This window comes from Accipiter gentilis, unplaced genomic scaffold, assembly GCF_929443795.1.
Source record: "Accipiter gentilis unplaced genomic scaffold, bAccGen1.1, whole genome shotgun sequence".
Lineage (NCBI taxonomy): Eukaryota > Metazoa > Chordata > Aves > Accipitriformes > Accipitridae > Astur > Astur gentilis.
The window spans coordinates 599-71,085 of record NW_026060930.1 but is presented as its reverse complement, the minus strand read 5'-3'; the positions used below and the strand labels follow the sequence as shown (position 1 = coordinate 71,085).

At 47.9% G+C, this 70,487-nt stretch overlaps 1 protein-coding gene across 10 annotated transcripts; it reads left to right on the top strand.

The window, feature by feature from the left end:
* Positions 1–49,233: 49,233 nt before the first annotated feature.
* Positions 49,234–69,134, top strand: LOC126037110 (electroneutral sodium bicarbonate exchanger 1-like). Of its 10 annotated transcripts, none has more exons than XM_049797331.1 (13): positions 49,234–49,393; positions 51,751–52,353; positions 52,708–52,901; positions 62,766–62,927; positions 63,657–63,770; positions 64,108–64,269; positions 64,882–65,133; positions 65,952–66,020; positions 66,564–66,737; positions 66,837–66,974; positions 67,453–67,553; positions 68,075–68,179; positions 68,450–69,134. In XM_049797331.1, the coding sequence occupies exons 2-12, from the start codon at positions 51,972–51,974 to the stop codon at positions 68,160–68,162; spliced, it is 1,836 nt and encodes a 611-aa protein (XP_049653288.1). In that variant the 5' UTR covers positions 49,234–49,393; positions 51,751–51,971; the 3' UTR covers positions 68,163–68,179; positions 68,450–69,134. The 10 variants fall into 10 exon arrangements, with proteins under 10 accessions (XP_049653288.1, XP_049653298.1, XP_049653289.1 ...); XM_049797332.1 differs by lacking the exon at positions 49,234–49,393 and adding an exon at positions 51,386–51,440; XM_049797333.1 differs by lacking the exon at positions 49,234–49,393 and having other exon boundaries at positions 51,681–51,983; positions 52,249–52,353.
* The last annotated feature ends 1,353 nt before the right edge of the window (positions 69,135–70,487 follow it).

The window sequence follows — 70,487 nt, the reverse complement described above, 5'->3', positions numbered from 1 at the left end:
TGTGTCACTTCCTCCTTCCCTGGTTGTGTTTTTTTCACTCCTTTTCAGAGGAAGTGCTAATACTGTTATAATTTAGGAAGACATTTTAACTTTTGACTCGGAGGTCTGCAGACTTCACTGTAAAGACAGTTTCTGTGCATCCAAATGCTGTTAATCCCTTAAAATACGAAATGAAAGATGTGTAACTTGGAGCTGAGACTGAGTCAGAGTATTCCAGATGGGTCTGGTTTACTTTGCATTCAGTGTTCCTGTAGCCTGTTGCTTTGGAAGGTACAGGTAATAAGCTTTTCAATTGAATAAATGAGCGGTAGTGGTTTTTTGTTTTCCTCCCCTAGAAATGTAGTGCTTGATCAGACTGCACTGACCTGTAGAAGTTGTGGGCACTGTGGTGTTCTCCAGAATGCTACTTGGGCTGCCACTACAAGTAGGCCATTTAAAATAATAACCCTAGACTTTAAAAATACATAAAAACTTCATGATGCTTAAAGTATAGAGCAGAGTAGTCATCAGGTTAAAATAACTTCATGCTTATGACGTGCACAGTGATGGTTCCTTTCAGGTTTTTTGGTTGTTGTTGGTGGTGGTTGTTTTTTCTTCTTTAAGATGGCACTGGTTGCAGTGATCTTCAGTTTTACGGCGCAGCTAACTGTCTTAGTATAGATATGGTTCCTTTCTGCCTACTATTTCCGTTTACTGGCAGACATAGTTAAGATAGCTCTTTGGAGTTGTGGAGTGCGCGTGTGTATATAGATATATGTGTGTGTGTGTGTGTGTGTGTGAATGTGTCTGAAAATAATAAGACCTAAAGTCCCCTCCCCACATCATTAGCTTTCGCTGCCCTGTATTTCAGTGTTACCAAGATTTTAAAGTGACCCAAGTATTGCTGTTGCAAATGTTTCCATGTTTGTCTAACTATTGTGATGACATAAAAAAAAAAAATCAAAACACTAAATGTTTTATTACTTGCCCTATAAGTATATAGGCGTTCCCTGTCTAATATCTATTTCTTTTTTCAGGATTCACTGTATTTATTTTTTTTTACCCTATGAAACGGAAAGAGATTTCTGGCTTACTGTTGGCTTTTGATAGACGTTTTATCCTTGGGGAATTGCCCACCAATTACTTCATAGAGTTTGGAATTTAACTGAAGGACATTTTGCATGCCCGTGTTCAAATAGCGATGCTAACAGGCCACCATACGGTTCATGTTGATAGCTTTATGGATACTTAAAGGTAGGCAATAGTCTTATTTTTTAATAATGCTTAACCTTTTTCTCTTTGGCATGAACAAGCAAGTCTGCCTGGTTTTGTAGGACTTGCAGCTTTTCCTTAACATCAGACTTTAAAAAGGGGAGAACCAGTAGTATCAGGTACGCAGTTAGGATGGCGATTTTTAAAATACTAAGCTGCGTAACAGTCTCGGGAAGAACATGTGTGGCTGGGCGTGAGAGTCTGTGGTACAGCATTACTAACCTTTGCTAAAAAAAGTTTTGAAGAATGAAGCATTTGCTTTATGAACGGTACTTGAGGACGAATTCTGATGCTGCTGCTAAAGTTTATTGAAAAATAGGCACTGATTTCAGTGATGATGCAGGTGTGGTTTCTGTTCATGCCTTAAATATGAAAAGAAGAGAAGAGAAACCTCCATTTGAAGGAGGATTTTGTATGAAGGGTAATCAAACCAGTAACCTGCTTTAAGAACGACTTTAAAATATTTGGAGCATCGGTTAAAGGCAAATAAGTCAAGTTTATCATATCCTCCTACATAAGCTGTGACTATTGAATACAGTCGGCAGTCCACCTCAGAACTTGCTGGTGTGCAACTGCAACGTGTTAAGTTGTAAGACTTCACAGCCACGAGCTGATGGGCCACAGTTCTCTCCGAGCATGAAGCGCTGTAAGTTTTAGTTTCTTGCACAGCAGTGACTCTTTTCAACATTAGTAACTATACAACAGGGTAAAAGGCAAATTTAGTGAATAATAATGTGTCGTTATCAGAGTAGCTGTTTGCATTTCACCATGATGCAGATGCTTTTTATAGCAGTTGTGTTGGCACATGTGTTAGAATTCGGTTAATTCTCCTGAACTCATTTAAACTTTTGGCTTCAACTGCATCACTGGCAATATGTTTCAGAATAGAATAATTATTTCCTTTAAAAAAAAACGGGGGTGGGGGGGTAAGAAGAAGGGGTGGAGGAAGCGGGGATAAAAAAATCTGTTGTCTGCCAGTGCTGTGGGCTGCTCACTCATTTTTCTGTAGAACTTCTGGGGGTTTTTTGTTGTTGTTGTTGTTGTTGTTCTTCTTCTTCTACCTTAATGCTAATAGGCATTTCTACCTTTTCTACCTTGTTTTTCTACCTAATGCTAATAGGCATTAGCCTATCCTCTGCACCTTTGGTCATTTCCTGAAGTTTGTCTGTAGTTTCCTACATTAGTAGGTAAATGTATCTATTTTACTTTACAGAGCTTTGCTAGTTTTTTAAATTATACAAGAAATTTAAGTCTTGGAACAAATGTCTTTGCTTATTGATTTTTGTGAGTAGCTGCAAAAATCTTATTTATTAGTTGCCCCTTTTAAAATTAAAATAAAAATGAATGCTATGCAAGAAATAGGTTGCAAGTAACTGTTAGGGTCTTACTACTGCTCGCTGTTGAGAGATCGTGGGAAGTGCAGAGAATTTGTGTTAAAAGTTACGGGCATTTTTCAAGATAGTTTTCCAGGTCTGAGGCGTGCTGAAATATCTTTTTCCTATGATAGTGTGTTTAGTTTCGTTGACTTCAGCGGAACACACAGAATACATTGACTTAAACTAGCTGAGAATCTGATGATAAGGTTTTATACTCTACCTAACATAGTGTTGTGATGACCTGTCCCCTGAACTCAAAATTATGTTTGATGATCGTAACAGGAGGCCGGATCTTTGATCTGGAAATTATGCTGATAGCGACATTACAGAATCCAGGCTTGTAACTTCACTGGTTTCTTGCAGCCCCTCAAGTTCATGAAGGACAATAAAGACCCATTCTCTTTTGTTCTTGTGCTATAATCAGTGATGGAAGTATGACATTGTCAGTTGTAAGAAGTGGCTTAACTGCTGTTGGAGTCTGCTTTTATGCCTGGAAAACCTGTTGATTTGCATGGGTTTGCACAGCTTGTGCTAATGATATGGCTGGAATGAGACAGGGTCTTGTGTAGTCTGCAAGGGCTGTATATGGTCCTGGTTTATAGCTGGGTGGGAGGGATTGGTTCAAGTTACTTCTGATTTGCCCTATTTAATATCTTCAAGAGGAGTGAACAGGGTGATTGGAACAGTTTCATTTTTACAAGAGGAAATTTATAAATCGGTTTTTATCCTGTGTTAGAATTAAGATATGTATTTACTGGAGACGACGAGTCTAGCCTGAACACTGAAACAGCTCTGTTTTGGGCACACTATTAGAACTTTTTTAAAATTTTCAAATCATAACAGTCTGTCAGTTCATGCTTGTTGAGTCTGAGACATTAAGTGATGCCCTTTGAACAGGGAAACATTGCTAATAATTGATATTTGGTTTGTAGACTATACCTTTTGTATGCTCTAAAGTCACCTGTTGTTTCCCTTTCATTTATAAAAGTTCTGTTCGTCAAACCATATAAGCGCATACCTAAATTCAGTGTTAAACTTCCTGAATTGCTCTAAACTATTGCGTTGCTGTAAACTGTTTTGGCTGATAAACCTAAGCGGTCAGCTTGGTATTCCTCCATGTATATGTGATTAAGATGCAATAGGTCGGAACAAGTTACCAGGCAACTGCATGCTCCAGCTGCATAGGAGGCACAAAGCAGCTGGCCCGTTCCTTGTAATCAGTGGGAAAGTACAGATTCTCCTGTGACCTTGGTCACTTTTGTCTATAACATATTAGATAAGAGTATTTTGATACTCCTCTCGCAGTGGGAGAAACACTGCTTGTGTCTGTGCAGTGTGTGAAAATCACTTTACCAAGATGCTTTTATTTCTAAAACCCTTGGAAAAAAAACTCAAAACGGAGTTTTAAAACTTTTTTAATCCAAGGCAAACGTCAGGATTCTCATTCTTACAAAGTATTTTACAATTGTGTAACCTTGTAGACTGTACGGAGAATGAGGATCTTGCATGTGACATACTCAAAAGTTTCATTTCTGGTGTTCTACACGCTTATACTGATCGCAGCGCCTTTGTTTCCTAAGGGCAACTGGCAACAGACAATGCGTATGGGTTTCAAGGCCCTGTGGAACAGAGAAGGTAGTTTGCCAGTGTTCTTACTGCTGTTGCAGACATTGTTTCAGTGGATTGAAAGTGGCACGTTCCAAGTACCTTTTCCTACCATTGCTGCGTATATTTTTTTTTTTTCAATCCAGAAGAATGTTTCTGTACTTCCCTTCCCTATAGGTGCATGTTGATTTACATTGCATGCTATTGCAGTGTTCTTAGTCTACCAGTTACAGATTACTCCTTTCAGTTCTTGTGCATTTCTGAATGTGTATCTACCTACTAAACTCACATTTCTTCAGACCTGATATGCAACTGCTACGGAAGTCAGCTATTGTGCTAGTTATGGTGTTACCCCGTCAGTTGTTTTACTGTCTTAATAAGTACCTTGATGACAGAGAAGGGGAGTGTCAGAAAATGGACAAGTCAGGCTTTATATTAGAGATGGTTTTCATAAGATTTAAGAGAATGCAGTTTTGGCATAAGGATTTACATACCGCTCCCGGTGTTCTGTTGGGCTGACGGTGTTCTGTTGGGCTGACGTTTTGCAAGAAGCTGAGGTGTTTAACTTTCAAAAGCTGTTTATGTAAATTGGCTTACCTCTGAGTAGTCTCCTTCAGCTGTGTGTAACGAAGAAATAAATGTGCATCTCTAGACATGTGCATATGCAGATAGAATTGTAAGTGCAGAGCTGGGGATGATGCTTGTGTTTGAGGGTAGAAATACGGAGAGGGACAGCAGTGGGGAAAGAAGAACCTTTGAAGATAGTCTAGTGTTGCTCTCATTCTAGAGGTGAATGATCAACTTTCTGTACCATTCTTGACAAATGCTTGCCTAATTTATTCTTAAACATTTCCTGTAATTGTTACTACTGTTGCAAAGATTGCCACATACCCTAAGTTTTTCAGGTTGTAATTTGAGCCCCATGATTCCGTGTAACTGTGTGCAGTGGATGCACACAAAAGTTCTTCCTTACAGCTACCTTTTAGAGTTTAAACATTGTTATTTCTCTTCAGTATTGCCCTTTCCAGGTTAAGCAGCTGTTTTTCAATTTATACTTTGAAGTCAGACTTCTGTACATTGTTGAGCACCCTCTTGGACTTACTGTAGACCCTCGCCAGTTATACTACACCCTTCTTGAAAAGCAGTACATCATCTGGAGGGTTCAGCAGCTAATCCGTGCAAATGTAGCGCGGCAGAAATAATGCTTGGACGTACTAACTCAAGTGTGATGTGTGAGGAGGAATCACTGGGCCTTTTGATTAGCAAGAAACGGTACATAAAAACTAGGTGACAGAAATAGGACACGCAGCTGGCATCCTGGTCTTCAAGCTTGCAGTGCAGCTCCGTGGGCTTTGGCTGACTACAGAAGAGCATGAGGCACAGGAGAGAACTGCTGCTGGATCTTAGTGAAAGGATGGTAAGTCATTTGGAGAGAGGTTTTCAAAGCCAGGAATTCAAGTCAGGTGCCCGATTCCAGATTGCCTGTGAAATCCCTGTGTACTTCCCTCGCTTGTCTAACTTTGTGTTGTATATTGTCTAGCGGCTTTTCTTTCAAAGTTAACAAAGCTACACTTGTGTGATAGGTGATGTAATGATCTCATAATAATAGGCAAAATCCAAGTCACAGAAAATGCCAGCATTTGAAAGAGAGCCCTGATAAATTGCTAGTGCCTTATACCACTGCCACTTACCAGGCCTTCCATGTTAGAGCTGTCTTAATCATTGATGCTGTTTCCTCAGACTTGGAGCTGTAATATCTGCTTCTTGTTTCAGGGTATGTTATGAAGTTGCTTATGGCACTGCCTTAGCCCTTTGGCTAAGAAGAATAGCAAATAATTTGTGGATTATCCGTAGAAGCAGCAGCCAAACAGCATTTACTTCCAATCAATAGGGAAGAAAGCTGCTGCACGGGTTTGTCTGGGTTCCCTCATACCAAAGGTCTTTCTCACATTTATTGATCCTTTTATATTTTCCAACTTGTTCAGGGTCAGTTGATGACCGGAGGGAACTGTCACATCTTTGAAAAGTGCTTGTAACTGTGAAAAGAGGTTTGTTGACTTCCTCACGTGATAAGTAGACATTGAAGAAATTGCATGTTGCTCATCTCTTAAGTCAGAGACCGGAATTGGATAGATGCTGTGTTAATAGAAAATAAAATACAGCTGGGCCCCTTGAGACAGAAATGTAGTGATGAAATCGTGTCATATTATCACAGGGACGTAGTGACTGTTTTCTGAACTAACAAACAGATCCTAGGCAAAAAGACTGTTCCAAGTAATTCTGGTCAGTCTCCCAAGGCAGCGGATCTGCTTTGCAAATGAGAAAAAGTGGACCTAAATGTTGAAACAGGAAGGGCTATTTTTCTTCCCCAGTTCAAAATGGGCACAGCAGAGCCTGTATAGTATTCAAATTAGTAGCAGCTCCTTCGCCTGCTTGTTAGCAGACAGAGCAGAATCTGTACTTTCTCCTGTATGGCACTTGAATGAAAATTGGTTGAACTCCTTTGCTTGTTGGAAAAAAAAGGTGGGATGTTGGATCAAGTGCAACTGTAGCAAATACTGACCTTCCTGAAACTATTTAGAGTGTTCATGTGTTGATACTCGTTAGAAAAAAACAAAACTTGAAAAAAATCCTATGAGGATTAAGCTATAAGATTGTTTTCAGGGGAAGAAAAGGAAAAAAAAAAAAAAAAAGGAAAACTAAATGGAAGATAGTTTTAGAGAAAGTAACTTTCATAGCACTTGGAGGTACTATAGCTGTCTGTAAACAGGATGTTTAAGGAAAAGATACTCGGTCTCTTTATGATTCTTTCTGTGGCCTTCTGACTGAAAAGTCTGACTGTGTGAACCCTGGTTATCTGTGTTACGGAAAACTGATGTGTTTTGCAAGCTGAGATTCTTCTGCAACAGAGCAAAGTAGGACCTGTGACGTGCCAAAAGAGGTCAGAAACTGTTTACAGAGACTCTGGTGTCAGGGCAGAGGTTTCTGGGGAGATTGGAGCTCAGCCCATCAGCTCAGCTCACCCCGGGGGTGCGGGGCTGTGCGGAGGTGGCAGCTGCTGTCAGGTGAGGGTTTCCTCGGGCAGCGCGGGGCTGCGGCTGTGTGCGGAGGCGGCGGGAAGAGAGGGAGGGCGAGCGGCTGGATGGGGTGAGGGGGGCCGGCGGGCAGGGGCCTGGCCTGGGCCGGGCCGGGCCGGCGGGCAGGGGCCTGGCCTGGGCCGGGCCGGGCCGGCGGGCAGGGGCCTGGCCTTGGCCGGGCCGGGCCGGGCCGGCGGGCAGGGGCCTGGCCTTGGCCGGGCCGGGCCGAGCCGGCGGGCAGGGGCCTGGCCTTGGCCGGGCCGGGCCGAGCCGGCGGGCAGGGGCCCGGCCTTGGCCGGGCCGGGCCGAGCCGGCGGGCAGGGGCCCGGCCTTGGCCGGGCCGGGCCGAGCCGGCGGGCAGGGGCCTGGCCTTGGCCGGGCCGGGCCGAGCCGGCGGACAGGGGCCTGGCCTTGGCCGGGCCGGGCCGAGCCGGCGGACAGGGGCCTGGCCTTGGCCGGGCCGGGCCGGGCCGGCGGACAGGGGCCTGGCCTTGGCCGGGCAGGGGCCGGGCCCAGCCGGCGGGCCGGGGCCTGGCCTGGGCCGGGCCGGGCCGAGCCGGCGGGCAGGGGCCTGGCCTCGGCCGGGCCTGGGCCGGGCCGGGCCGAGCCGGCGGGCAGGGGCCTGGCCTTGGCCGGGCCGGGCCGAGCGGGGGGGCAGGGGCCTGGCCTTGGCCGGGCCGGGCCGAACCGGCGGGCAGGGGCCTGGCCTTGGCCGTGCCGGGCCGAACCGGCGGGCAGGGGCTGGCCTTGGCCGGGCCGGTCCGGGCCGAGCCGGCGGGCAGGGGCCTGGCCTTGTCCGGGCCGGGCCGGGCCGGCGGGCAGGGGCCTGGCCTTAGCTCGGCCGGGCCGAACCGGCAGGCAGCGGCCTGGCCTTGTCCGGGCCAAGCCGGCGGGCAGGGGCCTGGCCTCGGCCGGGCAGGGGCCGAGCCGGCGGGCAGGGGCCTGGCCTCGGCCGGGCAGGGGCCGAGCCGGCGTGCAGGGCCCTGGCCTCGGCCGGGCAGGGGCCGAGCCGGCGGGCAGGGGCCTGGCCTCGGCCGGGCCGGGCCGAGCCGGCGGGCAGGGGCCTGGCCTTGGCCGGGCCGAGCCGGGCCGGCGGGCAGGGGCCTGGCCTTGGCCGGGCCGAGCCGGGCCGGCGGGCAGGAGCCTGCCCTTGGCCGGGCCGGTCTGAGCCGGTGGACAGGGGCCTGGCCTTGGCCGGGTCGGGCCGGGCCGAGCCGGCGGGCAGGCGCCTGGCCTTGGCCAGGACGGGACGGGACGGGCCGAGCCGGCGGGCAGGGGCCTGGCCTTGGCAGGGCCGGGCCGAGCCGGCGGGCAGGGGCCTGGCCTTGGCAGGGCCGGGCCGAACCGGCGGGCAGGGTCCTGGCCTTGGCCGTGCCGGGCCGAACCGGCGGGCAGGGGCTGGCCTTGGCCGGGCCGGTCCGGGCCGAGCCGGCGGGCAGGGGCCTGGCCTTGTCCGGGCCGGGCCGGCGGGCAGGGGCCTGGCCTTGGCTCGGCCGGGCCGAACCGGCAGGCAGTGGCCTGGCCTTGTCCGGGCCAAGCCGGCGGGCAGGGGCCTGGCCTTGTCCGGGCCGGGCCGGGCCAAGCCGGCGGGCAGGGGCCTGGCCTTTTCCGGGCCGGGCCGGGCCGGCGGGCAGGGGCCTGGCCTTGGCCCGGCCGGGCCGAACCGGCAGGCAGCGGCCTGGCCTTGTCCGGGCCAAGCCGGCGGGCAGGGGCCTGGCCTTGTCCGGGCCGGGCCGGCGGGCAGGGGCTGGCCTTGTCTGGGCCGAGCCGGGCCAAGCCGGCGGGCAGGGGCCTGGCCTCGGCCGGGCAGGGGCCGAGCCGGCGTGCAGGGCCCTGGTCTCGGCCGGGCAGGGGCCGAGCCGGCGGGCAGGGGCCTGGCCTTGGCCGGGCCGGGCCGGGCCGAGCCGGCGGGCAGGGGCCTGGCCTTGGCCGGGCCGGGCCGAGCCGGCGGGCAGGAGCCTGCCCTTGGTCGGGCCGGGCCGAGCCGGCGGGCAGGCGCCTGGCCTTGGCCAGGACGGGCCGGCCCGGGCCGAGCCGGCGGGCAGGGGCCTGGCCTTGGCCAGGACGGGCCGGCCCGGGCCGAGCCGGCGGGCAGGGGCCTGGCCTTGGCCAGGACGGGCCGGCCCGGGCCGAGCCGGCGGGCAGGGGCCTGGCCTTGGCCGGGCCGGGCCGAGCCGGCGGGCAGGGGCCTGGCCTTGGCCGGGCCGGGCCGAGCCGGCGGGCAGGGGCCTGGCCTTGGCCGGGCCGGGCCGAGCCGGCGGGCAGGGGCCTGGCCTTGGCCGGGCCGGGCCGAGCCGGCGGGCAGGGGCCTGGCCTTGGCCGGGCCGGGCCGAGCCGGCGGGCAGGGGCCTGGCCTTGGCCGGGCCGGGCCGAGCCGGCGGGCAGGGGCCTGGCCTTGGCCGGGCAGGGGCCGGGCCCAGCCGGCGGACAGGGGCCTGGCCTTGGCCGGGCAGGGGCCGGGCCCAGCCGGCGGGCCGGGGCCTGGCCTGGGCCGGGCCGGGCCGAGCCGGCGGGCAGGGGCCTGGCCTTGGCCGGGCAGGGGCCGGGCCCAGCCGGCGGGCCGGGGCCTGGCCGGGGCCGGGCCTGGGCCGGGCCGGGCCGAGCCGGCGGGCAGGGGCCTGGCCTCGGCCGGGCCTGGGCCGGGCCGGGCCGAGCCGGCGGGCAGGGGCCTGGCCTTGGCCGGGCCGGGCCGAGCGGGGGGGCAGGGGCCTGGCCTTGGCCGGGCCGGGCCGAACCGGCGGGCAGGGGCCTGGCCTTGGCCGTGCCGGGCCGAACCGGCGGGCAGGGGCTGGCCTTGGCCGGGCCGGTCCGGGCCGAGCCGGCGGGCAGGGGCCTGGCCTTGTCCGGGCCGGGCCGGGCCGGCGGGCAGGGGCCTGGCCTTAGCTCGGCCGGGCCGAACCGGCAGGCAGCGGCCTGGCCTTGTCCGGGCCAAGCCGGCGGGCAGGGGCCTGGCCTCGGCCGGGCAGGGGCCGAGCCGGCGGGCAGGGGCCTGGCCTCGGCCGGGCAGGGGCCGAGCCGGCGTGCAGGGCCCTGGCCTCGGCCGGGCAGGGGCCGAGCCGGCGGGCAGGGGCCTGGCCTCGGCCGGGCCGGGCCGAGCCGGCGGGCAGGGGCCTGGCCTTGGCCGGGCCGAGCCGGGCCGGCGGGCAGGGGCCTGGCCTTGGCCGGGCCGAGCCGGGCCGGCGGGCAGGAGCCTGCCCTTGGCCGGGCCGGTCTGAGCCGGTGGACAGGGGCCTGGCCTTGGCCGGGTCGGGCCGGGCCGAGCCGGCGGGCAGGCGCCTGGCCTTGGCCAGGACGGGACGGGACGGGCCGAGCCGGCGGGCAGGGGCCTGGCCTTGGCAGGGCCGGGCCGAGCCGGCGGGCAGGGGCCTGGCCTTGGCAGGGCCGGGCCGAACCGGCGGGCAGGGTCCTGGCCTTGGCCGTGCCGGGCCGAACCGGCGGGCAGGGGCTGGCCTTGGCCGGGCCGGGCCGGCGGGCAGGGGCCTGGCCTCGGCCGGGCAGGGGCCGAGCCGGCGGGCAGGGGCCCGGCCTTGGCCGGGCCGGGCCGGGCCGAGCCGGCGGGCAGGGGCCTGGCCTTGGCCGGGCCGGGCCGAGCCGGGCCGAGCCGGCGGGCAGGGGCCTGGCCTTGGCCGGGCCGGGCCGAGCCGGCGGGCAGGGGCCTGGCCTTGGCCGGGCCGGGCCGAGCCGGCGGGCAGGAGCCTGCCCTTGGCCGGGCCGGGCCGAGCCGGCGGGCAGGGGCCTGGGCTTGGCCGGGCAGGGGCCTGGGCTTGGCCGGGCAGGGGCCTGGGCTTGGCCGGGCAGGGGCCTGGCCTGGGCCGGGCCGGGCCGAGCCGGCGGGCAGGGGCCTGGCCTTGGCCGGGCAGGGGCCTGGCCTGGGCCGGGCCGGGCCGAGCCGGCGGGCAGGGGCCTGGCCTGGGCCGGGCTGGGCCTGGCCGAGCCGGCGGGCAGGGGCCTGGCCTGGGCCGGGCCGGGCCGGTGCCTGGCCTTGGGACAGCAGTGGGGAAAGAAGAACTTTTAAAGATAGTCTAGTGTTGCTCTCATTCTAGAGGTGAATGATCAACTTTCTGTACCATTCTTGACAAACGCTTGCCTAATTTATTCTTAAACATTTCCTGTAATTATTACTACTGTTGCAAAGATTGCCACATACCCTAAGTTTTTCAGGTTGTAATTTAAGCCCCATGATTCCGTGTAACTGTGTGCAGTGGATGCACACAAAAGTTCTTCCTTACAGCTACCTTTTAGAGTTTAAACATTGTTATTTCTCTTCTGTATTGCCCTTTCTAGGTTAAGCGGCTGTTTTTCAATTTATGCTTTGAAGTCAGACTCCTGTACATCGTTGAGCACCCTCTTGGACTTACTGTAGAGCCTCGCCAGTTATACTACACCCTTCTTGAAAAGCAGTACATCATCTGGAGGGTTCAGCAGCTAATCCGTGCAAATGTAGCGCGGCAGAAATACTGCTTGGACGTACTAACTCCAGTGTGATGTGTGAGGAGGAATCACTGGGCCTTTTGATTAGCAAGAAACGGTACGTAAAAACTAGGTGACAGAAATAGGACACGCAGCTGGCATCCTCGTCTTCAAGCTTACAGTGCAGCTCCGTGGGCTTTGGCTGACTAAAGAAGAGCATGAGGCACAGGAGGGAACTGCTGCTGGATCTTAGTGAAAGGATGGTAAGTCATTTGGAGAGAGGTTTTCAAAGCTGGGAATTCAAGTCGGGTGCCCGATTCCAGATTGCCTGTGACATCCCTGTGTACTTCCCTCGCTTGTCTAACTTTGTGTTGTATATTGTCTAGCAGCTTTTCTTTGAAAGTTAACAAAGCTACACTTGTGTGATAGGTGATGTAATGATCTCATAACAATAGGCAAAATCCAAGTCACAGAAAATGCCAGCATTTGAAAGAGAGCCCTGATAAATTGCTAGTGCCTTATACCACTGCCACTTACCAGGCCTTCCATGTTAGAGCTGTCTTAATCATTGATGCTGTTTCCTCAGACTTGGAGCTGTAATATCTGCTTCTTGTTTCAGGGTTTATTATGAAGTTGCTGATGGTACTGCCTTAGCCCTTTGGCTAAGAAGAATAGCAAATAATTTGTGGATTATCCGTAGAAGCAGCAGCCAAACAGCATTCTCTTCCAATCAGTAGGGAAGAAAGCTGCTGCACCGGTTTGTCTGGGTTCCCTCATACCAAAGGTCTTTCTCACATTTATTGATCCTTTTATATTTTCCAACTTGTTCAGGGTCAGTTGATGACCTGAGGGAACTGTCACATCTTTGAAAAGTGCTTGTAACTGTGAAAAGAGGTTTGTTGACTTCCTCACGTGATAAGTAGACATTGAAGAAATTGCATGTTGTTCATTTCTTAAGTCAGAGACCGGAATTGGATAGATGCTGTGTTACTAGAAAATAAAATACAACGGGGCCCCTTGAGACAGAAATGTCTTGATGAAATCGTGTCATATTATCACAGAGACATAGTGATTGTTTTCTCAACTAACAAACAGATCCTAGGCAAAAAGAATGTTTGTTCCAGGTAATTCTGGTCAGTCTCCCAAGGCAGTGGATCTGCTTTGCAAATGAGAAAAAGTGGACCTAAATACTATTTTTGTTCCCCAGTTCAAAATGGGCACAGCAGAGCCTCTACAGTTTTCAAATCGGTAGCAGCTCCTTCGCCTGCTTGTTAGCAGACAGAGCAGAATCTGTACTTTCTCCTGTATGGCTCTTGAAAGAAACTTGGTTGAACTCCTTTGCTTGGTGGAAAAAAAAGTGGGATGTTGGATCAAGTGCAACTGTAGCAAATACTGACCTTCCTGAAACTATTTAGAGTGTTCATGTGTTGATACTCGTTAGAAAAAAACAAAACTTGAAAAAAATCCTATAAGGATTAAGCTATAAGATTGTTTTCAGGGGAAGAAAAGGGAAAAAAAAAAAAAAAAGGAAAACTAAATGGAAGATAGTTTTAGAGAAAGTAACTTTCATAGCACTTGGAGGTAACATAGCTGTCTGTAAACAGGATGTTTAAGGAAAAGATACTCGGTCTCTTTATGATTCTTTCTGTGGCCTTCTGACTGAAAAGTCTGACTGTGTGAACCCTGGTTATCTGTGTTACAGAAAACTGATGTGTTTTGCAAGCTGAGATTCTTCTGCAACAGAGCAAAGTAGGAGAGACATGGTCTTGTGGTTTGGGTTACTATCATGTAATTTACACAGACTGTGTAACAGCCAAATCTTTTTGTGATTTAAAAACTTCATTTAATTGCATAAAGGATGAATGTGCCCCGTGAAGAGTTTCTTGTGTTCGTGCACATTGCCAGTGATTTACCGCTGAGAGAAGTCCTAGCAATTGTAAACAACTAGATAATTCATCAGAACATCACACATAAATAGATCTCCAGTAATTTTTATATCACAGTTAGTCTAATGCATTAACTTTTTATCTGTGGAGCTCTTCCGTAATAATCTACTTCTCATTTTATGGGATAGACCATGAAAGAATTTCTTGAAATATCTAAAAGACAACATTGGATGACAAAAGGGGAGAGACAGAATGGGTTTTGAAGTGTCGATGCAGTATTACAGATTGTGTTGCCATTCATAGAGGAGAAGACTACTTTGGTTATGATACCAAAAGATTTCTCTTCCACATCTGTAAGCTACACTAATTATTTTACGCTTAGAAGCTTAAAAGATCCCGAGAAGGTAATTTCAACCTCTTAATAAAGGCTACATGGCTAACATGATATTATTCACTTTGTGTGATTTAGGTTAACGCATATCATTCTCGGTGAAAACTGTTGAATTGAGAGTGTTATTTTCACATATCCTGGATATCAGAAATTAGAAGACTACGTAAATTGTCAGAGGTTTCAGTTTGCAAGTCTACTGAAGCTTTTAAATGCCTGATTAGTGTTTAAGCGCAGAAGAAAGCCTACTACTGAATTCAGGTGGGACCGTATTTCTGTGAAGCAGCACGTCTGGTTTTAGTACCCCCCCGTGCACCTTTGTACCCTCACCTACCCTCCCCACTAGGTCCGTGTCTCCGCCATGCACACCCCCATCTCCTGCTCCAGCCCACCCCCTTCACCCACACGAGTTTTTAACCCACGCGAGTTGTTTCGCCCTGCGCACCCTGCTCTCCTATCTCCTGCCCTGCCTCCCTCCTTTCCCTCCTCCATATTCCACATGCGCGGTCCCCGGGAGCAGCGTGGCGGCGCGCAGGGCGCGGGTGTCGGCGGCAGCGGGCGAGCGCCGGGACCGCGGGTGAGGCGAGCGATCCCCTCCGGCGGGGGCGGCGGCGGCCGCGGCGGCGGGTGCCTCCTGCCCGCTGGCCGCCCGGGGCCGGCGGGACGGGAAGCTGCGAAGCGGCCGCCGCGGCAGGCTCCCGGTCCGCCGGAGGCGAGCCGGGCCAGGGCAGCGCCGGGCAGGTCCCCGAGAGCCGACAGAAGGGAAGAGGGGACGGAGGCGGGCACCCCCCAGGCGCGGCCAGCGGGCGCCTCCCCGAGTCGCCGGAGCTCCCCCGCCGCCTTTCCCCAGCCCCGCTCGGCCCCTGCGGCTGCCCCCAGCTGCAGCCCCTCCCCTGAAGCCTGTGCTGCAGCCGCAGGCAGCCCCCGAGCCCTGTCGTGAGGGCGGCAAGCTGGCCCTCCGGTGTTCTCGAGTCTCCCTTAAGGCGGGTGCCGTTAGCAGCGGCGCGGGGAAGGAGCGGCGTCCGTCCGCGGAAGCCCCTGCGGACGGAGGGGCTCCGGCCAGGGTGGAGCTGCGGTAATAACGGTCGCTGCTGCCTCTTTCCCTCTGCCAGAGGCCACGCCGTGAGTGCGGTTGTCCGTTCATCCCCGGGGATGCCGCTGACTGCAGCAGCCTCAGGCTCGCGTGACCTGTCTCTGCCCGGCCTCCCTCTCCTCACGGCACGGGAGCGCAGAGGGACAGGCGGAGCGCTTACTGGCTGTGGACGGGAGCTGCTGAAGCTGGAGAGGCCACAGAAAGGTAAAGAAGAAGAAACGGAAGGCCATCTGGCTGGCAGCTGCCTCCCGCTGCAGGCCAGAGGGACCCTGCCTCTGTGGGTGTGGGAGGATCCCTCCTCGTAGTCCACAGCAGGTCAGACCGCCAGGGTCTGTATGCGTGACCAGCAGCGCGGTACGGCCACGTAGTGAGCGAGCGAGCGAGGCTACGTGTCTAGGAGGCCTCATCTCGCAAGAGCTGCGAGGGGCTCGCGTGTTCCGTTATGCGGAGGACAGCCAAGCGACTGGAGTTACAGAAGAGGAAGGGAGGAGAAAAGGAGAAAGAAGCAGCTGAACTGGCAAAGTCTCTTGGCAGCGCCAAGAACAAGAGCTGCGGTGAGCCCCGGGCCCTCGGGGCCCCGTCTCCCCTCTTCGGTGTTGTGGTCCCTCCCTGCCCCCTCCGTCCCCTGGTCCCCTCTCTTTCCCACACCCCTGCTTTTTTTTTTTTTTTGCTTTTTTTTTTTTTCCTTTCCTCCCTTGTACCTCTGATACTGAAAAGCCGGTCGACGAAACTCCCTAAGACTCGTTTTGGAGTTTTAGAAAGCAGGCGTTCTTCATTGCAGCGCTGGATGCACGGGGGATAGTTCCACCTAGTGTGCGTGCCACAGCTTTAGCACAAACAGGTTATATAGAATAACTAATTGCTTATTAATCAGATGAGTATACATATACATAAAAACGATGGCAACCGATTATCATAGCACTGCCTACATCCGATCACGTGCAATGAAGGATCCATTTGAGACGAAGGGCTGCTTTTGCGACCACCGACCCATTTGAAGTTCTTGCTGGCTGTCCTCGAAGTCTTTATTCTTGTCCTTGTTCTTTGATCTTGAAGCTTAACGCAGTTTCAATCGCATGTGGTCAGTTTCAGCATTGTTCCCATTTAGCTTACAGGGGAACATCTAGTCATAAGAGCAAAGAACTGCAAAACTTAGGAGTACCTACCTCTGCTAGTTAATTGCTCGGCTATACTCTTGTCTGTTGTTTCAGTTGTAGCGTTAGTATAAGATTTCTAACCATTATTTACCAAATCTCACTTTTACAGTCACCTAGCAGCAAACCACAGCTGGTACAAAGTATTAAAACCACCCAAATATTTCGATGTGCCATACAGAACGTATGGAAATGTGCTATCAGAGGTGTCCGAGGGGCAGGGGGAGCGCCGGGGGGCGCCCCGAGCCCCGGAGCAGACTCGCTGGCAGGACTCGATAGGCGCGCGACTGACTGAATAGACGCTGGCCGGCCGGCCCCTTTGCCCTCCGGGCTGCGTTTGCGCTCCCTCTGCACGGGGCGAGGGGCTGTGAGGGAGCCCAGGGGAGGAGGAGGAGGTGAGGCGCTGGGGGGGGTCGGGCCGTGCCCCCCCTGTTCCTGCTGGGCTCCAGCTGTTGCAAATGTTCTGGTAAAGAAATCAACATTTAATCACATAGAAGAGTTAGGTTTGATTAAGAAGTAAAATTGTGAAGCGTAACGTATAGGATTGTTAAGTTTGAAACGTAGCCATAGAAACTTTAGGAGCTGTGTTATGCGTGACGCTAGGAACCGTAATATTGTTAAAGTCTGAAACAGCTAACCCTAGAAACCTCACCAGGAAGTTACTGGTTTTCCTACGTTCTGTTTCAGGAAACTAAGGAAACCGTCGTGGACACCAGTTTGCTGCTTGGAAACCCCCTTACCCTTCCCATCTCGATTTGAGTATCGACGATGCCAGTCAGCAGAGCCAAGTGTCACTGACCAATGATTGTTTTTTAAATAAGAATATTGGTAAGGTTATATAATCACAGGACCGATCGTTACAACGGTTAAATTTAAGAACGAGCATAGTATGCGTTTTTACGGAAGGAGCTTAGGTAACAATGACCTGACGGGAAAAGCCTGTAAAAACTGATGGATTTTGATACTAAGTGGGACACGCCTTTGGAGGAGCGATCCCCCGTGTCCCCAGCGCTGCGATAAACAAAGTGCCTGCTTCTTAACTTCACGTTGGCGTTAAGGAGTTTTATTCTGGATTTCGGTAACGGTTTTGGCGACCCAGATGGGACCTTGCGAGTGAGACTGGACGAGATGGCGTGTCGATCGAGCTCCGGCCGGCACCGAGGTATTCTCGGGGAGAACCGTCACCCTCGACACGCAAAGCTCCTCGCAGCGTTCCCTGGAAAAAAGGTAAGGCGCTGCTTCTTTGGAATTTGTTTGGAAAGCCTGCCCGTGAGGCGCGGCGAAAGCTTCCCAGGGTTGGGGCTTGGAGGGTAGCCGTCTGCAGTGGAAGCCTAGGCGTCTGCCCGTAAGTCATAAGCGAAAGCTATTGCTGGGTTGGACTTTGTGTATTATTTGGGACAGCTGTCGTTTGCATTTGTTTGGTATTTGGTATTTGAATGTATATAAGTATAATGGCATTAGCAAAATTGTTTAAGAATAAGAGTGCAGGAAATAGAACTGCTGATGAAAAGTTACCAGAAACATCACCGCTGGGATGTTTATTGGCACGTTGGGGTGAACTGCAGGAAAAATGGTAAACAAACAGAACTTTGAGTTACAATACTATATTGCAATTACTGTTGTTTTGTAGGAGAGAGAGTAAATGGAATAAAGTGCCATATGTAGATTTGTTCTTTTTAAGTGAACGTATCGGACGGGGACCGGAGGGGAGTCTCCCAGCAGAACCTCTGGTTACAGCTAAACTGGGAGAACAGAAAATTGAATTTGAGTTGACACTAGAGTCACCTTTTCAGTTTTAAATACCTCAGAGGGAGAGTTAAGTTTTGAAGAAATTGGTGGTGTTGGTGCAACAAGCGAACGAGAAACTAGACCCTTCTTTAAATCTTTAACAATGAAATTAGGAAAGCAATGGGTCACTCGGCAGTTTTTGTATGTGCCAAATTCTCCTAAACTCCTGTTAAGGAGAGGTCTATTTGAGAACTTAGAGGCAGAAATTAAATTTAAAAATGGAGAGCTTAAAATTTTAATTCCAGAAACTAAACGTATCGAAGCAGCGGTTTTGTTGTTAACAGGATGTTTACCGAAAGCAGAAGATTATACCGGTCCAAGTGTAATGCTGTCATTCCAATCGTCTGGACTGGGACGTTCCTGGTAAATCCAAAAAGCAGAACCTGTGAGAGTTGATTTAAAGCCAGGATCGAATCCGGTAAGAATGAAACAATACCCCCTAAAACCGGAAAGTCGGAAAGAGTTAGTAATGGTAATACAAAAATTTTTAAGATACAAATTGTTAATAGAATGTGAATCCAGATATAACACCCCGATCTTGCCTTTTAAAAGGCTGATGAAAAAGATGATAGATTAGTTCAAGACCTCCTCAGAGCAATAAATCAAATAGTACAAGGTATTCATCCGGTCGTAGCAAATCCTTATACTTTGTTAACAACCCTAACGGAGAAATGAGAATGGTTCACAGTGTTGGACCGAAAAGATGCCTTTTTCTATATTCCCTTGGATCCCAATAGTCAAGAGGTTTTTGCTTTGGAATGGGAAAATCCTGAGACTGGGAGAAAAACACGATATACGTGGACAGTCTTGCCTCAAGGCTTTAAGAATAGTCTTACCATTTTTGGAAATCAATTGGCACGAGAATTAGAGATTTGGAAGAAAGAAAATAATCAAGAAATCTTGCTGAAATATATGGACGATCTGTTAATGGTAGCTGAGACGGAAGAACAATGCACAAAGTTAACTCTTAATTTTTTGAACTTTTTGGGAATCAGTAGATATCGAGTGTCAAAAGAAAAAAACCCAAATAACCCAGAAAGAAGAATCTTAAATTTGAGTTTTAAAATCCTAAAAGGACAGAGACAATTGGGAACTGAGAGAAAAGAGGCAATGTGTCGTCTCCCTGAACCTAAGACTAAAAAAATGAATGACAAGCATTTCCGGGAATGGTCGAGTGGTGTCACCTGTAGATTATAAATTGTGGCTTGCTGGCCTGACCTTTATAGGAGCAGCTCAAAACCTCAAACGACGGATTGGACCGATGCCGAGAAAGCTACCTTCCAAGAATTGAAACAGGCTGTAATAGGGGTGCCAGCCCTAGCGTCTGCCAGATCTCACAAGAGACACTTGAACTTTCTGCTCGTGAAAGAAGAGGTAGAGCTCTGGGTATCCTGGCCCAATATTTAGGGCCAAGTGGGCGAGCTGTGGCCTACTTCTCGAAGCGATTGGATAACGTGAGTCTGGGATGCTCTGGTTGTCCGAGAGCCGTCGCTGCAACTGTGCTACTGATCCAGGAAGCTCGTAAGTTCGCCTGAGGAGAAAGGATTACTGTACGTTTCCCATATGATAACTGTTGTGCTAAAACGGAAAGGGGGGCACTGGTTATCCCCTAGCAGAATGCTGAAATACCAAGTGGTGTTGTTGCTGGAACAAGATGATGTTTACCTAAAAACTACTACCGCCGTTAACCCTGTTGCGTTTTCAACAACTGACCGAGTTAAAGGAGAACTGGAACGTGACTGCTTGCAGGCAATCGAAAGAGTTTACTCCAGCTGACTGGATCTCTGAGATGTGCCACTAGAAGAAACAGATTGGGAACTATATGCCGACGGAAGCGGTTCCATCTGTGAAGGAAAACGTTTTATCGAGATAGGCAATAACTACTGAGGAGGTACTTGCGTTGCCAACTTTGCCTTCGATGATCTCTGCCCAAAAGGCTGAATTGATAGCTCTTACTCGAGCTCTGGAACTAAGTCAAGGAAAGCGAGTCAACACTTGGACAGACTCAAAGTATGCTTTTGGAGTGGTACGTGCGCATGGAGCGATACGGGGAGAAAGAGGACTGTTATCTGCACCAGGAACCGCCGTTCAGCACGCAGAACAAATACTGAAATTGTTAGAAAGCATTCAAAAACCAACAGCAGTCACGATGATGCACTGTAAAGCACATCCGTTAGGTAAGACCGGTCCTAACGCAGGTAACCGACTGGCTGATAAAGCTGCTGAAGAGGCTGCAGAAAAAGGCATCCTAGCACTAGTTCCAGAGAAAGGTATAAAATTGCCTAAAGAAACTCCAAATTATAATGAAAAAGATGAAGAATTAATTATTAGATTGCAGGCTAACAAAATGAAACAGGATAGGCTGTAACACCGACAGGTCGAATAATAGTCCCACCCACAATAATAAGAGAAAATGCCCCATTGAACATCACAGAGTATACTGGGAAACAGAAAGCGAAATATGACAAAGATTGTTTAAACAATTATAAGTGGACGTGAAACGTATATGTAAATTTATCCCCGAACCAGTAATAAGATCATCTTTGGGATTATTAAATAAGGAAATTTTTTAGAAGAATATTAGCAAATTGATTTTATAGAATTGCCTTGAAAATAAGGATATGTCCTAGTTTTAGTTGATATCTTTACTGGGTGGCCCAAGGCTTTCCCTTGTCGCACCAACAAAGCAAGGGAAGTAGTCAAAGTCTTGCTCAAAGAGATAGTACCAAAATATGGGGTGCCTGTAAGAATGTCATCTGACAATGGCCCTCATTTTATAGCAAAGATTATGAGACAAGTTGAGCCAAGTATTATCTATGGATTGAGACTATCACACCCCACATAGACCACAGGCAAGTGTGTGGGGGGAGAGAGAGAGAGAGAGAGAATGAACTATATCCTTAAGCAACAGTCGAGTAAAATTTGTCAGGAAACCTCACTCCTCACATGGGTTAAAGCGTTACCCGTGGCTCTATTAAGAATCGGAGTATAGCCAGAAGAGAAAGAAAAGTCAAGTCTTTAGGAAATGTTGTATGAAAGACCATATCAAGAGTCCTGTGTTCTGAGTATCTTTGGAGATATGTTTTTAAAAGGTGTTATGATTTCTTTAAGCAATTCTTTTCAAGAACTTTGTCAGTATGTCTCCACAGCTGGACCCTTAGAACTGGACGTAGCAGCGCATCCCTTCCGACCAGGAGACTGAATATATATAAAATCACCGAGAAGTGGAAAGGACCGTATCGAGTCATTTTAACAACACTTGTAGCAGTAAAGGTCTGGGAGAAGAACCTTGGCTTCATTATTCGAGAATAAAGAAAGCACCCAACAAGAAACTGGAAGTCTAAAGAAACTGTCCCTTTAAAACGGAAAATCTATAAGTAAGTTTCACGTTATCTATTTGGGAAAACAGTTGTGTAAAGTTTATAATGTTGGGGTTGCTATTAGGAATATTGTCGAGGGCAATAATCTTTTTGTGTGTTTAGAGGGTGTATGTGGGTTTTTTTGAGGGGTTCTAAACATGAGATAAACAAAATGAAACAATTATTGTTTGAGCTATTCATCTTGATATTAACCGGTTTTGTAATTTGAATTAAAAAAAATAATCTAGTTTTGTAACTGATTCAAAGTTTTGTAAAGACACAGAATTTAACCTCAGTAACAGCCTGCCTTTCCGATTCCAAAGTCAGATGAAAATCTAGTTCCGTGGAGAATACTGACATTGAATTTAACCAAAACTTGAGAAAAGAGGTAGAACAACGAGAATCATTTTAGCAGATTAAATTGGATGGATTTAAAAGGCAATTATTTTTTTTAAATTTGAAAGAAGGAATTATAGCGTTGTGAATTATAACGTTACCAAACCATCCACCTCACGGACAAAAGAATTAATTTACTCGCCCTTCGGGAGAAACTTGTACAAGCACCCCTCGGGGCTGTCAGCTGCCAAAACCGTAGAGACAAGTGCAAAAAGGAACTTGGGATCATGTTTAAAATATAAACCGATGTTTAGAACTTACTGGAGTTCCAGGATCCTTGTTAGAGCCACCCAGAGTCGGGACCATCTGTGGAAATTTAGACCGGTTTAGACAACCAGAGAAACATCCCACATCCTAAACAGAGCTGTATGAAAGTTTGTACTTGCAGCTAGCTCCTCTGACCCCAAACTCCCAAGACCTTCTCTAGTAGCTAAAGCTCTAAGATGGGGGTGTATTTGTAGAAAGGATAATAATACTTCACATGATCTTTGGTCCCCTCTTAATAACGGGAAAAATTTAGCTTGGAGTTGACGGCATTAAAGGACAGGTGAAAAGTTCAGGCTTAACTGCTTGGGTGACTAGTGATGCTATATGATCCACTCACCTCTTCATGAAGGAGAAAAGCAAATCGTGGTCTTGAGACTTAATAACTCTATCCTCTCTCTGGAAGAAATCTCCCTTGTGGCCTCGCTCGCGGGTGGACCTGGGGAAATCGAAAAGATGATACCTGGCAATCGCCAAGTCTTAGAACTAAAATAAGATGGGTATTAAAATCTGTATTTTGACCCCAGTTAACACCTCTTCCACATCAGATGACTCTTGACATCTGTCACTCAGTCAAGGCAGTGCCTGCTGCTTCACTTCACCTTGGTGGTGAGGGGTTTGGTTCCGGGTTTCGGTACCACAGCTGCGGGCCGGGGCTGGAGGAGCCGCAGGTGCGGGCAGTGAGAAGCTGATGGCGACGCCCCCTCCCTGGCAAGGGGGGGGCCGCCGGGGGAGGAGGGGCTGCCGGGGGAGGGGCCGCCGGGAGCCCAGGCAGGAGCGGAGCAGAGCGGAGCTGAGCGGTGACCGGGCTGCGGCTGGCCCGAGGGAGAAGGTGAGCGGGGCCGGGCGCCCCTCGGAGCACGAACGTCGGAGGCGGGGGTGGCCCGGGGGCGGTGGGGGTGCCGAGGCCGAGGGGGAGCCCTGGGGGCTCACAGGGCGGCTGAGAGAACGTGCGCGCGGGGGTGGGGGGGCGCTGACAGGGCGGCTGAGAGAACGTGCGCGCGGGGGTGGGGTGGGGGGGGGGGCGCTGACAGGGCGGCTGAGAGAACGGGCGCGCGGGGGTGGGGGCTCACCGGGCCCCGTGGCGGGGGTGCGCAGTCGGCCGGCGGGTCCCGGGGAAAGCCCCGAGGAGGACGGCGGGGTCCGTGTTGCACGCACGGAGCGGCAGCGGGGCCGCGCCGTGCCGGAGCTACCCGGAGCGGCGCTGGGGGCTCGGCGGGAACTGCCGCTGCGCCGGCGTGGGGAGGTGGGGGGGAACGGAAGCGGCGTCCCCTCGGGGTCAGGCAGCAGGGCAGGCTGCCTCCCGGGGCATGCCGGGAGCTGTAGTTTTCGCGGACTCGGCGGCCGGGCAGCAGCGCGGCTCTCGGGCGCGGCGTAGTCCTCGCGGCCCCCGGAGTCCGACCAGGTCAGACTCGGGAGCGTTGCCGGTTTCGCGTGGTTTTCCGCGGGCTTCCCGCTGCGCCCGCTCCCCGACCAGCCGTGCGGACGCGCCTCCCGGGCGCATGCGCCGTGCTTCGCGTTGGGGCAGCCCGGCGTTCGCTCGCCGGCGCAGGCGCCGTCCCCGTCCCCGGAGGTTTGTGATCTTGGGAAGCCCATGTCTTGGATAGCTGGGGTTGTGCCTTGCAAGCTTGTGACTCCCACCAAGTTCCCAACAAATTCAAACGTAGAAATTGTGCATCGGCCCTCCTCGCCCCCTCCGAGCTGGTCTGTTCTCTGTGGTCACCATTAGTAGCCTCGGTTTCCCACCTGTGGTTCTCCACAAACCCAGAGCCTCGCAGCTCCATGCTGAAGGGAGTGGGGAGCTACACACGGAGAAGGCAGAGGCCCGAGTTTGTCTTTTGGGGATGAGAAGTGGCGAGGAACTGCCATAAATGGGACGCATCCCTGCTTGAGGCATGGCTGTTTCAGCTGTGCACATGGAAAATCCTCAGATACGTTGCATCTAGCCCTCCTTTCCATTGACCCCAGGAGAACTGGCCTCCTGTGTCCCCCAAGTTTATTTACTTCCTGCTGCAGTGAAGTGGCTATTTTTCTTCTTTTCTCTGAGGATTTTGTGGATCTCGGCATGGGAAGGAGTGCCTTAATGCTGGCTTTCTCAGCCTACTTCTGGGAAGCCAGGCATATCTGCAGATTAGAGCCGGGGGAGTGGCCCAGACGCCTTTTATTCCTCGGAGGGCAGTGGATTTGGGGAGTTAGAGCAAGGCATGCCTGGATGTTGGTCTCCCTGAGGGGGAGGGGGTTTACAGCCAGATGACTGAAGAGCCTCCCCCAATCACTCCTGGGGAAAGAGTTGGGGGGTGGCTTTTAATGTACCCACGGTATCGATGTGGCAGGTGAGCATACACCCCCCTCTTGGCTGGGGGATCTTATGTGGACGCCTGCTGAGCCAGGGCTGGAAGCCCCTCTGCACACCCTGGAGGAGCTGGGTGCAGACTGGGGACGTGAGGGCAGTCGTGACATGGACACGGAGCGGCAGAGAGTCCTGCTCTTTCAGCAGTTAACGGTGCTACCGCATGGTCAAAACCTCAAGTGCACCCGTCCAACCGTGCATTCTCTTTCCTGGGGTTTGTTTATGGGACAAATAAACTGCCCAGCACTAGATGAGAAGGTTGTCTGCACTCCACCTCAAATCAGGTGCATCACCTCTCCGTCGGGAAAGAAGTATGGGGCTGGGCATAAAAGGAACAGTAACTCCAACATTGGGATTCTTTTTGGCTCTGGGCACAGAGCAGGTAACCACAGCGATACAGAGAGGGAAGGAGGTGCTGATGGGTTTGTACCTTGGACTTACACTGTAGAGGATGATCTGTTCAGGACATCCATGTCATAGAGTAGCTATTGCATGATTTATACTCGTAATCAGGTTCCTACTTGATAGCCTTAACTTTGCGTGGCTTGCGTATTGAACTTTGCAGTAGTTTGTTTGTTTTTACATTTCCTTAAGGTCTAGGCAAAGGTTTAGAAAGTTAGCAGACTTAAGGATAAGCATTTATTACTTTGTCCTGCCACGTTGCCATTTGAAACCTGTTCTGAGTGTTGGTGGTATTCAAGAAATTGCCGAGATTTCGAGGGTGAATCTGTATCTTTAGGTGTACTGAGCAGAAAAGTACAATGGATCTTTTTAGTTGCCAGATAGCTTGCTTTATCCAGGCGGTCAATTTGTCAAGATCAGGCTGCAGTGTCCAGGGGGCCGGGGAGGGAAGGTTGGTGTTCAAGCTTCTCATTCCTGTCAGCGGTGACTCCGCTTGCACCACTAAGTGGTGCTGTGTACATACGCTTTATTAAATCGGGAGCTGCCTGTGCCTGCCTGCTTGTGTAGTTCGGAGTGGTCCTTTTAGAGAAAATGTTCTTTTGGCTGCATTTGTTCTCCTGTGATAAAAAACTTGACAGCTGTTGGGGGCAACTACTACTTTAGGAGAATTTCTATAAAGTAAGAAATTGCTGGTTTTATTTTGTCATGGTGGGCACAAAATTAACTGATTCAAAATCACGTCCACTGCAGCTTATGCTTCTGTAACACACCACTCAACTGATTTCTATGCGTAAATGTCTTCGGAGAGGAATCACAGGTGCCTGCTGTGACTATAGGGACAAGCAGTATGGGCTCACAGGAACAGAACATGCTTTGCCTTCCCATCACCAGAAGAAAGAGAGAAAGAGGTGAAGAAGGGTGCTCAGGAGCAAGAGGCTGCAAGGAAGTTGCTGTACATGATCCTTTTGCCTTGCTTTATCTGACAGAAAAGCTGCCTTCTGCTAGTTGGGTCTTGGCTTGAAAGACAAGGGGAGAGACTCCCCCCCGTCTCCCAGGGAGTGTGCTACTTTTGACTGGCTTGTTCTGACTATGTGATCTGCAATTACAATATTTAGGTTGCATGGTGACAATCTATACCACTGACTCCCTGAGTGGTTTTTCATTTCTGTCCCCGCTTCCTTCTCCAGCTTTTTTCAATATATCAATTTAAAAAAAAAAAAAAAATTAAGAAAAATTTAACCTTACATGAACATCATCTGTTGGCTTTGGCCCCAAACACTTTATTTCCTAGAAATAAGTTGAGTCTTTTCATCAGAATATGTAAAAGATTTCTAGCCACTGTAGTACTATTGTATTGTTTGTTTTTTTAAATAAGATTCTGTCCAGGTTCCAGCATGTGCACTAAATTTCTACTGCAGTAGAAGAGAGTCTTAAGCTGAAGAGAGATTTCATGCTTGGGAGAGAAAAAGGGCAGATCTTGACTCAAAAGTAACTTTTCCAAGGGAAAGGTAAACTCTTTTGTTTCTTTGGGGATTTTTATTCTGATAGCACAAGCATCTTGTTCTCTCAGGATTTTGTAATCTCTGGGAAAAAAACCCTTGGTGTTGTGTCACTTCCTCCTTCCCTGGTTGTGTTTTTTTCACTCCTTTCAGAGGAAGTGCTAATACTGTTATAATTTAGGAAGACATTTTAACTTTTGACTCAGAGGTCTGCAGACTTCACTGTAAAGACAGTTTCTGTGCATCCAAATGCTGTTAATCCCTTAAAATACGAAATGAAAGATGTGTAACTTGGAGCTGAGACTGAGTCAGAGTATTCCAGATGGGTCTGGTTTACTTTGCATTCAGTGTTCCTGTAGCCTGTTGCTTTGGAAGGTGCAGGTAATAAGCTTTTCAATTGAATAAATGAGCGGTAGTGGTTTTTTGTTTTCCTCCCCTAGAAATGTAGTGCTTGATCAGACTGCACTGACCTGTAGAAGTTGTGGGCACTGTGGTGTTCTCCAGAATGCTACTTGGGCTGCCACTACAAGTAGGTCATTTAAAATAGTAACCTTAGACCTTAAAAACACATAAAAACTTCATGATGCTTAAAGTATAGAGCAGAGTAGTCACCAGGTTAAAATAACTTCATGCTTATGACATGCACAGCGATGGTTCCTTTCAGGTTTTTTGGTGTTGGTTTTTTTTTTTTTTTTTTCTTCTTCTTTAAGATGGCACTGGTTGCAGTGATCTTCAGTTTTACGACACAGCTAACTGTCTTAGTATAGATATGGTTCCTTTCTGCCTACTATTTCCGTTTACTGGCAGACATAGTTAAGATAGCTCTTTGGAGTTGTGGAGTGCGCGTGTGTATATAGATATATGTGTGTGTGTGTGTGAATGTGTCTGAAAATAATAAGACCTAAAGTCCCCTCCCCACATCATTAGCTTTCGCTGCCCTGTATTTCAGTGTTACCAAGATTTTAAAGTGACCCAAGTATTGCTGTTGCAAATGTTTCCATGTTTGTCTAACTATTGTGATGACATAAATAAAAATAAAATCAAAACACTAAATGTTTTATTACTTGCCCTATAACTATATAGGCGTTCCCTGTCTAATATCTATTTCTTTTTTCAGGATTCACTGTATTTATTTTTTTTTACCCTATGAAACGGAAAGCGATTTCTGGCTTACTGTTGGCTTTTGATAGACGTTTTATCCTTGGGGAATTGCCCACCAATTACTTCATAGAGTTTGGAATTTAACTGAAGGACATTTTGCATGCCCGTGTTCAAATAGCGATGCTAACAGGCCACCATACGGTTCATGTTGATAGCTTTATGGATACTTAAAGGTAGGCAATAGTCTTATTTTTTAATAATGCTTAACCTTTTTCTCTTTGGCATGAACAAGCAAGTCTGCCTGGTTTTGTAGGACTTGCAGCTTTTCCTTAACATCAGACTTTAAAAAGGGGAGAACCAGTAGTATCAGGTACGCAGTTAGGATGGCGATTTTTAAAATACGAAGCTGCGTAACAGTCTCGGGAAGAACATGTGTGACTGGGCGTGAGAGTCTGTGGTACAGCATTACTAACCTTTGCTAAAAAAAGTTTTGAAGAATGAAGCATTTGCTTTATGAACGGTACTTGAGGACGAATTCTGATGCTGCTGTTAAAGTTTATTGAAAAATAGGCACTGATTTCAGTGATGATGCAGGTGTGGTTTCTGTTCATGCCTTAAATCTGAAAAGAAGAGAAGAGAAACCTCCATTTGAAGGAGGATTTTGTATGAAGGGTAATCAAACCAGTAACCTGCTTTAAGAACGACTTTAACATATTTGGAGCATCGGTTAAAGGCAAATAAGTAAAGTTTATCATATCCTCCTACATAAGCTGTGACTATTGAATACAGTCGGCAGTCCACCTCAGAACTTGCTGGTGTGCAACTGCAACGTGTTAAGTTGTAAGACTTCACAGCCACGAGCTGATGGGCCACACACAGTTCTCTCCGAGCATAAAGCGCTGTAAGTTTTAGTTTCTTGCACAGCAGTGACTCTTTTCAACATTAGTAACTATACAACAGGGTAAAAGGCAAATTTAGTGAATAATAATGTGTCGTTCTCAGAGTAGCTGTTTGCATTTCACCATGATGCAGATGCTTTCTATAGCAGTTGTGTTGGCACATGTGTTAGAATTCGGTTAATTCTCTCCTGAACTCATTTAAACTTTTGGCTTCAACTGCATCACTGGCAATATGTTTCAGAATAGAATAATTATTTCCTTTAAAAAAAAACGGGGGTGGGGGGATAAGAAGAAGGGGTGGAGGAAGCGGGGATAAAAAAATCTGTTGTCTGCCAGTGCTGTGGGCTGCTCACTCATTTTTCTGTAGAACTTCTGGGGGTTTTTTTGTTGTTGTTGTTGTTCTTCTACCTTAATGCTAATAGGCATTTCTACCTTTTCTACCTTGTTTTTCTACCTAATGCTAATAGGCATTAGCCTATCCTCTGCACCTTTGGTCATTTCCTGAAGTTTGTCTGTAGTTTCCTACATTAGTAGGTAAATGTATCTATTTTACTTTACAGAGCTTTGCTAGTTTTTTTAATTATACAAGAAATTTAAGTCTTGGAACAAATGTCTTTGCTTATTGATTTTTGTGAGTAGCTGCAAAAATCTTATTTATTAGTTGCCCCTTTTAAAATTAAAATAAAAATGAATGCTATGCAAGAAATAGGTTGCAAGTAACTGTTAGGGTCTTACTACTGCTCGCTGTTGAGAGATCGTGGGAAGTGCAGAGAATTTGTGTTAAAAGTTATGGGCATTTTTCAAGACAGTTTTCCAGGTCTGAGGCGTGCTGAAATATCTCTTTCCTATGATAGTGTGTTTAGTTTCATTGACTTCAGCGGAACACACAGAATACATTGACTTAAACTAGCTGAGAATCTGATGATAAGGTTTTATACTCTACCTAACATAGTGTTGTGATGACCTGTTCCCTGAACTCAAAATTATGTTTGATGATCTTAACAGGAGGCCGGATCTTTGATCTGGAAATTATGCTGATAGCGACATTACAGAATCCAGGCTTGTAACTTCACTGGTTTCTTGCAGCCCCTCAAGTTCATGAAGGACAATAAAGACCCATTCTCTTTTGTTCTTGTGCTATAATCAGTGATGGAAGTATGACATTGTCAGTTGTAAGAAGTGGCTTAACTGCTGTTGGAGTCTGCTTTTATGCCTGGAAAACCTGTTGATTTGCATGGGTTTGCACAGCTTGTGCTAATGACATGGCTGGAATGAGACAGGGTCTTGTGTATTCTGCAAGGGCTGTATATGGTCCTGGTTTATAGCTGGGTGGGAGGGATTGGTTCAAGTTACTTCTGATTTGCCCTATTTAATATCTTAAATAGGAGTGAACAGGGTGATTGGAACAGTTTCATTTTTACAAGAGGACATTTATAAATCGGTTTTTATCCTGTGTTAGAATTAAGATATGTATTTACTGGAGACAACGAGTCTAGCCTGAACACTGAAACAGCTCTGTTTTGGGCACACTATTAGAACTTTTTTAAAATTTTCAAATCATAACAGTCTGTCAGTTCATGCTTGTTGAGTCTGAGACATTAAGTGATGCCCTTTGAACAGGGAAACATTGCTAATAATTGATATTTGGTTTGTAGACTATACCTTTTGTATGCTCTAAAGTCACCTGTTGTTTCCCTTTCATTTATAAAAGTTCTGTTCGTCAAACCATATAAGCGCATACCTAAATTCAGTGTTAAACTTCCTGAATTGCTCTAAACTATTGTGTTGCTGTAAACTGTTTTGGCTGATAAACCTAAGCGGTCAGCTTGGTATTCCTCCATGTATATGTGATTAAGATGCAATAGCTCAGAACAAGTTACCAGGCAACTGCATGCTCCAGCTGCATAGGAGGCACAAAGCAGCTGGCCTGTTCCTTGTAATCAGTGGGAAAGTACAGATTCTCCTGTGACCTTGGTCACTTTTGTCTATAACATATTAGATAAGAGTATTTTGATACTCCTCTCGCAGTGGGAGAAACACTGCTTGTGTCTGTGCAGTGTGTGAAAATCACTTTACCAAGATGCTTTTATTTCTAAAACCCTTGGGAAAAAACCTCAAAACGGAGTTTTAAAACTTTTTTAGTCCAAGGCAAACTTCAGGATTCTCATTCTTACAAAGTATTTTACAATTGTGTAACCTTGTAGAGTGTACGGAGAATGAGGATCTTGCATGTGACATACTCAAAAGTTTCATTTCTGGTGTTCTACACGCTTCTACTGATCGCAGCGCCTTTGTTTCCTAAGGGCAACTGGCAACAGACAATGCGTATGGGTTTCAAGGCCCTGTGGAACAGAGAAGGTAGTTTGCCAGTGTTCTTACTGCTGTTGCAGACATTGTTTCAGTGGATTGAAAGTGGCACGTTCCAAGTACCTTTTCCTACCATTGCTGCGTATTTTTTTTTTTTTTTTAATCCAGAAGAATGTTTCCGTACTTCCTTTCCCTTCCCTATAGGTGCATGTTGATTTACATTGCATGCTATTGCAGTGTTCTTAGTCTACCAGTTACAGATTACTCCTTTCAGTTCTTGTGCATTTCTGAATGTGTATCTACCTACTAAACTCACATTTATTCAGACCTGATATGCAACTGCTACGGAAGTCAGCTATTGTGCTAGTTATGGTGTTTACCCCGTCAGTTGTTTTACTATCTAATAAGTACCTGATGACAGAGAAGGGGAGTGTCAGAAAATAGACCAGTCAGGTCAGGCTTTATGTTAGAAATGGTTTTCATAAGATTTAAGAGAATGCAGTTTTGGCATAAGGATTTACATACCGCTCCCGGTGTTCTGTTGGGCTCACGTTTTGCAAGAGGCTGAGGTGTTTTACTTTCAGAAGCTGTTTATGTAAATTGGCTTACCTATGAGTAGTCTCCTTCAGCTGTGTGTAACGAAGAAATAAATGTGCATATCTAGACATGTGCATATGCAGATAGAATTGTAAGTACACAGCTGGGGATGATGCTTGTATTGGATGAGCGTAGAAATACAGAGAGGGACAGCACTGGGGAAAGAAGAACCTTTGAAGATAGTCTAGCGTTGCTCTCATTCTAGAGGTGAATGATCAACTTTCTGTACCATTCTTGACAAATGCTTGCCTAATTTATTCTTAAACATTTCCTGTAATTATTACTACTGTTGCAAAGATTGCCACATACCCTAAGTTTTTCAGGTTGTAATTTAAGCCCCATGATTCCGTGTAACTGTGTGCAGTGGATGCACAGAAAAGTTCTTCCTTATAGCTACCTTTTAGAGTTTAAACATTGTTCTTTCTCTTCAGTATTGCCCTTTCTAGGTTAAGCGGCTGTTTTTCAATTTATGCTTTGAAGTCAGACTCCTGTACATCGTTGAGCACCCTCTTGGACTTACTGTAGACCCTCACCAGTTATACTACACCCTTCTTGAAAAGCAGTACATCATCTGGAGGGTTCAGCAGCTAATCCGTGCAAATGTAGCGCGGCAGAAATAATGCTTGGATGTACTACCTCAAGTGTGATGTGTGAGGAGGATTCACTGGGCCTTTTGATTAGCAAGAAACGGTACATAAGAACTAGGTGACAGAAATAGGACACGAAGCTGGCACCCTGGTCTTCAAGCTTACAGTGCAGCTCCGTGGGCTTTGGCTGACTACAGAAGAGCATGAGGCACAGGAGAGAACTGCTGCTGGATCTTAGTGAAAGGATGGCAAGTCATTTGGAGAGAGGTTTTCAAAGCCAGGAATTCAAGTCGGGTGCCCAATTCCAGATTGCCTGTGACATCACTGTGTACTTCCCTCGCTTGTCTAACTTTGTGTTGTATATTGTCTAGCAGCTTTTCTTTGAAAGTTAACAAAGCTACACTTGTGTGATAGGTGATGTAATGATCTCATAACAATAGGCAAAATCCAAGTCACAGAAAATGCCAGCATTTGAAAGAGAGCCCTGATAAATTGCTAGTGCCTTATACCACTGCCACTTACCAGGCCTTCCATGTTAGAGCTGTCTTAATCATTGATGCTGTTTCCTCAGACTTGGAGCTGTAATACCTGCTTCTTGTTTCAGCATATATTATGAAGTTGCTGATGGCACTGCCTTAGCCCTTTGGCTAAGAAGAATAGCAAATAATTTGTGGATTATCCGTAGAAGCAGCAGCCAAACAGCATTCTTTTCCAATCAATAGGGAAGAAAGCTGCTGCACCGGTTTGTCTGGGTTCCCTCATACCATAGGTCTTTCTCACATTTATTGATCCTTTTATATTTTCCAACTTGTTCAGGGTCAGCTGATGACAGGAGCGAAATGTCACATCTTTGAAAAGTGCTTGTAACTGTGAAAAGAGGTTTGTTGACTTCCTCACGTGATAAGTAGACATTGAAGAAATTGCATGTTGCTCATCTCTTAAGTCAGAGACCGGAATTGGATAGATACTGTGTTACTAGAAAATAAAATACAGCTGGGCCCCTTGAGACAGAAATGTCTTGATGAAATCGTGTCATATTATCACAGGGACGTAGTGACTGTTTTCTCAACTAACAAACAGATCCTAGGCAAAAATAATGTTTGTTCCAGGTAATTCTGGTCAGTCTCCCAAGGCAGTGGATCTGCTTTGCAAATGAGAAAAAGTGGACCTAAATGTTGAAACAGGAAGGGCTATTTCTCTTCCCCAGTTGAAAATGGGCACAGCAGAGCCTGTATAGTATTCAAATTGGTAGCAGCTCCTTCGCCTGCTTGTTAGCAGACAGAGCAGAATCTGTACTTTCTCCTGTATGGCTCTTGAAAGAAACTTGGTTGAACTCCTTTGCTTGGTGGAAAAAAAAGTGGGATGTTGGATCAAGTGCAACTGTAGCAAATACTGACCTTCCTGAAACTATTTAGAGTGTTCATGTGTTGATACTCGTTAGAAAAAACCAAAACTTGAAAAAAATCGTATAAGGATTAAGCTATAAGATTGTTTTCAGGGGAAGAAAAGGAAAAAAAAAAAAAAAGGAAAACTAAATGGAAGATAGTTTTAGAGAAAGTAACGTTCATAGCACTTGGAGGTAACATAGCTGTCTGTAAACAGGATGCTTAAGGAAAAGATACTTGGTCTCTTTATGATTCTTTCTGTGGCCTTCTGACTGAAAAGTCTGACTGTGTGAACCCTGGTTATCTGTGTTACAGAAAACTGATGTGCTTTGCAAGCTGAGATTCTTCTGCAACAGAGCAAAGTAGGAGAGACATGGTCTTGTGGTTTGGGTTACTATCATGTAATTTACACAGACTGTGTAACAGCCAATTTTGTGATTTAAAAACTTCATTTAACTGCTAAAGGATGAATGTGCCCCATGAATAGTTTCTCGTGTTCATGCACATTGCCAGTGATTTACTACTGAGAGAAGTCCTAGCAATTGTAAACAACTAGATAATTCATCAGAACATCACACATAAATATATCTCCAGTGATTTTTATATCACAGTTAGTCTAATGCATTAACTTTTTATCTGTGGAGCTCTTCCGTAATAATCTACTTCTCATTTTATGGGATAGACCATGAAAGAATTTCTTGAAATACCTAAAAGACAACATTGGATGACAAAAGGGGAGAGACAGAATGGGTTTTGAAGTGTCGATGCAGTATTACAGATTGTGTTGCCATTCATAGAGGAGAAGACTACTTTGGTTATGATACCAAAAGATTTCTCTTCCACATCTGTAAGCTACACTAATTATTTTATGCTTAGAAGCTTAAAAGATCCTGAGAAGTTAATTTCAAGCTCTTAGTAAAGTCTACATGGCGAACATGATATTATTCCCCTTGTGTGGTTTAGATTAACACGTATCTTTCTCAGTGACAACTATTAAACTGAAAGATTTATTTTCACATATCATGGATATCAGAAATGATAAGAGTACGTAAATTGTTGGAGGTTTGGACTTACAAGTCTACTGAAGGCTTTAAGTGCCTGATTAATGTTTAAGAGCAGAAGAAACCCTACTGAATTCAGGTGGGACCATGTTTTTGTGAAGCAGCACAACTTGTTTTAGTACACCCCGTGCACTTTTGTACCCACACATACCCTACCCCCTGTGTCCGTGTCTCCCCCATATGCTCCCCGCTGCTCCACCCCACCCCCTTCACCCACACGAGTTTTTAACCCACACGAGTTGTTTCCCCCTGCTCTCCTGTCTCCTGCCCTGCCTCCCTCCTTTCCCTCCTCCGTATTCCACACCACCACCCCCCATCATCCATCAGGCTCCAGACCCCTGATGTGTTGCCTGCACCATGTTCTCTGTAATTTTTTTTCCTTCTTTTCCTTACAAGTTGTTGTTGTTTCTTTTTAATGATGATTAAACTGTTTTCGTTTCAAGCCACGAGTTTTCTCACTTTTGCCCTTTCCGATTGTCTCCCCGTCCCGCTGGGGGCGGGGGAGCGAGTGAGCGGTCGCGTGGGCCTTCGTTGCTGGCTGGCGTTAAACCAGGACACGAGGTGAGTTGCAAGCCCTGTCTGGCTAATGCTGGAGGCTCTCTGTGTTCCTCCTGCCATCTCGACGGGCCGTCCTTGTTCTTCATCGCCGCTTTATAGCGAGCGCCTCTCGCTCTGTAAGCGGCAGTACTGGGGCCGTGTTGCAGGCGGCAAAGGGCAGTTGTGACGCTTGCTGGCAGGAGCGGCAAGGAGTGCGGAGCCACGCTCCTGTAGGGAGCAAAGATGGAACCTCGAGGGCTCTGTGGTCCTCTGCTGAGGACATCTAATATCCCGACAGGCCTCTTTGCTTTCCCTGCCTCACGTCTGATTACTTTGCACGCCAGAGGGCAGGGCGGTAAGTAACACTGTGCAGCGTCTTTTCGATAAGAGACAAGCCCCGCGCAAGAAGCCTTGCGTGCGTGCAGGATTAGGAGAGCAGCGTTCTGATAGCACGGAGGTGCCCACCCCGACCGAGCCCCAGGGTCGCCGGGGTATCGCTGGCTTGCAGGTGGGCCGCTCGCATCTGGTGTGCTGGGCCGCGGCCTTTCCTGCCGAACAGAGCTGCCCCTCTGGCACGAAGCAGCTTTGGGTCTCTTGTGGCCTGCCTTCAGGCTGTCACCTGAACCAGGCGTTATTTTTTGTTGTAAATCTCTCGCCAGCGTCTGCTGCCTGGCTGCTGTCGCTCCTGCAACCCTGATGCCACATGCAGAAGGATACAGCAGACCCTGGGGCTTGCTGAGGTGCACCGCGGGGTCCGTATGCCGCACGGCCACATAGCGTGCGAGCGAGCGAGGCTCCGTGCCTAGGAAGCCTCGTCTTGCAAGACCTGTGTTACTCCTAGGGGGAGGATGGCCGTGCTGCCGGAGTTACAGAAGAGGTGGGGAGCAGGAGAGGAGCAGAAAGAAGCATCTGAACTGGCAAATTCTCCTGGCAGTGCCAAGAACAAGAGCTGTGGTGAGCCCTGGGCCCTCGGGGCCCCGTCTCCCCTCTTCGGCGTTCTGGTCCCTCCCCTGGTCCCTTCTCTTTCCCACACCCCTGCCCATTTTTTCTTTTTTTTTTTTTTTTTCTTTCCTCCCTTGTACCTCTGATACTGAAAAGCTGGTCAAAGAAACTCCCTAAGACTCGTTTTGGAGTTTTAGAAAGCGGGCATTCTTCATTGCAGTGCTGGATGCACGGGGGATAGTTCCACCTAGTGTGCGTGCCACAGCTTTAGCACAAACAGGTTATATAGAATAACTAATTGCTTATTAATCAGATTAGTACACATATACATAAAAACGACGGCAACCGATTATCATAGTACTGCCTACATCCAATCATGCGCAATGAAGGATCCATTTGAGATGAAGGGCTGCTTTTGCGACCACCGACCTATTTGAAGTTCTTGCTGGCTGTCCTCGAAGTCTTTATTCTTGTCCTTGTTCTTTGATCTTGAAGCTTAATGCAGTTTCAATCACATGTGGTCAGTTTCAGCATTGTTCTCATTTAGCGTACAGGAACATCTAGTCATAAGAGCAAAGAACTGCAAAACTTATGAATAATTACTAGTTAGTCACTTCACTACACTTTTGTAATTATGTCCCCAGGTACCCTTTGTCTACTGTTTCAACAATAATGTTAATACATGATCATTTATCAAATCTCACTTATACAGTTATCTAACAGCAAACCAGTTTTCATCAGTCTACATTCTAAAGGAAGTGTTGTATTGTGAGCTGACCTGTTTAGCTCGAGTCCTAATTAGGGCAGCTGCTAGCCTCCCCCTTTGCTGGAATTCCTCTACTCATTTGGTGTTATTTTCTTAATATGCTGAAATACAGTTTGTGATTTTAATTTTTCAGATGTGTTGTCATAAGGGTGTGGTGATGCTCAACAGATGCCCCATCCTGTGGGAAGCACCCCCTCCATGGGGCAGGCAGTGTGGATTATCTGGTGTTGGGTCAAGAACCCAGAGCGGAATTGCTGTTGCAGATTATCCCAGATGAGGTTACCTACTCTGGATTACCTGGGTGGAGCCCCTGGTGAAGGTAAACCTCATGCATGACCCCCCCCAGCCTGTGCATGTTCTTGTGCACATATCTTACCACCGCAAACTAGCCATCTAACCCACCTTCCCTGTGAGTTTTTTCCCATGCCGATTGGTGGGGGCATCACCCCCTTCCCCCCACCCGCTGTGTATCCCTGAAGTTCCATGTTTTCTTGGTGTCATTTGTGGCTGCAGCCCCCCTCCCCCCCACCCCAAACCGCGGGGGTGTGGCTTCTGCTGACCCTTTCCTGCATGACTGCAGGGGGTGTTGTTGCCCCCATGCCCTGCCCTGGCCTGTCCTTGTAGGGCATGGCTGCTGCCTGGTCCCCCCCATGTATTTCCATGGGGTTTTTTTGGTGTCTTTTGTGCTTTGGGGCTCTTGTACCTCTGTTAAGGGAGTCAGCTGGAGACATGCTCAGGGGGACTCTGCATCATTGGCTATTCACAGGAAATAATTTGTTTTGCAACCAGAGATATTTTGGAGACGGAATTCTTAAGGGATCTAATTCTGCTTTTTGATTCATTCCTATCCAGAAGGTAGTTCTGGTAGAAGTAAGGAGGTATGCACAGTCTTGCTAGAAATGAAGCATAACCCCAGAGTGTTTTGGCTTTTTTATAGGAAACTAAAGCACATCATTTTTGATAACAACATTGTCATTGCATTTAATGAGCTAGTTTCCTACCTAGTTTGGAAGGGCATCTATTGTTTTCTATCTAGGCCCCAGACAAATTAAGTTGAATTCCCTACCTGGTCCCATTGCTGATGCAATAGGTGTAGCTGTAGCACAGGAGCAGGCATCATCGTTGTCAGTAAGGGTCACTTTCTCTGTTCAGGGTCTCATTTGCTGTAAATTTAAGGCAGGTGAGAACAGTGCTGCTGCTCCTCCAGCTGACTTTATAGCTGCTGGTGGTTTGCCCTTCCCCTTTCCCAGGGGATTGTGCTAAGGGTGGTGGGCGGGGGCTCGGGGGTATTTGAGCCACAGGCTCTGCTGAGGGAGCTCATTGTGCTCCTGGGTTTCTCTGGTGTTGGTGCTCAGTTCTTCCTTGAGTGCTTTGCAGCTTTTGAGCTGGCTCAGCCCTTTGGGAAGAGGTGTCTGCCTGAGGTAAGAGCTTCAGGACCAGTCAAGGTTCAGCAGCATGTGTGGTAGAAAGTAACACTTTGTCCTGGGTTCAGCTGGGATAGAGTTAATTTTTACAGGAACCTGGGATGTGGGGGGCATAGCTGGGGCAGCTGACCTGAACTAGCCAAGGAGCTATTCCATACCATGTGATATCATGCTCAGTATATAAATGGGGATCGGGCCCGGGGAGCGCTCGACTTTCGGTGGGGGAAGTGGTGGAGCGTTGGGTTCCAGGTGGTGAGCAGTTGCACTGTGCATCACTCTTTTTGTTTACTCTTTCGTTAGTACCGTTGTTGTTGTTGTTGTTGCAATTTTGTTTTGTGTTGTCCCAGTAAACTGCCTTTATCTTAACCCTTGAGGTTCCTTTTTTTTTTTTCCTTTTCTCTCCTCTGTCTCCTCCCTATCCCACCGGAGGGGGGCGGGAGGAGTGAGCGAGCGGCTGCGTGGTCCTTTGTTACCGGCTGGGCTGAAACCATGACACACTTGTATGCAGCTTTTTTTTTTTCCCCCTTTCTTTTTTTCAGGTCAGTAATTTTGTTTCGAGTGTTCTGTTTCTCGAAATGAGCATTCAGTGATGGAGTTAAGTATTCTTTATTGCAGCGCTGGAAGAACGGAGGATCGCTCCTCCAAATGTGCTTTCTGGCTGGGACTAATTGTATAGGTTAAATACCTGCCTTACATACATATTCATAAAATTTCTGAGAAATAATATACATATTCATTGATTTTCCGAGAAGTCATTAGCATATGTAAATGTCCTTTATGCATGCGTGTTGAAGGTCTTCGGTGGTCTTCTGGAGTCCTCTGCTGGTCTTCCATAGTCTTCCTCACTTGTCCGCTGTTTGAACTTTGTTGTACGAGTTTGCGCAGTACGATCCCCTTCTGGGCCCCACAAACAACTTCTCTGCTTATCACCTAGCTTTTGGCTCAGTCACCACAAGAGACAGAACATATTTTCTTATCAAACAGAATACCTCCTCAAAGAGGGCATGTTATTTTGTCTTATATTACAGACACAGGAATCTTGTGCTTTATGTCCTTGGCTTGTCTATGTAAATCAACTTACGGAGGCAGTTGTTAACCTTCTAACAAATTCCTGAGTCTTTTATTTAGCAATACACTGAGTCTAAACATACGTTCTATTTCTACATCTACTAGGCCTAGTGTCAGTTTCTGCATCAGTTCAGGGGTAGAAAGATGGTTTAATAGTATGCATTGTTTGGGGGTTTTTTTGTTGTTTGTTTTTTTTTTTTATTCTTCATGCATTGTGTTTTCCTGCAATTCCCAACTTTATTGAAGAAGGAACGTTGTTTTTTTAACAGTTCTGCTGTGTAAGTTGTTATCTCTCTTAACGGGACTGATGGTGACATTGTTTAGCAGGGGTTAGGGTGAGCATCTTGTATGTATTTGTATATGGAGTTTTAGTACTACTGATGAAAGCAGAAGGGCCGTGAGGCACAGTGCCCTTCAGGGTTTGGGGTGCCTTTCCTCATTGCCCACAGAATGCCACGTTGTCCTTAGAATCTTTGCAGCTGGTGGCAGGCCCCTTGTAGATTACAAGGCTTGGGACTTGACTTTCTTTTGTGGGCATGTAGCAGAGCTCAGAGTCTCTGGGGAGCTGTAGGTTAGGGGGTGCCCCCAGAATTTGGGATGTTGCTCAGAAGAGCGGCTCTTGAGGAGTAGCCACTGAAGGGGGTTCAGGAGTGCAGATTGAGGGCAGGAGGTGTCAGGAAGCAGTGGGGTTCCTTTCCTGACAGTTGAGGAGAAGAAAAGGGGTTTCTTAAGTTTTGGGACTGCTGGGGAAAGGGAGGAGGGTTCACCAGCCCTTCTCAGAGGAGTTTTGCAGTTGGATTTGAATGTCATAGAATCGTAGAATGGTTTGGGTTGGAAGGCACCATAAAGATCCTCTAGTTCCAACCCTCCCCCATGGACGCCGTCCACAAGACCAGGTTGCTGAAAGCCCCATCTGACTTGGCCTTGAATGCTTCCAGGGAGGGAGCATCCGCAGGTTCTCTGGGCAACGCGTTCCAGTGCCTCGCCACCCCTAGTGAGAAACGTCTTCCTAACGCCTAAACTAAATGTACCCTCCTTAGGACTAAAGCCATTACCGCCTTGTCCTATGGCTGTACTCCCTTGTAAAAAGTCCCTCTGCAGGTTTCTTATAGGCACCCTTTACGTACCGTGAAGTCTGCTATAAGGTCTCCCGAAAAGCTGCATGCCGGTGAGCGGTCCGAGAAGGTGAGGCGGTCGTCGGCCGGGTCGGTGTTGAATAGCAAAGTATTATGGGGCTGCTCGGTTCAGCCTTTACCTTCTGTTGTGGAGGTGCTGTGTGGGCTATCTTTGAATTGGATGAGCGTTTCAGGTGAGCTGTGGGTTAGCGAGGAGGAGCGTGGGGCCGATGGCTTCTCACGAGTGCCACGCTAACGTGGTTTCTCTCGGTACCTTAGATACCACGAGTGATGATGGCTGCAGGGTCTGAGTCTGGAATGAGCGGGGAAGTGAACACGGTGGCACTTGTGAGGAGGGGGGAGTTGGGGAAGTAGTTGGCGTTGGCCAGCGGGATGCTTACTCCCTTTTCTGATTTGTTTGTGTTTGGTTTTTTCATTGCAGATGTTGAAGAGCAATGTTCCCCTTGAGGAACATCCCAGTTAGCCCGTGTGGTTTTGTGGAGGATGGATTTGGACCCTCAGCCCTCTGAAAGCTAAGTTGAGGGACCAGGCTGAGAGGAAGGGACAAAGCTGGGAATAGCAGGGAGGAGTTTTAAAGTTAGCGCAGGAGAGAGGGCTGTCCCAAAGCAGTCGCCTTTGCGCAGGAGAAGGGAGCGGGTTGCTTTTCAGCACGAGACCCGTGTGTGCCGGGCAGGGCAGTTCCAGCCCGTGTCCGCGGTGGCGTGTAGTTTGTGTAGTCTGTCTTGTGCGCTTAGACCTTCCTCGGGTCTCGATGTCCTTGTCGCGCTTTGCGCCAGAGGAGCGAGGCATGCGCTTTGGGTGCTGTCCCTAGGGTTTTGAATGCTCTTACTCATTGGCCCGGTGCCAATCGGGTGCTTCTTTTCTTGCGCTCGGAGCTCTAAAGCATGGATCGGTCTTGGCGGGTTCCGGTCAGTGCTCTATGGCAGCATTTTTTCAGCCTGCATCGGCAGCTCTGCTCTCTAGCCGTCCGTTTTCTCGGAGTGGGACTTCTTCCCCGCATCCTGACATCCTTAGGTCTCGACGCCAGGCTTCTGGCGCATCTGTCGTCTGGGTTTTGACAGTGCTGTCTTGTAACGGGCCGCTCCGTTTGACTCCTCTGGGTCTGCTGTGGAGCCTCCTGGCCTCGCGGTTGCGGCCCCGTAGGTCATCTTGCCCGACGGCGCCTCCCGTCCGGGGGTCATTCTTCTTGCTGAGAGTTTTCTCTCTCGTTGAATCACCTCGTTGGTGGCGTTCCACGTGGTGACGTTCTGCACACGGTGTGCTTGGCTTGGAGCTGCTCTGCCTGGGGGGGTGTGGAGTCAGGGGTAGGTGGAACAGCGATAAGAGTCTACAGGTGAAACGTTGATGTGCCTAGACCGTTTAGGCGAGGGTTGTACAGTCATCTCGGCTCGAGTAGCCATCAGCGGCCTGCGCGGACAGCCGTGCCGATAGTGTTTCACGGAGACAATTGGAGCCGTGTGGCAGGGGTTGTTGAGGGGCAGTGAAGCGGATTTGAGTCGCTAAGGTGTTAAGACTTGCACGTGATGGGCTCCAAGTTTGGCCCTGGGTTTTTTTGGTTGGTGGGGTGTAGGGTTTAGGGTTACTCCGTGCGGGGCCCGGATGATAGAACACCAGTATGATGATCAAAGTCGCCCCTTTATTGAGCTTAGCTGATCATTCTTACACAATTCTCTAAGTTGTTTAGAAGCTTTGATTGGCTGCTGCACGCTGTAGGGTTCAGTTATATGGAAGTTAGTTATTGGACCTGAAAATAGCTCATGGTCACAAGATTGTTCCAGGCGCCTTTAGAAGGCCTTGAACAGAATAAATAAGAAGATAAAAGAAGAAAGATCCCAATTAGGAAAACACAGGTGCACATTCCACGATAAAGGGAACTTGGCACAAACAACCTCAATTCAGGGGCTTATCTTGACCAATTGGACTAAGACAAGTCTTGTATGCTCTAATTAACACAACCAATTATGTCTTATGTTTGTGCGCGTGGACAGTACCGATGTAACCAATCACCGCTTATGCTTGTGCGTGTGGACACCAAGTGCTTGCATGTAGTAGCCAATCAAAGTCTCTCACCAACTTAGAGAATTGTATAAAAATGATTAGCTAAGCTCAATAAACTGGCGACTTTAATCATCACATTGGTGTTTCGTCGTCCGGGCCCCGCACGGATTAATCCCTAAACCCTACATTTGGCGACCTCCGACGTGATCCGAAGAGGAACAAGAGGCAACGCTACTGAAAAGGCGGGGGAATTGCCGCGGACCACGGTGGCTTGAAAGACAGCACCGGCACTGCTCAAGAGAGGCAGGACACTGCTTGGGAAAAGCAGGTAAAATCGTAAGCTTACGTTGATAAAAAGGGCGGCAAGGGTTTCGCAGCATCTGCGAGGGAAAAGACAGCCGGAAAGATATTTATGAGGCTGGTTGAAAAAACAGAGAAAAATATTAAAAAGGACAGAAACCTTTCAATTAGTGTGGGTACAGCTTTTGAGCTTAGTACCCAGAAAGCTATCGGAACCTCCCTATGGGATGAAATTAGTGACGGGTCTAAAGAAGTTAAAGATCTTGCAACTTTATGGAAATTGATTAAGACAACTCTGTAAGAAATGAAAGCAGATCGTAAAACGTCTGTGTCTGCTTTTGCTGCTCTCTCTCTCCAACCGCAAGCGAAAGGGAAAAGCGGGGAGAAAAACATAATGCAGCGAGAGAGACTTTTTGGAGCTTGTCCGCCTGCTCCTGTGCTCTTGACTTCTGCTCCACTCCCTGGGACTGCCGATATTAATCAGCCATCTGACAGTTCCCAAGCCTCCCTAACTGTACGATTAAAGGAAACTCTACAGAATCAGGGAGTGAGTAAAAATCCGCCTATGAGAAAACAGCCCCCAGATACCACTGTTCAACATGAACAAATTATACCTAGCATATACCCTGATTCAAATAATGCAAACGAGGATTTGGCTACTATAATACAAGAACAAGAGAAAGCTAAAATACATGCTGAAGCTCACGCTGTAGCACTCGCGGTAGCATTACGACTGATGGTGCGACGGGGAAAAGGAGACTACGGCCCATACAAAGACCCCCCCGCGTGTCATCGGTGTGGTCAACCAGGGCATTTGAGACGTGCGTGCCCTCAACACATAGCAACGCAGCCTCGATCTGTGCCGGCACGGACTAACAGCAGCCGGTCAAACTTTCCTGGGGTCTGTGAGAGGTTGCAGAAGCCTCTGTACATCCACAAAAGCTATCGCTACACAAAGACATACGAAATGTACATGATGTACAAAAAACTTGTCGGAGACCTGCAGTGGATCCGGCCTTATTGTGGTATCACCAATACAGACTTACAACCACTGTTGGACTTATTGCGGGGCAGCAATAGCCTAACTTCTGTACTACATCTAAGTGCGCCCAGGCAGCAAGCCTTGACAGCAATTGAGCAGAAAATCACATCATCTATGTCTGGCAGATATATCCCTGATTTGCCCATAAATTTGTATGTATGTAACTCAGATAAGGAAGTTGCGGGAATTTTGGGTCAGTGGGGTGAGCAACAAAAACAAAACCCATTGGTAATACTAGAATGGATATTCTTGCCTGCTAGCATGTCAAAAACGGTAGTCACTAGAATTGAAGCTCTGGGGATGTGCATTCAAAAAGCAGGGGTAAGGGCGATACAAATTTCAGGGAGGCAAATGGACAAAATCATTTTACCTATGTCACTTGATATTGTGAGTAATGCCATGACGAAAAATGACTGCCTTGCAGTAGCTCTGCTGGACTTCAAGGGGGAAGTAGATAATCACTACCCCCCCCACCCATTATTTAAAACAATGTTAACAATGGAACCGCACTCTATTTGCAGCAATAAGCCGCTGGAAGCCATTACTGTTTTTACTGATGCTAGCAGCAAGACAGGTAAAGCAGGGTTTGTATATTTACAGGGCGGATCCTGGAAATCCGAAGTCATTCTGTCAGAGGGGTCAGTACAAGTGCTCGAGCTATTAGCCGTATGCTCTGTTTTTAAAAAATGGGATAAAACACCTGTCAACATTATTTCAGATTCTCAATATGTCGTGGGGATAGTCAAACGTATGCATAGGTCCCTACTAAAAACTGTAAACAATAAGCGGCTGTTTATGACACTTTTGAAATTATGGATGTTACTAACAGAGCGGACAGACTTATTTTTTATCGATCATGTTCGTAGCCATACAACGCTGCCGGGATTCATTGTGGAAGGTAATGCGCGCGCGGATCAGCTGGTAGTAGCCAATGCAAACATCTATTTTAATACACCCAAACCTGATTTGTTTGGACAAGCACTACTATCCCATAAATTTTATCATCAGTCGGCAAAAGCGCTGAGTAAACAATTTAATCTTCCATTGCAGCAAACCAGAGCTATTCTTGCTGCTTGCCCAGACTGTGCGAATATTCCAAACTTACAACCACAGGGGGTGAACCTCCGGGGATTATCACCATTGCAAATTTGGCAAACAGATGTTACGGAATATCCCAGTTTTGGGAGATATAAATTTATTCATGTATCTATTGACACATATTCGAACCTTATGTGGGCTACTGTTCATATATCAACCAATGCTAAAGCCGTAATTAAGCACCTTTTGGCAGCATTTGCTGCCATGGGAGTGCCAACAGAAATTAAAACAGACAATGGCCCGGGATATCGCTCACAGTCATTAGAAACATTTTTACAGATGTGGGGGGTAGCTCATAATTTTGGCGTACCCCACAATTCCACTGGTCAAGCTATTGTTGAACGTGCACATCGGACCTTAAAGGATCGTTTAAACATTTTAAAAACGGGGGAAGATATGCGGCACTGTACTCCCCAAGAGTTAATAAGTAAAGCACTGTATGTTTTGAATTGGCTACAGCCACGTGGTACTGAGGATCAGATCCCAATTAATAGGCATATGTGTGGGAACAAAAATGTTGATAAAAATCAGCCGCAAGTTTCAGTATTCGATCCGGTTTTACAGCAGTGGCAAGGACCTTGCAAATTATTTACGTGGGGAAGAGGGTATGCTTGTGTTTCCACAGGTAACGAACAACCCCATTGGATACCGGCGAAATGGGTCAAGCCGTGGATTGAGCGACCAGATGCCACAGACAACTCAGAAGAGCAAGAGCAAGAAGCAGCAGAGACGTCAGCAGGTCCTGAAGCCCTAGATAGACCGACTAGACAAATCACGACGGAGACCGGCAGTCAATGTGGAGATCAAGAATGCATGTAAAAAACATGGAGTATGATATAGTTTTTGAATATGTGTTTTAGTGCGAGTGGGTAGAAAAGAGAGTAAATTAAAAAAAAAAAAAAAAAAAAAAAAATTTTTTTTTACCATTGTAACAGACATTCAACTAATCATAATCAACTAACCTACTAACCTATAACTAATTGTATAGAGGCTAAGCAGTTTAGAATAAGTGCTGTAGAGAATAAGTAAATATATATATATAGTTTAATGTTAATCAGTCCGCAGCGAAACATTACTCACAGAAGCCGAGTGTGGAAGTAGTTTTCAGATACCTGATATGTAGTCGTTCATAAAAAAAAAAAAAAAAAAAAAAAAAAAAAATTACTGAAATTAGAAATAAGGTCATAGACTTAGTTAAGAATCTAGAAATAGGGCGATGGGAAGGTCCATTTTTCATTAATAACCTCGGGGCGAGATTCTGCTTATGTTTTCACAGGTGCCAGCCCCTGATGGACTTCCGTTTGATTTATGCGACCATCATCACCTGAAGCATCATAGATGGTGCGGCAATACAAATTCCACCTCAGCCAAAAACTAATGCGTAGGTCATCTTAGCTAATGTAACAGATTAAAATTCTCAGTGCATTACGGCCGCATCACAAAGCCCATGAACGAATTGATAAGATAACTATGACTTGTGCAGTGCGCCTGGCCAGCGAGTGCATGCGTCATAGGTTTTTAATTGAGGTGGCTTTTGGCACACGCTGGCCACGTGTGCTAAAATCCATTCCTCTGAAAATGTATAAATACCGGGATTTTCCGAAGAGCATCAGGCTGGTGTGCAGCAAAACCATAGTTGCCTCTGTAGGGACACCCACATAAAACTGACACCTACTGATTGCTGGGCTAAGTTTGCGGAACAAGACAGCAATATGCTATTGAAAAAAAAAAAAAAAAAAAAAAAAAAGGCGAGAGAGGGGGAGATGTAGGGTTCAGTTATATGGAAGTTAGTTATTGGACCTGAAAATAGCTCATGGTCACAAGATTGTTCCAGGCGCCTTTAGAAGGCCTTGAACAGAATAAATAAGAAGATAAAAGAAGAAAGATCCCAATTAGGAAAACACAGGTGCACATTCCACGATAAAGGGAACTTGGCACAAACAACCTCAATTCAGGGGCTTATCTTGACCAATTGGACTAAGACAAGTCTTGTATGCTCTAATTAACACAACCAATTATGTCTTATGTTTGTGCGCGTGGACAGTACCGATGTAACCAATCACCGCTTATGCTTGTGCGTGTGGACACCAAGTGCTTGCATGTAGTAGCCAATCAAAGTCTCTCACCAACTTAGAGAATTGTATAAAAATGATTAGCTAAGCTCAATAAACTGGCGACTTTAATCATCACATTGGTGTTTCGTCGTCCGGGCCCCGCACGGATTAATCCCTAAACCCTACAGCACGCAAGCATGTGGTGTCCACGCGCACAAGCGTAAGCGGTGATTGGTTACATCGATACTGTCCACGCGTAGAAACATAAGATACAGTTAGTTATACTCGCTCTGTACACGTGCATACACACAGGATATAATTGGCTATGTTAGAGCATGCAAAACTTGTCTTAGTCCAACTGGTCGAGATAAGCCCCTGAATTGAGGTCGGTTGTGCCAAGTTCCCTTTATCGTGGAATGTGCACCTGTGTTTTTCTAATTGGGATCTTTCTTCTATCTTCTTGTTTGTTCTGTTCAGAGCCTTCAAAGGTGTCTGGAACTCTCTTGCGACCATGAGCTACTTTCAGGGCCAGTAACTAAGTTCCATATAATTGAACCCTACAGTGGGCAGGGGGGTGTGTGTGTTGGGTTTTTTTGTTGTTTTTTTGTTTGTTTTTTGGTTGTGTGTTGTTTTTTTTTTGTTGTTGTTTTTAAAATGACAGGCTGTAGCTGCATTCCAGATGGTCTTTGTAGATGGAATCAAGACCTCTGGAGTTGTGAAGCTCTTGCTCTGCATCCAGGTGACTCATTCAATATGTTTGGTTTGGGTTTTTTTCAGATGTGGAGGGACAGGATGTGTCCCACAGAGCGATGGGGGAAGGCAGCAGAGCACTGTAAGGAGTTGAGTCTGTGAGTGGACTCTGAAGGAAGATGCATCCGGTGGCTCTATGAGACTGCTTTGCTTTGCTGTGTTTTGCAGTTTTCTTGCATTGTATTGGTCTGTATTTGCCTTTGCCCTGTGGTGTTTTGTTGTGTATTTGTATCGACTGTCATGTGAGACTGTCTCGCATTGCCTGGCCCTGCATTGTGTTTTGTATTGCAGTGCTCTGTACTTGTATGGATTGCCACCTGAGACTGCCTTGCCTTCTATGGTTCTGTATTGGTTTTGTATTGTTTTGGTCTGTACTTGTATTGACTGTCACGTGAGAGTCTCTTGCATTGGCCCTGTTCTGTTTTGTCTGGTATGGCAAGGCTCTGAGTTGTTTTGCCTTGACTGAGGTAAGAGTACTGCCTTGTATGGCATTACATTTGCATGTGAATTACATGGCTCTATGTTTGTGTGTGTCTTGTATGGCATTGTAGAGGCAGCGTAGAAGGTTTAATGACTTTGGGCTCTTTGCATGCAGAGTTGAGGGGATCGCAATTGGACTGTGAACTAGCATTGAGTAAGGCAGGAACTGGGCAATGGTGTTCATCTTGTTTATGCAGATGCTTTGTGGCAAGTCTCTAGAAATGGTCAAGGCCTTGAGGTCTAAGTAGCAGCGTGATGGGTCTTGGAGCGATCGGTAACTTTGGGACAGCTCTGTGGTTTTGATGCTCTGGTTTTTTCAAGTGTCATGGAGGACACTGGCTGTGAGGATGTGTTATTTTTGGAATAGGTGGGAAGCAGGGTAGGGGAGTGGTGGAGGACTTCTCTCTCGAGGATGAAGTGTCTGTTGACAAGCTTTGTGTGTTGTTTTTGCAGGTGATGACAGGGCACGAGAGGTGCTTGAAGGAACCTTGCGTTTAGGTGACATGGCGCTACGGAGGTTGGACTGTGACACGTGGCACTGTGAAAGCTAATTATCGGGTTGAAAATGCACGGATGGTGGAGATGATGGTGCATGCTGAAATGTTGGTGTAACGGAAGGGCAGTTTGTGGGGAGGTTGGTTGGAAGGAGGTTGGGCTGGGGCCTGGGTTTTTGCAGGTAGGGTGCTTTTTTGAGGCCCCTGCTGCTGCAGACGGGGTGACGGCCTCTTGAGGCCTGTGGACGGTATGATGGATGAGTTGAGAGTGAGGGCTGGCGTTCATGTGATCTGAACGAGTGGTGTGTTGTGAATGTCTCTAACCTTGTAGGGTTCTGTGGTTAAGCCTTTTTGGTTTTTTTTCCTTTCAGGTTGGATGTAGAGTTGAGATGTTTTTCAGGGAATTAGGAAAAAAACCCCAAACTTAGAATAAAAAACCCCAGCTGGGATATGGGTTGGTTTTTGGTGTGTCCTCCCCTGCCCCATTTATTTTTTCTTTTCCCTGGTCCCAGCTGCTCCATGAGGCAGTGTTGATTGCCAATGTTTGGACTGGGGTCTGCCTCGGGCCTGGGTTTTCAAAGGCAGGGCGATTTTTTTGTTTGTTTGTTTGTTTGTTTGTTTTTTTCCAAGGCTCCCGGGAACGGTGTTCCTGTGGAGCGCTCCCCTGGAACCTGGTAATTGCCAGTCAGCACAGAGAGATATGTTGTTCGGTGGATGGTCTTTGGAAGACAGTTGAGGATTTTGTGGGGGGAGTTGGACTAGATGGCCAGCATGGAGTAGGCCAGGGTTGTGAAGTGCGTGAGTGTAACTGTATTTGTCTGTGGTGGGTTTGTAAAATATTTGGTTGCTCTTTGTAGCTTGTGATGTAATGATATTTTTCAATTTCTGGTTTTGTGTCGAGGTGTGGAAGTGGACGGTCTGTCAAGATGATTGGAGGTCACTCGTTTGGTGCCCGGGAACAGGGATCATGGCGGTAATGTCACCTCAGGGAGTAAAACTTCTGGATGTGCAGCGATGTATGTAATGGGAGCGAGGAATGTGGAAAAGACCACTCCGTAGAGCATTGCAGGTACTAAATAGTGGCATTTCTTCTTCAGGTAATGCTAAATTTTTGGAGTTTACATGTATTTGTAAAAATAGTGATTAAAAGAGGACTAAATCTAATAGTGTCAAATCTTTGACGAGTGAGGCCATAAGTCTTTTCTATATATTGTAGAAAAAGTACATTGTAGAATTGGATTGAAATACTGACATAGCTGAATCTATGTGGAATGAGTAATGGACCAAATGAAGCACTAAAAATAAAATGTAAAAAAGGCAGGTAATTATGTGTCCTTGTGGGAATTACAGTACTAATGGCAATCACAAAGGGAAGCGTAGAGGGAAGCATGGGCGTTTAGTGCCCATAGGTAAACTTAGCTGTTGAAGTAAGTGAAAGTGTCTGTTGGAATTAGGCATCCAAGGGCGAGTTGTAGATACCTTGAGGTAAATGTAGCTGCTGCTGGGTTAATGGAAAGGGGGTGCATTCCTTCCTCTAGTGATTGCAGAACTTTGAAATTGGAGCTGTAGGTAGAGACCCGTGAAATGGGCTCGGGCGCGGTGCGGCGCTGAAATGGGCTCGGGCGTGGTGCGGCGCCGAAATGGGCTCGGGCGCATGTGTTACTTTTCTTAAAGGGGCTGAGGTACTGTGTAACTCTGAAATGGGCTTGATGAGTGGATAACGTGTGTGTAATATGTGAGGGTTTTTTTTATTCTGTTGTCCTTCTCTTTCCCTGACCCTTTGTGGTGCTCTCTACTCTTTTCATTCATGTCTTCTCTCTCTCTCTCCAACCTCCTGTGCTTTTCATAGTCTCTCTCTATCTCTTGTCATTATTATCATCTGACGCTCTGTGTTACTTTCTGTCCCACCGTATCATGTTGTATGTTTCTCCTGCTTTTTTCTTCATCTGTCCAGATCCCTGTCCCTTGTTTCTTCTATTGCTGTCCCTCTGCCTTGCTTCCTCTTGCCATCTTTTCTGTATTTCTCTCTGTTCCCTTCCCTCTTCCATCCTTTCTAACTGTATCCCCCTCTCCAGCTAGCTGTCCCTTCTCTTTTCTCTCTTCCTCCATGTCTCTCTCACAGCCTATCAATGACAGTTGTTTTTTCCTCCAGTGCTGTCCTGCTCTGTCCCTTGTTTCTCACTCTCGTTCTGTCATGCTCCCTGTGTCTTTTTGGAACTCCTCCATCTCTGTCCTGTAGCCTATCACTATTTTTTTCTTCTGCCATCCCTTTGTCCTTCTTTCAGTCTTTGTGTCTCTCTCCCTTTGTTCTCCCTCCCTTCTTTTTTTTCCTTTCTTGCTACATCTCTGTTCTGTACCACAAAAGCACGGAGGGTGTTTAGTAACAGAGAAGAAGGATATAGGCAAGGACAAAGGAAATTAATGGCTGTTATTCGGGAAGAAAGGGGAAGAGGGCCTAGACGAGACTTGCCCCGACTGGGCAAGGATCAATGCGCTTTGTGTAAGAAATTCAGTCATTGGTAGAGGGAATGCCCAGGGAACAAGGAGCATCAGAGGGCTCAAACAGGAAGAACAGTAGCCTCTGTGAAGGGAGACTGACGAGAACCTGGGGAATCTACCCTAGCGGATCCACTGGTTATAATTAAGCTAGGGAAAACAGAACAAGAGGTAGAATTTTTGGTAGATACAGGAGCAACATACTCGGTTTTGAATCAGGCTTTGATGCCCCGGGGAATGATTATGTCACGGTGAAAGGAGCGACTGGCCAAAGTGAAAAGGCATAGTTTTGTAAACCTTTAGAATATAAATTAGGAAAACAGTGGGGCATTCATAAATTTTTATATATGCCGAACTCCCCAAAGGCCCTTTTGGGAAGGGACTTGTTGGAACCATTGGGAGCAAAAATTGTATTCAAGAAGGGAGAAATTACTCTGGAGGTAAAAGATCAGCAAAATATTCAAATATTGAGCCTAACCTTAACCAGTCTCCCCCTAGAAGGAATCATTAATGAGGACATCTTAAAGCAAGTGTACCCGGGGGTATGGGCTACCGATGCACCTGGAAGAGCGAAAAGTGCTCCACCTGTTGAAGTTAGGATCAAGGAAGGCCAAAAGCTGGTAAGAATTAAACAATATCCCCTAAAGAAGAAAGACAGAGAAGGAATCCGGCCGGTGATAGAAAAATTTTTGCAGTTGGGACTATTAAAAGAGTGTGAGTCTGAATTCAATCCCCCTATATTACCTGTTCGGAAGCCCGATGGGTCATATTGGGTGGTCCAAGACTTATGGGCGGTGAATAAGATAACTGAAGATCTTTACCCGGTAGCGGCGAACCCATAGACCCTGTTAACCGTACTAACACCTGAATTGACTTGGTTTAGTGTTTTAGATTTGAAGGATGCTTTCGTTTGCCTCCCTCTCCATGAAGCCAGGCAAAACTTACTCACATTTGAATGGGAAAAGCCCAAGAGCGGTCGAAAGACCCAGCTCACTTGGACGGCCTTGCCACAAGGATTTAAGAATAGGCCTACCGTTTTTGGCAATCGGTTTGCGAAAGACTTGGAATCCTGGGAAACCCCGTCTGAGGAGGGGAAGCTGTTGCAGTATGTGGATGATATCCCAATCGCCACCAAAACAGAGAAAGATTGTATGATGTGGGCGGTGAGTCTGTTGAATTTCCTGGGACTTCAGGGGTACCGGGTATCCAAGCAAAAGGCACAGGTAATGCAAGGCAAAGTGAATTATTTGGGCTATGAAATTAGTGCGGGACAAAGACCTTTGGGACAGGCCTGTAAAGAGGCAATATGTCAAACTGGGAGACCTCAGACAGTAGAAGAGTTATGGACTTTTCTGGGAATGACAGGGTGGTGCCGATTGTGGATCTATAATTACGGATTGCTTGTTAAACCACTGTATGCGTTGACAGCCACTAAGCAGAAACACCTTGAGTGGAATACGGAGACTGAACGAGCCTTTGAGCTACCGAAAAAGGCTTTGATGTCGGCCCTGGCCTTAGGACTCCCAGATGCGAGTAAGCTGTTTCTTCTTTACTCCCATGAGAAGCAGGGCATTGCTCTGGGAATATTAGCACAAAACCTGGGCCCGTATCGATGGGCAGTTGCCTACCTCTCTAAGCAGTTAGACACGACTGCAAAAGGTTGGCCTGGATGCCTGCGGGCGGTTGCGGCTGTGATACTAAATACACAGGAAGCCCGAAAGTTTACTCTGGGCCAGAAGATGACTGTTCTGGTGTCTCACGCAGTATCAGCAGTACCGGAAGCAAAAGGCGGACACTGGCTCTCTCCACAAAGATTCCTGAGATATCAAGCTATATTGGTAGCGCGGGATGACGTGGAGATTGTAGTCGCTAACATTGTCAACCCAGCTTCTTTTCTCAGCAGGAACACAGGAGAACCGGTACATCGTGACCGTTTGGAAACCATCGAAGCAACGTACGCCAGTTGCCCAGACGTGAAAGACGGCCCCATGGAAAACGGGGAAACTCGCTTCACAGACGGAAGCAGTTACGTCCTAAACAGTAATCGACACGCGGGATACGCCGTCACTGCCAGCCAAGAGGTAATAGAATCGGGGGCTTTGCCCAGGAACACCTCCGCACAGAAGGCAGAAATAATTGCTCTAACCCGCGCCCTGGAATTGGCCCAGGGCAAAGTTGTGAACATTTATACAGACTCAAAATATGCCTTTGGAGTTGTACACGCACGTGGAGCAATTTGGAAGGAGAGAGGACTAGTGAGTTCTCAAGGGAAAAATATCAAACACGCAGAAGAAATTCTGAAGTTACTGGAAGCTGTCCAGCTCCCTAAGAAAGTAGCAATTATGCATATTAAGGCACACCAGAAAGCGAGCTCAGATTTGGAAAAAGGGAACGAGCTGGCGGACAGAGAGGCAAAACAAGTGGCCAAAACACAGGTAAAAACAGAAGGGGCCTTAATTCCTGATAGGTGGATTTCCCTAGAAGGTAAGCCAGAATACACTAAGGAAGATCAAAAGCTCATTACAGGTTTAGAAGGGTCATATAATGAAGAGGGGTGGGCTCATACCCCACAGGGAAAGCTAATCGTTCCCTCTTGCTTATTATGGCATTTGATAGGGGAGGAACATAGGAAAAGACATGGGGGAACAGAAGCCCTGTATAATCATCTGATAGGAGAAATTGTGGCTAGGAATTTATACGCCACGGTGAGGCAGTGTGATCGCACAACAGTGTGATCTTTGCCTCCAGACTAATCCTAAGAGCACCTCCAAGCTGGAAATGGGCCAGACTGGAAAAGGCAATGGGCCTGGACAACAATGGCAAATTGCTAATGTTTATTCATTACTAAAACACACCCACTTGTGATTTGCAGCTATGCATGTTCCGTAGCTTTCTCATGGGAACTTCTTCAAAAGTTACTTATGAAGTTATGTCAAGGTCACACTGTCCCTGTTTTTCTCCTGATATCAGCAAAGCCAGCTATTTTCGGCCAAGGCCTAGTCTTGCTGCTCAAACTGACATTCTTTCACACAGAACTCTGCTCGCGCAGCTTTTCTATAGACCCATGTCCTTTTTCATGAAGCCAATTCCCAACAATTCCCCCTTTTTCTTTTTGTGCGAGTAGAGCTTGGTGTGTCAGCTTTGAGACTCCTTTTATCATGCACCCATACGGAATTCTAACTATTACACAGATTAATATCAATATACCCAACCATCATAAGGCTTCCTTAATCAATGACATTACCCATAGTGTTATCCCGCCGAATATTGATTGTAACACTCCATCAAACCAACTAGTTTCTTGCTGGATCTTTGTGTATGTTTCTTCAGCCAATCTATTTGTTTGTATATAGATTGAGGTAAAATTTTAACACCTGCTGTATTGCCCTTTGCAAAGATCTGTGAACACAATTAATTAAACACAGTAAAAACAACATTATACCTAATAAAATACATAAGCACACAAAAAGAGGTTTGATTAATAGCTTTAGCTAGTGACACCCAAACATTCTTACTGTCCCATGGTGTTAACCGATGTGGATCAATCACCGGTGTCACTGTCATGCTGCTTACTACAGTCAGTGTGTTCCATATCAATCTCAGCATAAGGTTTCAAATTTATGGGTAAATCAGGAACGTATCTGCCAGACATGGATGATGTGATTTTTTTTTTTGTCCAATTGCTGTCAAGGCTTGCCGTCCCGGTGCACTTAGTTGTCTTGTAGAAGTTAAGCTATCGCTGCCCCTCAATAAATCCAGCAGCGGCTGTAAGTCTGTATTTGTAATACCACAACAAGGTTGAATCCACTGTAGGTCTCCGTTTAAATCTTTCTCCCTATTTTTGTTTTTGAGCAATCCAGGCTTGCTTAATAACTTGGGATGCCATTTTCCTTAATAAGCTGAACAAGGTAAAACTGTTACAATAGCTAAAATCACAGTAACTACAATAATGCCCATAATTCTTTGAGCCAACCCGTTACCCCTAATGACCCAGACCATGAGGAAAATGAACCATCTATACATTCTTGTGCCATCTTGCTCCACGAACTCAGCCCAGCAATCGGTAGGTGCCAGCTTTCCGTGGGCGTCCCCACAGAGGCAACGATGGCCTCACCGTACACCAGCCCGATGCTCTTCGGAAAATCCCAGTATTTATACATTTGCAGAGGAACGGGTTTTAGCACACGTGGCCAGCGGGTGCCAAAAGTCCGCCTCGGTTGCAATCTGACGCATGCGCTCGCTGGCCAGGCGCGCTGCACGAGTCATAGCCATCTTGTCTATTGGTTCATGGGCTTTACGATACAGTTGCGATGCACAGAGAATCTTGACCTGTTATGTTAGCCAAGGTGACCTATACATTAGTTTTTGGCTGAGGTAGTATTCATATTGCCACATCATCTATGATGCTCCAGATGATGATGGTCATGCAAATCGAACAGGAGTCCATCGTGGGCCTGTATCTGTGGAAACACAATCAACCTCGTTCCCAGGTTATTAATGGAAATAGACCTTACCCCTAATTTTGGCTTTAACTAACTTTTACCCCACACTGTCTTCCCGTAATCACACTATGTTTAATCAAATTATGCTTTACACACTTTTTACCTAAAGCAGGTTCTATATACAATAAGGCACGCTGTTCTGAAAACCTCTCTGAAGGACTCCGTGTCCACTAGTAATACTCTATTAGTTAGAATCTGTCAGATCAGTGGCTCCAGCACCCGCCGGTGCCGTGCCAGTCGCCATTGGAACAATTCCGGGTCCAGCATCAGTGCGAAGCCATGGCTTGTCCCACTTAGCCAGGATCTCCCAGTAAGTTTTACTTCTGCTGATCTGCACCATTTCCTGGATTCTGGGTCCTTATACATTACCATGATTCCTGTACTTTGTTGCGTCCTTTCTGCCTGTAAAAGAACATGATGCACTACCATTGGTGGGTCTTTGTGATCACCTGTCAATCTAAGATAATTTAGCACAAATAAGGCTTTGGCCAATCGTTCCTCTGGGAGTAAGCCCTGGGTTCCCCCCTTTTGTTTTTGCAGCATGTTCTTTTAGGGTTTGGTTGGCCCATTCGACAATAGCCTGTCCTGTGGGAAGATGTGGAATACCGGTACCGTGGTGAATTCCCCACAAATTACAAAATCGAGCAAATCGTGTAGAACCATAGGCTGGGCCGTTGTCCATCTTAATTTCTTGAGGCACACCCAGTACTGCAAAAGAAGCGTGAAGATGTCATTCAATATGTAAGGCCTTTTCTCCAGTTCGTGCCGTGGCCCACATGGCAGCAGGATAGGTATCAATACACACATGCACAGAACGCTTTGCACCAAACCACATGACATGGGTGAAATCCATTTGCCACAACTGCAATGGCAAAAGACCTCGTCGGTTAACCCCACAGCCCAAGCCCAGCCCTTCGTTTTGACAATCAGGGCATGCTTTAACGATACCTTGGGCATCAGTAAGTGGTAAGTCAAATTGCTTTGCTAACATCCTAGCGGGTTGGTGCAAGAACGCATGCGATTGCCGTGCTTTGTTGAAAACGATTCCCTGGAGGAGGCTCCCGTGGCGCTGCAACCAATTGGTCAGCTCTGTCATTTCCCGTTTCTCATCTGCACAGTGTTCTCATACCCAAGAGTTCTACCAGAGGGGTCATATTGCCATTAGTGATACCGCAAAGATTCCGCACCCACTGGATATCTCCCACAAGCTTCTGGACATCATGTAACATTGAAATTTCTCATGTTATTTGAACCTTCTGAGGTTTAACATTGCTAGCATTTATGTGCCACCCCAAATACTTCCAAGGTGCTGCCTTTTGCACCTTTTCAGGAGTGATTATTACTCCGCGATGGCTTAAGATGTCCTGCAATTGAGTTAAAATCTCATCCTGTGGCAAGTTACTGAGGTAACTGCTTTCTTACAGGCTCTGATGCCCAGGCCACATACACCTGACGCATCGTGGGGGAATTGCGCATTCATTGCGGTAACACGACCCAATGGTATCTCTTATAGGGTTCTGCCTTGTTAATTGATGGTACCGAAAAGGCGAACCGTTCAGCGCCATCTGGGTGCAATCTTTTAGATTTATAATTAACAAATCCTATTCTTCTGGAAGCATAACTGGAGATGGCAAACCTGGCTGCAGGGCTCCCATACTGTGCATCACCACATTCACAGCTCTGAGATCATGTAACAGTCTCCGCTTCCCACTTTTCTTGGGAATGGTAAATATTGATGTGTTCCATGGACTAGTAGAAGGAACAACTTGTCCCGCTCTCAACTGGTCCTCAACTAACCCTTGTATTTTTAGTAGCCTTTCAGAATTTAGCAGCTACTGATCAATCCAAACAGGTTCATCTGTTTTCCAGTTAATTTTCAGAATCGGCTACCCCTCAGTGACCGCTCCTAAAAAGGATGCGTCACTAACATTGCCTTCATTTGGCTCAATAAATCATGGCCTACGAGGCCAAACAATTCAGTTGGGGTAGTCATGACATACGGACACGTCGTAATGTGTTCACCATCGGGGAACACAAATGTAATTGGTAGCTGACTTACTAAGGTGGCTTGTGTGCCCCCTATCCCTGCAATACCAAAGTTTGGATTGATCGATGGCCATGATGGAGGCCAAATGCATTGTGAAATAATCATAACATCAGCACCTGTATTGATTGTCATCGGTTTCTTGACAACAACTCCATCGGGCCCTTCCAATTGCACTACCTTTTCTGGTTTACCTCTTGTTGTGTCCATGGCAAAGTATACCTGCGGTTTCCCTGGGGAGCCGAATCCACCATCTCCACGTTGTACTTCACCTGGGTTTGGAACACACGACCTGAATGGAACTAATTGTGCTATTCTGGTACCTTTAGGAATAGAAACAGGAGGGATTAAAACATGAATCATAATTTTCACAGTCCCACAATAATCTGCATCAATAAGCCCTGGGAGCACCAGAATTCCTTCTAGAGCTGTTGAAGATTGCCCCATTAAAAATGCACTAAGTCCAAACCCCAATGGTCCCTTTATGTTGACTGCGGTTTCCACATCCACTCTGGAGCTTCCTGCGGTGGCGGATCTGGTGGTTGCGAGGCTGCCTGAGGGCTGGCAGCTCAAGCCCCTTGCGTTCGTGTCGTCGCGCGAGGGGCCTTCGCAGTCGGTGTAAAGTTTCCCTTCTTCCTGTATTCTTGGTGGTATGGTTATCTTTCTTACACTTGTTGCAGCACTTACTGTTAACAGTACCTGTACATTTGCTCCTAATGTGTCCACGTTTGCCACAGTTAGAACACTTGACCAAGGGTGTCTTACTGGCCTTGTGTTTCTTTGTAGCTCCTTGGAGAGCTGTGGCAGCATAGGCTACTTTCTGTGAGTCCACTGATCGATCCGTGTATTCTATCATATCAACGATGTCTGCATTTTTCGGCAAATTACACAATGCTTTGCGTGTCTTTTCAGTAGCATTTTCAAAAGCGAGTATTTTGAACATGTTTTCTTTCATGCCCTCGTTCATGTCAGGGTGGTCATAAATTGTATTCTCCTGTTTCACCTGGGTAAAAGCATGGCTGTACATATTGTCTGGTACGGTAAGAAAAGCTTGATACGCCAAGATCTGTGATAGATGATGAACCTCAGTGACACATTGTAACTGAGCGTTCCCTGATGCGAAGGGTCCAGTACCCATCGGCATCTGCATGGTTACTCCCCATAGGGGATCTGTTTGTTGTCGTGATGTTGCTTGTTCCCTATCACAGAGCTTCTCCCACTGCCAGAAAAACACTAACATTCGGGCGGGTGTCAAAATCAACTGTGCTAGCTGTTTAATATCTCGAGGTATCAGCGTATCAGCAGAAAAAATGAATTGCAGTATTTGGTGAGTTAACGCAGATTTGATTCCGTACTGACTCACAGCATTCCTTAATTTCTCAATGACCTTCCAGTCAAACACCTCCCATTTTTTCTGTCCATTTGATGCAATAACTGGGAATGCTTAGAGCATAGTCCCTTCTATAATGGCATCTGTTATTACACCCCTCCAATGTCTCTGCCTTTCTTCTGCAGCGGCTATTACAGGCGGCTCTGCGTCTGTCACGGGTGCGGTTGGTTTCCCCGTCTCTTTTCCCCATTTCCTTTAACAATTCTAACATTGTCTCTTTTTGTTCTATTATTAGAGTAGCCAAGTCCTTGTTTGCATTATTTGAATCAGGGTGTATGCTAGGTATAATTTGTTCATGTTGAACGGTGGTATCTGAGGGCTGGTTTTTCGTAGGCAGATTTTTACTCACTCCCTGATTCTGTAGGGTTTCCTTTAATCGTACGGTTAGGGAGGCTTGGGAACTGTCGGATGGCTGATTAATATCGGCAGTCCCAGGGAGTGGAGCAGAAGTCAAGGGCACGAGAGTAGGCGAACAAGCTCCAAAAAGTCTCTCTCGCTGCATTATGTTTTTCTCCCCGCTTTTCCCTTTCGCTTGCGGTTGGAGAGAGAGAGCAGCAAAAGCAGACGCAGACGCTTTACGATCTGCTTTCATTTCTTACAGAGTTGTCTTAATCAATTTCCATAAAGTTACAAGATCTTTAACTTCTTTAGACCCGTCACTAATTTCATCCCATAGGGAGGTTCCGATAGCATTCCAGGTACTAAGCTCAAAAGCTGTACCCACACTAATTGAAAGGTTTCTGTCCTTGCTTCATTAGTTTTTTAGCTGATTTATCATCATCAGTTACCATATCCCATAATACGTCTCCTAATCTACGCCATTCACTCTCCTTAAATAATAAATCTGGATTCTTAAAGCATCCCTTAACGCGACCAACCCCGAAATTTGCTTAATGCAGTTTACTCCCCGCTTTTCTAAAAAGCACTATAATAATTTTAGGGCTACCTCTTGATCCATTGCCGGCCGGCTTCTTGATACTCCTGGGTGCTACCTTGATTAAGGGACCTCGGTTAAAAAGTCTTTGCAGCCTTTTTCCAGTAGCCCTCACTGACGGCGAACCCCTTTTGGATGGTCCAGGCACGAGAGTTAACACACCAACCAAGACGATCAGCGTTCGGTTAATCTTTTGCCCCCCGGTCGCTGCTACCGGTGCTTCTCAGTGTCCGTCGCTCCAATTATTCCCCTTTCTTCGGTCCCCGTTCGGACACCATTTGTTGGAGCGGCGGAGGAATGCACATAAGTCGACCCAATATGAGTGATAGAAGTGATTCAACTTTATTTGCATGGATAGCTCATATTTATACAGTTTGCGATAATTATGCCTACTAGTCCTAATATGATTGGTACATTGCTAATGTTTATTCATTACTAAAACACACCCACTTGTGGTTGGCAGCTACGCGTGTTCAGTAACTTTCTCATGAGAACTTCTTCAAAAGTTACTTGTGAAGTTATGCCAAGGTCACACCGTCCCTGTCTTTCTCCTGATAACAGCGAGACCAGCTGTTGTTTTTCTCCCAATATCAGTAAAGCCAGCTATTTTCAGCCAAGGCCTAGTCTTGTTGCTCAAACTGACATTCTTTCACACAGAACTCTGCTCTGTGTGAACTTTTCCACAGGCCCATGTCCTTTTTCAGCAAGCCACTTCCCAACAAAAGGTATTCCTAGAAAAAGTTTCCCGTTTATAAAGCAGGAGTTTGTTGGGGCTGAATTACAGTTCCTTTGTAACTGAATTGGGTCAATATTCCGAAAAAGGGGAATATGTTTATTTTTGAAACAGGTCAATACTGCATGTGTTGTGCTGGCAAGGAGGAGGCTTCTTAAATGTAGAACTTGTTAAATTTAAAAGCACACCTCCACTCTCCATAGTATTGCTTCTATGTTAATTCAGGGTTAAGATATTCGTTCACTTCAGTTTCTGTGAATCTGTTAGGGCAGCGTGCTCTAAGGTGATGGGAGGGAGCAGGGGGAAGAAGGGGAGGAGGAAAAGCAAAATATCTGGAACCTGCTCTTCCATGACTCCTGCAAACTGTAATGTTATTTTTTTTTCCCAAGCCTGAAAACTGTACTTGGCGGTGGGATTGTGGCTATCTTGTTAATATTCTTCCTTCCTTTCTTGTTTTGGCCTCTCCAGGAAGCGATTCGAGTAATCCTTGGAAATCTTGATGATTTACATGCATTTTCTACAGACCACTATCTTTCTGTGTACCCTTTCTTTCCTACTTGTAAAAGAAAAGGTCCAATGACTTGTATCTGTTGGGCATTGCTTAATTTGACATTCCTGCCTAGTAGTGCGCAGATCTTTAGCTGGAGTACGACTCCTCTGAGCTTCGCAGTTTTACATTAGCTGAAGATCCTCCTCAGTTGTTGCCTTCACCAGAGAACTGATGTATGTAAAAAGAATGTTTTGCAGTGTTTTCAGATGGCCACCCCTGCGTTCCAAATCTGATTTAGCCAGAGAAAACGAACGTGCATATATAAAGTCCCAGGAAGCCCACGTAATGCGATTGCAAGGAAAGCTAGTGCGTTGTTTCAAAAGGTTAATAAAATGTAAAGCGCAGCAGCGTTGGCCGTCTAGTAGACAAGACCGCAGTAGTTTTCTTGTAAGGTACATTAGGATTAAGTATTGTAGTTGCTGTAGTGTAAAGGGTTACGGAGAAGTTACTCTCCTGAGGCTGTTGTTGCAGAGAAAAGTAAGTTAGTGGAAGGAGAAGCCTTTTCAGTCCTAAGGTGCGTCAGTTTGTGAATCGGATCAGGCCCTTCGGCATCATCTCCTCCCGTGATTCCGAGTGCCCAGGAGTAATGAACACCCGCGTGTTTCCGCCTCCAAGGCATCCCCTTCCAGTCTCGGCAGACTGCGTTATTGCCACCCCTGGTCCTAGCAGGCAAGAACGAGATCATCCTCTTTCTCTGTCAGAAGCTGGTAGGTATGAGAGCAACTTATTCCTGTTGCTGCCAGGAAGAGAAAGTAGCCCAGAGCATCGTCAGACAGGAGGCACCCAAACAAAGGAAGCCTCCTTGTTGGTTTGCTTCGCTAAAGCGCAGCCAGTTTTGCCTGCGTGCTTGAGGAGGGTTTGATTCACGAGCTTGTATTTCTGGAACTGGGAAGTCCATCCACCTGCTCAGGCAGCACCGGGCCCTGCGGAGAACTGCAAGCTCAGAGGCCTGGCGTGATGAGTTGTCCTGCAGTCTGTGTGTCGGGCTCCTCGCTGTAGCATACCTCTTAGTTAATCGCCAGCTGTGGGAGTCCTTGAAGCCAAACTCAAACGAACAATTTCATCCCTTAAAGGAACTGACTGTGTCATCTAGGCAAATCTTGGGCTTCATCTCTGGTCCTCAGGATGCAAATGGAGTAAAAGTATTCATGTTATCTGTTTCTTCCTGAGGTCAGAGGCACGTAAGAAGGCTGCTGCCTGGCGTCACCCATTCGTGCATGCATGAGCTCCTAGGTGTGCGAACTGCACCCCCAGGAAGGAACGTCTGTAACTGTGGCGTTTGTCATGTCAATTATCTTTTGTTCTCCCATTTTGAGGAGGACTGTGAAGTGAATGTAATGATGCTAGTCCTGTGAATCCTAGTCCTTTTCAGGTTTAAAAATAATTTTTAAAAGAATTACTTTTTAGTTAGGAAAGCTGATGAGGTTTTCTTCACAGGGTTGGGAGAGCCTGGCATGTTGTTTTTTGCGGGAAGATGTGAGGACTGAAGCCAGATGCAGTTAAGGAAACACAGTGCTATGAATGCAAGCAACTGATGGAAGAGTGTCACCTGGATGAGTGTTTCTTGTAATGTGTTACTAGCGTATGGTGTCTCCTCACATCTCATTTCTCCGCTGTGTAGTTCGATGTGTCACTTGTTCAGCTGCTGCTGCTCATTAAATATAAATCTCCATTGGCAGGAGCAGTTACAGGGTCGTGGATCTTGGACCAAGATCCTCAAAACCCCCTAGCTATGCGAGGTTTCCCTGCCGCACGTGCACTGCCTTTGTGTCCTGACGCTCTGTTTCTCCAGGAATGTCAGTATTTGCGTGGGGAGTTTCAAGGACCTGCCTGTGGACGCGACGGCCCCTACACCCCTGATGTATTCTTCTGGTGCTGCATCCTCTTCTTCGCCACCTTTGCCCTGTCAAGCTTCTTGAAGAAGTTTAAAACCAGCCGCTACTTTCCAACCAGAGTAAGTAGAAGGAGGTGGCCAGTGTCCATCTCCGCACTCGTTTCCCAAAATGGCTTTCCTGGAGCACTAAGCAGTATTTGCCCTGCCTTGGTCAAGCTGGGAAACGTTGGCCTTGCAGGCCAAGCTCTCCAAGAGCTTGGATGTCCCACACTCATTTCCATGAGTGCAAAATCATCGTAGCGTTTCCCACCTGCCTCGTGACCTGCCCCAGATTGAAGATTTTTGGGGTTTGATTTTTTTTTTATTTTTTTTCTTCTCCTCAGGTAGTAGGAAGTCAGGTTTCCCAAAGTTTTGGGGGTTGGGGTTTTCGGTTTGGTTTTTTTCCCCTACCTTCTGTGCATTATGTGCTCGAGTGGAAAGTAGATTCGAATGAGGAGCTTCCTTTTGAGGACTAAAGGATGCCTCAGTGCCTTGTTGCCATTGTAGCTGTGAGTGTAGCTGTAGTGGCAGACATGTGTTTTCTTATTTTTAATATTATTATTATTATTTTTAGATTTTGACTTAAACCAACCCTTGTTGGCCTAGTTAAGCTTTTTTTTATTGTCTGACCCCAGATCTCCCAGGGACAAACACAGCAGCAGTATCTAAGCAAGGGATCAGGCTGCATGTGCTCAGAGGGGTGGTGGGATTTGGTTAAGCAGCCTTAATGTTGTGGATGTCTGCAACTCTTGCATCTCACCTTACGGCCCTGTTTGCCATGCCCCTCTCACCTCTGGTTTCTCGCCCCAGGTACGGTCCACAGTGAGCAACTTTGCTGTTTTCCTCACCATCGTCATCGTGGTGCTCCTTGACTTTGTGGTTGGGATCCCATTGCCGAAGCTCCAGGTCCCCCATGCGTTCAAGGTACGGGGTGTTTTGGCACGTGGGGGTGCCACAAGGTGATGCCGGGGCAGGGCAGGGCTGAGTCTGGAGGAGATGCTGGTGGTGTGACCATCTCCTCTTCCACCTCCAAGTGCCTTGCTTCCTCCTAGAAATGAGAAGATGGCCCCAAAACTAGATACCTACAGGGGAAGTATCTAGAGCTGCTTGCAAGGAGGAGACTGGCACTGCTGAAGCCCCCGGGAGAGGGGGACATGAAGCCAGGGCTGGGAGGTGCTCTGACGCAAGGAGGGAGGGGAAAATGAAAGCCAGTGGAGTGCCTGGGCTGGGAGACGATGCTGATGTATGGGCTTTGTTGCAGCCTACCAGAGACGACCGCGGGTGGTTCATCAACCCCATAGGACCCAACCCTTGGTGGACGGTGTTGGCTGCGCTCGTCCCAGCTCTGCTCTGCACCATCTTGATATTCATGGACCAGCAGATCAGTGCCGTTATTGTGAACAGGAAGGAGCACAAGCTGAAGGTAAGGGCCTGCGAGAGATGACTCCAGCCCCTTCTGGGCTGCAGGTCTGGGGGGAAGCTCTTATTCCCGATGCTTTCTGAAGGCATTGGTTTGGGACAAGGTCAGGCTGCGTGGCAGGATGCTCTCCTGGATTAATGATGATGCAGGGAGCAAGTGACAGGGCAGTTCAGATGAGCAACCTTTTGGAGGAGCAAATTAATCTTGGAGCAATAGAGAACTGCGTTTTTGTTTTAAAATGGCAGCAGCAGCAGGTGTGGGGAATGAATTGTTTTGATGCGCTGCCAGGGATAACTCAGAGTCACACCTTCCTTGCAAGTGGTACAGTTTTCTTTGTGAGTGGAAAAAATGGTTTGGTGCTTTTGGGTTGTGGCTTGTTGTTTTTTGGAGAAGTATTTAATGCACAAGCTCTGCATATCCATTGTGTCTGAACTCCTGCCAGATTTTCATGCCAGGTGCTTGTGCAAAGCCTGCATACACCCTTGCTTGTTTCCATTTCTTGTTTTGAATTCTGAAGAAGTTGACTTGTGCTCGAGCAGGGTTTGAGTCTGACTTGCGACGTTATCCTTGCTCTTGTGCTATGGGATGCTCTGTTTCTTGTTTTCCTGCCTGCAGAAAGGATGCGGGTACCACCTGGACCTTTTTGTGGTGGCCGTGATGCTCGGGGTGTGCTCTGTGATGGGGCTGCCCTGGTTTGTGGCTGCGACCGTCCTGTCCATCACCCACGTGAATAGCCTCAAAGTAGAGTCTGACTGCTCAGCTCCAGGAGAACAACCCAAGTTGCTGGGGATACGAGAGCAGAGAGTCACTGGCTTGCTGATCTTTGTGCTCATGGGCTGCTCTGTCTTCTTCACTTCCGTGTTAAAGGTGAGAGGAAAATGCAAACCACCCAACAACCGTGAGCTTGTTGGAGGTTACAGAAAAACAGTCCCCTCTCTGCAGGCCTGAGTAGTTAGTTGTGGAGCGGAGGAGGAGGAGGTGGTCCCAACCCTTGGGGCTTGACCAACGGTGGGAACCAGCCTCGGTTAGGTTTTGCAGCCCTTCAGGCCCCCGTTTGGTGTGCTCGAGGCGAGCAAGCAACGCAACTGCTTGAATTTTTGGGTGTCTTTCAGGCCCACCCATGTTTATGGGTTACAGTTGAGCATATTCAGACAAGCACATCTGCTCTGTTTCAAACAGGCAGCCCTTTAGTGGCTGCAATTTGCTCCCCAAATGCCGCGGAGCAGCCGTTCCCAGGAGCTAAACACACTGAGGTCATCCCTGTGGGCTTCCTTGCACGTTCCTCCCACAAAGTAATCTCGTCTCTAGGCTAAAAGGAGGCCTGTGGCCTTTGCCTGTTGCCCCAAGAATAGGCAGAAGTGTTTCTTCTACCGCCAGAGAATGCGGCATAGGGTAGCACGGGTGAAATCGCCTATTTTCCTCCAACCTTTCTGGAAAATAGGATTATTCTGAGGAGAGATAACTCCCAAGTTCAGCCTAAAGCAGAGCCTTAGCTCACTCGTGCGCACAAAATGGCAAAACAGTGGTTAATATCTGACCCATCTCTAAGCCTGAATGGAAGCTGGAAAGCTTCAAGCAATTTTAGGCAGTGCCTGTGGAAGAGGGTGGTAATACTGAAAATGCAATACAGAAAAAGAAACGATTGCATTCTTTCTTTTTTTTTTCTCCCCCCCCCCCCCCCCCAGTTTATACCAATGCCTGTGCTTTATGGCGTCTTTCTCTACATGGGTGTGTCGTCGCTCAGAAGAATTCAGGTACGGACTCTTTTACAGCGTGCAGCATGTCGGCTCCCTGGTATTTTGTCTCTGTAGCAGCAGGGAAAAAAGCAGTGGCATGGGAAAAACTTCTCGCAGAGCAAGCAATGAAACTCTTTTGTGTAAGAAAGAGATTGGTGGAGGCACAGGAGGTATAGAGGGCTGGGAGGACCAGGCAAGTTCAGCGCTCTCTGTTGCAGGGTTTAGGGCAGGTCAGTGTTTGGTTACGTGAAAAGCGGGGGAATTTGGTGCAAAGGGAAGGCAGTTTCTACCACTGGTGGAAATCCTCGCGGGGGGATTCAGTGGGCCGAGAAATGCTAATAATGGAATGGCATGGAATAGTTGCCGTTTGGTGGGCAGCTCTCAGGGGCAAGCCGGTTGCTAGATGGAGCGAAGGGAAAATGGGTGCTGCTCCCAGGAGGAATGCGGTGGGATCCAGTATTTCTGACGGCAAGCGAGATGCTGCAAAGTGCCTCCACGTCTCGAGAGGGCCAGAAACTTGCCGCAGTCCCAAGGTGGCAACCTTTCCCTTTTATTTCGCAGTTCTTTGATCGCTTGAAGCTGTTTTGGATGCCAGCGAAACACCAGCCGGATTTCATCTACCTGCGGCACGTGCCCTTGCGAAAGGTGCATTTCTTCACGGCGATCCAGCTGACCTGCCTCGTCCTGCTCTGGACCATCAAGGTGTCCCGTGCCGCCATCATCTTTCCCATGATGGTAAGAGCTGCCACCGCTCGGCAGCGGGGTGTTTGCAGCGTTGGAGTGAGAGGTGGCATCGTCTCTGAGCTCACCGCATCTTCCCTCTTATTCATGAAGGTTTTGGCTCTCGTATTTGTCCGGAAAGCGATGGATTTCTGCTTCTCAAAGCGAGAGCTCAGCTTTCTGGATGACCTTATGCCAGAAAGGAAGAAGAAGTTGGACGATGCCAGAAATGAAGCTGGAGAAGAAGAAGAGGTAAGGCTTGCTGTGTCCTCGGGGCTGGACATCTCCGTGTGTCTGTGAGATTGCCTGTTTCTCTTACAGCTTGTCTGGAAATGTTGGGGGAAGATCAGCACTCAATCGAAATAGATCCCAATAGCCTGTAACTTTTGTAACCTTTGTTTCCTCAAGTAGCAGTGAGCTGAACGCTTGAATACAGGTGTAATTTTTAAAACGAGTCGTTTTTCACAAAGGTCATTATCATTATGATGATTATTATTAGATGCTGCTGCGGCTGCTGCTGCTGGCAAGACTTGCTCATAATCATGTTTTGAACACACAGTCCCCCTGCCCCGAAATCTTTGGAGTGAACGGTTTCTCCCCTGCTGCACTAATACCTATAGCTGCCAAGGGGCAGAAGCGGAGGGCAGACTGCTAAGTTTGTGCTGGGCATTCAGCTTATGTCCACTTTGATCAAAGACAGAGAATGTGATTTGTCCCTTTTTTACATCAGGAGTCCAGGAGGGCCATGGAAGCTGCTGCTGCTGCAAGTTCAGTTCAGCTGAACGTGGGGAAGACCAGTGACGTGGATATCCCAAAGCAAAGCACTGACGGGTAAAGCCCCACCAAGCGCCAGGACCCCCGGCAAGATTAGCTTGATGGTGTTTGGCAGAGTTTTCTCCACTTGCCTCTTTGTGGGGCATCCCACAGAAACCAGCAGGCAGCTTGGTGGGAAAATCGAATTCGGGGGCAGGGCTGCAGGAAGTGATTGCAAGGCTCTGACCGCAAGCAGAGTGGCTGCAGCACTCGCGTTTGACCCCCAAACCTTGCCTCATCAGTGCTTTTACGGTAGCTGGAGATCCTCGTACTTAACACATGAGGAGTTGCAGGCGTGATCTGTACCAGCAGTGGCTTAGGAACCCGGACCGGGGCTAAGCCCCAGCAAGAGCCTTTGCACAGAGCTGTTGCTCTGCAGCTCCCCGGCTTGCCTCCCAAAACTCCTCATCCAGCAAAACCTCCCACACTTATGCAGAGCTTTGATTCTCGGGGCTCCGCTGTTCCTCTTGCTGATGCTAATGCCCTTGGTGGCATCAGTTCCCATAATCACGGATTGCTATGTAAAATATTTATTGCAGGACTGATCCTTCTGAGATTGTTATCCTGGATGAAATGTCACAAACGACCGTATGGAAGGCTCTCACTTTGAAGACAGAAACCCTTTGAATCCAGGGAGGAAAAAGGTAAAGGATTGCATGTGATCGTGACCGTGCTCCTCAGCAAGCGACGGCGCACACCTACGCTTTTCCCACGCTTTGGCCGGCAAGGCTGAGCAAACGGCCTGTCCCTGGGAACAGGCAGTGAGGACCGTGGCATGCAAACCAACTCCTCTCTGCTGGGGTGGTCCCCCAAACAGGGCTGAATCAGCAGCAGCTGGCAGGTCTTCCACTGATGATGCTCTCCCTCTTTTTCTCTTCCCTTCGCCTTTCCCCACTCCCGCTTTTCCCGTTTAGGAATCTTGACTTTGAAGGAGAGGAGTGAGAGCGTGACTCGGGGATGTGCCAACGCAGACAGAGGGAGAAAGCGCTTTGTTTCAGTTGGAGGATTCCCATTAAAGCCATGCAGATGTTTTCAGTTATCCTTGGTGTGCTTCAGGCATTCAGTATCTCTAGACCAGCAAGCTGAGGTGAACGTCACAGTCAAGGGGAGTTTGGTGGTGTTAAGTCTGTGTGCGTACGTGTGTGGGGGGGTGTGGGTTTGTAGTGGTAGAGGGACTGCTATGGCTTTATCATTCAGTGCTCTTCTTTTAATACCTAATTCCTCCTCTTTTTTTTTCTCTTTTTTTCAAATGTAAACTGGGAATGTCCAAAATAATTTTCTGTTATATTTGATGCATTCTCCACTTTCTTCTTGATCACAACCGGGTTTTTGGTCTGGTTTGGGGTCCTGGCTTTAATTCACTCTTATGTCTCTTACTGGTACGAGAGGGATGCCCTCTGTGGCAGGGCAGCATAGAGAGCGTCCAAGCAGTTGGCCTAAGGTGAAAGAAAAGCATTTGCTCCCTGCGCTCCAGTTTTACCTCTCTTGGTTGGTTTGGTTTGGGGTTTGTTTTTTTTGCTTTGGCTCTGCCACCAGCCTGGGAGCTGCAAAATGCAGAACTGCCACCTTCTTGTCCCCTGGCTGTAAACTGCATCTAAGGGAGCACTTCAGGTATTTGATTTTGCATACACCGTATGGTCACAGGAGCGGCCAGATGAGACCTGGGGCTCTGTGTCCCTGGGCTGCTCCCTCTGTTGTTTCTCCACTTTCCTTCTGTATTGGATCTGGATGAGTTGGAGTTCCTTTACCTGACAGCAGCCCTCGTAGTGCTGTGCTCTGTACTGGTAGCTAGAAAGCTGTTGATAACACAGCAGTGTTTTGGCCATGGCAGACAGCCAGAGCACACCCAGACACCCAGACATCCAGGCGTCTTCCACATGGAGGCCACTTCCCACCTCGGCTGGCCAACGCAACGCGCTGCCTACCTTCTTCAAGGACGTCAGCAGTTTGATGCTGACGAAGCCCATCTTGTTCTTCTGGACATGTTTCAGGAGGAAAGCATCCTTGGCCAGGTTCTTGTCAGAGAGGTGGAATTCCACCCTGGACACAACCCTCCTGGCCAGCTGCCGGTCAGGGACGGGGTAGCTGTAGTCCAAGAGATCAGCCCCCAGAACATCGCTCGCATCGCAGAAGCTCCCGGAAAAGCAGGGACACGGGTGTGACTTGGTGGCCTTTGGGATGTGCAGCACTGCCCGGTCCCAGCCACAGCGGTGCAGATGGCAGAGTCTTGAGGAGCGGGGTGGCTCAGCTGCGCTCTGAAATGAAATGGAGTTTTATGCTTTTAGAAGCGCACTTGCCTTCGTGCCCCCAGCATCGGTCCCTGCCACAAGTCACGCAGCACATGGCCTTGCACAATCTTGCAGCCAGAGGTGCCTCACGAACAGAGCGCAATCTCTTTGATTACCAGGATACAGGCCAGGAGAGATCTTTGGCCTCCGGTTCACGGCAGTTGTCCCGACTCCCCCAGGCCACACACTGTTCACACAGCGGGAGCGAGAGGCCTGTGTCCTTGGTACCCTTGGGGTGTCCTTGCTAGCGCCGAATCCTCCAAGCACGAGGAGGGGATGTACTAACCCCATCCCTGGCATCCCGTAGAGCGCAAACAGCCCCAGCGCCCTGACACCGGACGTTGGGCAGAATCCAGTCCTTTTCTGGGAGCACGCTGCAGCGGGTACTGTCTCCTCCGGGGTGTCACGCACCCAGGGAAAGGGCCACCCCCTCCCAGGGGGATCCAGAGCTGCTGCTTTTCCCAGCAGGAGACTGAAAGACCTGACAGCACTACTGGAGTGAGGGCTGTGGGAAAGCGTGCCACCGAGCGACACCGCGTGACCTTCCTTCGTGCCCTCGAGGTCCTTTTTCCTATTTCTGCCTCGCTCCGGTCAACGCAGCAAACAGAAGCGCGGGCAACGGTCACAAAGGCATTTGCCATCTGGCGCAAGGAGGCTGCGGCTG

What these genes read in the sequence shown, in the direction of transcription:
- LOC126037110 (XM_049797331.1), top strand. Translation starts at nt 51,972, where the DNA reads ATGATGTGGGCGGTGAGTCTGTTGAATTTCCTGGGACTTCAGGGGTAC. An exon ending in CGTCGCTCAGAAGAATTCAG is followed by an intron (nt 66,021 to 66,563) that starts GTACGGACTCTT and finishes TTTATTTCGCAG; the next exon opens with TTCTTTGATCGCTTGAAGCT. An exon ending in CCATCATCTTTCCCATGATG is followed by an intron (nt 66,738 to 66,836) that starts GTAAGAGCTGCC and finishes TTATTCATGAAG; the next exon opens with GTTTTGGCTCTCGTATTTGT.